The following is a 72,089-nucleotide window of genomic DNA, read 5'->3' on the forward strand; positions in this document are numbered from 1 at the left end:
TTATAGATTCCGATGCTTCACTACAGGTTTACTGTATCCCTTGGACCTTCATTTTGAGGATGAAACACAGAAATTGCATCGGAATTAAATACAAAAGGCACAATGCCGACTTAAGTACAAGATGAATAACTCTTCCTACTGTCTATGTTTTAAACCATTCCAGTGACACTGGTTATAGATTCTGATGCTTCACTTCAGTTTTACTGTGTCCCTCCGTCCTTCTTGTTGATGATGAAACACCGAGATTGCATCGGAAATAAATACAAAAGGCACAATGCCGACTCAAGTACAAGAAAACTGACTCTTCCTACTGTCTAAGTTTTGAACCTTTCCTGTGACACTAGTTATACACTCTGATGCTACACTTCAGGTTTACTGTATTTCTTGGACCTTCTTATTGACGATGAAACACAGACATTGCGTCGGAATTAGATACAAAAGCACAATGCCGACTTAAGTACAAGAGGACTGACTCTTCTTACTGTCTATGTTTTGAACCATTTCTGTGACACTAGTTATAGATTCCGATGCTTCACTTCAGGTTTACTGTATCCCTCTGACCTTCCTATTGAAGATGAATCACAGAAATTGCATCGGAATTAAATACAAAAGGCACAATGCCGACTTAAGTACAAGAAGACTGACTCTTCTTACTGTCTATGTTTGAACAATTCCTGTGACACTAGTTACTGAATGCGATGCTTCACTTCAGGTTAACTGTATCCCTCTGACCTTCCTATTGAAGATAAAACACAGATTTTGCATCGGAATTAAATACAAAAGGCACAATGCTGACTTAAGTACAAGAAGACTGACTCTACCTAGTGTCTATGTTTTGAACCATTCCTGTGACACTAGTTATACATTCCGATGCTTCACTTCAGGTTTCCTGTATCCCTCTGACCTTATAATTGAAAAAGAAACACAGAAATTGCATCGGAAATAAATACAAAAGGCACAATGGCGACTTAAGTACAAGAAGACTGACTCTTCTTACTGTCTATGTTTGAACAATTCCTGTGACACTAGCTATAGATTCCGATGCTTCACTTCAGGTTTACTGTATCCCTTGGACCTACGTTTTGACGATGAAACACAGAAATTGCATCGGAATTAAATACAAAAGGCACAATGCCGACTTAAGTACAAGGAGAATAACTCTTCCTACTGTCTATGTTTTGAACCATTCCTGTGACACTGGTTATAGATTCCGATGCTTCACTTCAGTTTTACTGTGTCCCTCTGTTCTTCTTGTTGATGATGAAACACAGTGATTACATCGGAAATAAATACAAAAGGCACAATGCCGACTCAAGTACAAGAAGACTGACTCTTCCTACTGTCTAAGTTTTGAACCTTTCCTGTGACACTAGTTATACACTCCGATGCTACACTTCAGGTTTACTGTATCCCTTGGACCTTCTTATTGACGATGAAACACAGAAATTGCATCGAAATTAAATACAAAAGCACAATGCCGACTTAAGTACAAGAAGACTGACTCTTCTTACTGTCTATGTTTTGAACCATTTCTGTGACACTAGTTATAGATTCCGATGCTTCACTTCAGGTTTACTGTATCCCTCTGACCTTCCTATTGATGATGAAACACACAAATTGCATCGGAATTAAATACAAAAGGCACAATGCCGACTTAAGTACAAGAAGACTGACTCTTCTTACTGTCTATGTTTTGAACCATTCCTGTGACACTAGTTATACATTCCAATGCTTCACGTCAGGTTTACTGTATCCCTTGACTTTCTTATTGACGATTAAACACAGAAATTGTATCGGAATTAAATACAAAAGGCACAATGTTGCCTTAAGTACAAGAAGAATGACTCTTCCTACTGTCTATGTTTTGAACCATTCCTGTGATACTAGTTATAGATTCCGATGCTTCAATTCGGGTTTACTGTATCTCTTGGACCTTCTTATTGACGATGAAACACAGAAATTGCATCGGAATTAAATACAAAAGTCACAATGCCGACTTAAGTACAGCAAGACTGACTCTACCTACTGTCTATGTTTTGAACCATTCCTGTAACACTAGTTATAGATTCCGATGCTTCACTTCAGGTTTACTGTATCTCTTGGACCTTCTTATTGACGATGAAACACAGAAATTGCATCGGAATTAAATACAAAAGGCACAATGCCGACTTAAGTACAAGAAGAATGACCCTTCCTACGGTCTATGTTTTGAACCATTCCTGTGACACTAGTTATAGATTCCGATGCTTCACTTCAGGTTTACTGTATCCCTCTGACCGCCCTATTGAAGATGAAACACAGAAATTGCATCGGAATTAAAAAGAAATGACACAATGCCGACTTAAGTACAAGAATACTGACTCTTCATACTGTCTATGTTTTGAACCATTCGTGTGACACTAGTTATACATTCCGATGCTTCACTTCTGGTTTAATGTATCCCTTGGACCTTCTTATTGACGATGAAACACAGAAATTGCATCGGAATTAAATACAAGAGGCACAATGGCGACTTAAATACAAGGAGACTGACCCTTCTTACTGTCTATGTTTGAACAACTCCTGTGACACTAGTTATAGATTCCGATGCTTCACTACAGGTTTACTGTATCCCTTGGACCTTCATTTTGACGATGAAACACAGAAATTGCATCGGAATTAAATACAAAAGGCACAATGCCGACTTAAGTACAAGAAGAATGACTCTTCCTACTGTCTATGTTTTGAACCATTCCTGTGACACTGGTTATGGATTCCGATGCTTCACTTCAGTTTTACTGTGTCCCTCTTTCTTTCTTATTGATGATGAAACGCAGAAATTGCATCGGAAATAAATACAAAAGGCACAATGCCGACTTAAGTACAAGAAGAATGACTCTTCCTACTGTCTAAGTTTTGAACCTTTCCTGTGACACTAGTTATACACTCCGATGCTACACTTCAGGTTTACTGTATCCCTTGGACCTTCTTATTGACGATGAAACACAGAAATTGCATCGGAATTAAATACAAAAGCACAATGCCGACTTAAGTACAAGAAGACTGACTCTTCTTACTGTCTATGTTGTGAACCATTTCTGTGACACTAGTTATAGATTCCGATGCTTCACTTCAGGTTTACTGTATCCCTCCGACCTTCCTATTGAAGATAAAACACAGATTTTGCATCGGAATTAAATACAATAGGCACAATGACGACTTAAGTACAGGAAGACTGACTCTTCCTACTGTCTATGTTTTGAACCATTCCTGTGACACTAGTTATGGATTCCGATGCTTCACTTCAGGTTTACTGTATCTCTTGGACATTCTTATTGACGATGAAACACAGAAATTGCATCGGAATTACATACAAAAGGCACAATGCCGACTTAAGTACAAGAAGAATGACTCTTCCTACTGTCTATGTTTTGAACCATTCCTGTGACACTAGTTATAGATTCCGATGCTTCACTTCAGGTTTACTGTATCCCTCCGACCTTCCTATTGAAGATGAAACACAGAAATTGCATCGGAATTAAATAAAAATGACACAATGCCGACTTAAGTACAAGAATACTGACTCTTCTTACTGTCTATGTTTGAACCATTCCTGTGACACTAGTTATACATTCCGACGCTTCACTTCAGGTTTAATGTATCCCTCTGACCATCCTATTGAAGATGAAACACAGAAATTGCATCGGAATTAAACACAAAAGGCACAATGCCGACTTAAGTACAGGAAGACTGACTCTTTCTACTGTCTATGTTTTGAACCATTCCTGTCACACTAGTTATACATTCCGATGCTTCACTTCAGGTTTACTGTATCCCTTGGACCTTCTAATTGACGATGAAACTCAGAAATTGCATCGGAAGTAAATACAAAAGGCACAATGCCGACCTAAATACAAAAAGAATGACTCTTCCTACTGTCTATGCTTTCAACCATTCCTGTGACACTAGTTATAGATTCCGATGCTTCACTTCAGGTTTACTGTATCCCTCTGACCTTCCTATTGAAAATGAAACACAGAAATTGCATCGGAATTAAAAAGAAATGACACAATGCCGACTTAAGTACAAGAATACTGACTCTTCTTACTGTCTATGTTTTGAACCATTCCTGTGACACTAGGTATACATTCCGATGCTTCACTTCAGGTTTAATGTATCCCTTGGAGCCTCTTATTGACGATGAAACACAGAAATTGCATCGGAATTAAATACAAAATGCTCAATGCCGACTTAAGTACATGAAGACTAACTCTTCCTACTGTCTATGTTTGAACCATTCCTGTGACACTAGTTATAGATTCCGATGCTTCACTTCAGGTTTACTGTATCCCTTGGACCTTCTTATTAACGATGAAACACAGAAATTGCATCGGAATTAAATACAAAAGGCACAATGCCGACTTAAGTACAGGAAGAATGACTCTTCCTACTGTCTATGTTTTGAACCATTCCTGTGACACTAGTTATAGATTCCGATGCTTCACTTCAGGTTTACTGTATCCCTCCGACCTTCCTATTGAAGACGAAACACAGAAATTGCATCGGAATTAAATACAAAAGGCACAATGCCGACATAAGTACAAGAAGACTGACTCTTCCAACTGTCTATGCTTTGACGCATTCCTGTGACACTAGTTATAGATTTCGATGCTTCACTTCAGGTTTACTGTATCCTTTCGACCTTCTTATTGGCGATGAAACACAGAAATTGCATCGGAATCAAATACAAACGGCACAATGCAAACTTACGTACAAGAAGAATGACTCTTCCCACTGTCTATGATTTGAACCATTACTGTGACACTAGTTATAGATTCCGATGCTTCACTTCAGGTTTACTGTATCCCTCCGACCTTCCTATAGAAGAAGAAACACAGAAATTGCATCGGAATGAAATAGAAATGACACAATGCCGACTACAGTACAAGAATCCTGACTCTTCTTACTGTCTATGTTTTGAACCATTCCTGTGACACTAGTTATACATTCCGATGCTTCACTTAAGGTTTAGTGTATCCGTCTGACCATCCTATTGAAGATGAAACACAGAAATAAAACGGAATTAAATACAAAAGGCACAATGCCGACTTAAGTACAGGAAGACTGACTCTCTCTACTGTCTATGTTTTGTACCATTCTTGTGACACTAGTTATACATTCCGATGCTTCACTTCAGGTTTACTGTATCCCTTGGACCTTCTTATTGACGATGAAACTCAGAAATTGCATCGGAAGTAAATACCAAAGGCACAATGCCGACCTAAGTACAAGAAGAATGACTCTTCCTACTGTCTATGCTTTCAACCATTCCTGTGATACTAGTTATAGATTCCGATGCATCACGTCAGGTTTACTGTATCCCTCTGACCTTCCTATTGAAGTTGAAACACAGAAATTGCATCGGAATTAAATAGAAAAGGCACAATGCCGACTTAAGTACAAGAAGACTGACAATACTTACTGTCTATGTTTTGAACCATTCCTGTGACACTAGTTATACATTCCGATGCTTCACTTCGGGTTTACTGTATCCCTTGGAGCCTCCTATTGACGATGAAACACAGAAATTGCATCGGAATTAAATACAAAAGGCTCAATGCCGACTTAAGTACAAGAAGACTGACTCTTCCTACTGTCTATGTTTTGAACCATTCCTGTGACACTAGTTATACATTCCGATGCTTCACTTCAGGTTAACTGTATCAATTGGACCTTCGTGTTGACGATGAAACACAGAAATTGCATCGGAATTAAATACAAAAGGCACAATGCCGACTTAAGTACAGGAAGAATGACTCTTCCTACTGTCTATGTTTTGAACCATTCCTGTGACTCTAGTTATAGATTCCGATGCTTCACTTCAGGTTTACTGTATCCCTTCGACCTTCCTATTGAAGATGAAACACAGAAATTGCATCGGAATTAAATACAAAAGGCACAATGCCGACATAAGTACAAGAAGACTGACTCTTCTTACTGTCTATGTTTGAACATTTCCTGTGACACGAGGAATAGATTCCGATGCTTCACATCAGGTTTACTGTATCCCTCTGACCTTCCTATTGAAGATGAAACACAGAAATTTCATCGGAATTAAATACAAAAGGCACAATGCCAACTTAAGCACAACAAGAATGACTCTTCCTTCTGTCTATTTTTATCAACCATTCCGGTGACACTAGTTATAGATTCCGATGCTACACTTCAGGTTTACTGTATCCCTCTGACCTTCCTATTGAAAATGAAACACAGAATTGCATCGGAATTAAATACAAAAGTCACAATGCCGACTTAAGTACAAGAAGACTGACTCTTCTTACTGTCTATGTTTTGAGCCATTCCTGTGACACTAGTTATACATTCTGATGCTTCACTTCACTAGGTTTACTGTATCCCTTGGACCTTCTTATTGACGATGAAACACAGAAATTGCATCGGAATTAACTACAAAAGGCACAATGCCGACTTAATACAAGAAGAATGACGCTTCCTACTTTCTATATTCTGAACCATTCCTGTGACACTAGTAACAGATTCCGATGCTTCACTTCAGGTTTACTGTATCCCTCTGACCTTCCTATTGAAGTTGAAACACAAAAATTGCATCGGAATTAAATACAAAAGGCTCAGTGCCGACTGAAGTACAAGAAGACTGACTCTTCTTACTGTCTAAGTTTGAACAATTCCTGTGACACTAGTTACAGATTCCGATGCATCACTTCCGGTTTACTGTATCCCTTGGACCTTCTTCTTGACGATGAAACACAGAAATTGCATCGGAATAAAATACAAAAGCACAATGCCGACTTTAGTACAAGAAGATTGCCTCTTCCGACTGTCTATGATTTGAACCCTTCCTCTGACACTAGTTATACATTCCGATGCTTCACTTCAGGTTTACTGTATTTCTTGGACCTCCTTCTTGACGATGAAACACAGAAATTGCATCGGAATGAAATACAAAAGGCACAATGCCGACTTAAGTACAAGAAGAATGACTCTTCCTACTGTCTATGTTTTGAACCATTCCTGTGACACTAGTTATAGATTCTGATGCTTCACTTCAGGTGTACTGTATCCCTATGACCTTCGTATTGAAGATGAAACACAGAAATTGCATCGGAATTAAATACAAAAGGCACAATGTTGACATAAGGACAAGAAGACTGACTCTTCTTACTGTCTATGTTTTGAACCATTCCTGTGACACTAGTTATATATTCCGATGTTTCACTTCAGGTTTACTGTATCCCTCTGACTTTTTTATTGACGATGAAACACAGAAATTTCATCGGAATTAAATAAAAAAGACACAATGCCGACTTAAGTACGAGAATACTGACTCTACTTACTGTCTATGTTTTGAACCATTCCTGGACACTAATTGTACATTCCGATGCTTCACTTCAGGTTTACTGTATCCCTTGGACATTCTAATTGACGATGAAACACAGAAATTGCATCGGAATTAAATACAAAATGCACAATGCCGACTTAAGAACAAGAAGACTGACTCTTCCTACTATCTATGTTTTGACTCATTCCTGTGACACCAGTTATACATTCCGATGCTTCACATCAGGTTTAGTGTATCCCTTGGACCTTCTTATTGACGATTAAACACAGAGATTGTATCGAAATTTAATACAAAAGGCTCAATGCCGCCTTATGTACAAGAAGAATCACTCTTCCTACTGTCTATGTTTTGAACCATTCATGTGGCACTGGTTATGGATTCCGATGCTTCACTTCACGTTTACTGTATCCCTCTGACCTTCCTATTGAAGATGAAACACAGAAATTGCATCGGAATTAAATACAAAAGGCACAATGCCGACTTAAGTACAAGAAGACTGACTCTTCCTACTGTCTATGTTTGAACCATTCCTGTGACACTAGTTATAGATTCCGATGCTTCACTTCAGGTTTACTGTATCCCTCTGACCTTCCTATTGAAGATGAAACACAGAAATTGCATCGGAATTAAATACAAAAGGCACAATGTTGACATAAGGACAAGAAGACTGACTCTTCTTACTGTCTATGTTTGATCAATTCCTGTGACACCAGTTATAGATTCCGATGCTTCACTTCACGTTTACTGTATACCTCTGACCTTCCTATTGAAGATGAAACACAGAAATTGCATCGGAATTAAATACAAAAGGCACAATGCCGACTTAAGTACAAGAAGACTGACTCTTCCTACTGTCTATGTTTGAACCATACCTGTGACACTAGTTATAGATTCCGATGCTTCACTTCAGGTTTACTGTATCCCTCTGACTTTCTTATTGACGATGAAACACAGAAATTGCATCGGAATTAAATACAAAAGGCACAATGCCGACTTAAGTACAAGAAGACTGACTCTTCTTACTATCTATGGTTTGAACCATTCCTGTGACACTAGTTATTCATTCCGATGCTTCACTACAGGTTTACTGTATCCCTTGGACCTTCTTATTGACGATGAAACACAGAAATTGCATCGGAATTAAATACAAAAGGCACAATGAAGACTTAAGTACAAGAAGAATGACCCTTCCTACTGTCTATGTTTAGAACCATTACTGTGACACTAGTTGTAGATTCCGATGCTTCACTTCAGGTTTACTGTATCCCTCTGACTTTCTTATTGACGATGAAACACAGAAATTGCATCGGAATTAAATAAAAAAGACACAATGCCGACTTAAGTACAATAATGCTGACTCTACTTACTGTCTATGTTTTGAACCATTCCTGGACTCTAATTGTACATTCCGATGCGTCACTTCAGGTTTACTGTATCCATTGGACATTCTAATTGACGATGAAACACAGAAATTGCATCGGAATTAAATACAAAATGCACAATGCCGACTTAAGAACAAGATGACTGACTCTTCCTACTATCTATGTTTTGAACCATTCCTGTGATACTTGTTACACATTCCGATGCTTCACATCAGGTTTAGTGTATCCCTTGGACCTTCTTATTGACGATTAAACACAGAATTTGTATCGAAATTTAATACAAAAGGCTCAATGCTGCCTTAAGTACTAGAAGAATCACTCTTCCTACTGTCTATGTTTTGAACCATTCCTGTGACACTAGTTATGGACTCCGATGCTTCACTTCAGGTTTACTGTTTCCTTTGGACCTTCTTATTGACGACGAAACAAAGAAATTTCACTGGAATTAAATACAAAAGGCACAATGCCGACTTATGTACAAGAAGAATGACTCTTCCCACTGTCTATGTTTTGAACCATTCCTATGACACTAGTTATAGATTCCGATGTTTCACTTCAGGTTTACTGTATCCCTCTGACTTTCTTATTGACGATGAAACACAGAAATTGAATCGGAATTAAATAAAAAAGACACAATGCCGACTTAAGTACAAGAATACTGACTCTACTTACTGTCTATGTTTTGAACCATTCCTGGACACTAATTGTACATTCCGATGCTTCACTTCAGGTTTACTGTATCCCTTGGACATTCTAATTGACGATGAAACACAGAAATTGCATCGGAATTAAATACAAAATGAACAATGCCGACTTAAGAACAAGAAGACTGACTCTTCCTACTATCTATGTTTTGAACCATTCCTGTGACACTAGTTATACATTCCGATGCTTCACATCAGGTTTAGTGTATCCCTTGGACCTTCTTATTGACGATTAAACACAGAGATTGTATCGAAATTTAATACAAAAGGCTCAAGGCCGCCTTATGTACAAGAAGAATCACTCTTCCTACTGTCTATGATTTGAACCATGCCTGTGACACTAGTTATGGATTCCGATGCTTCACTTCACGTTTACTGTATCCCTCTGACCTTCCTATTGAAGATGAAACACAGAAATTGCATCGGAATTAAATACAAAAGGCACAATGCCGACTTAAGTACAAGAAGACTGACTCTTCCTACTGTCTATGTTTGAACCATTCCTGTGACACTAGTTATAGATTCCGATGCTTCACTTCAGGTTTACTGTATCCCTCTGACCTTCCTATTGAAGATGAAACACAGAAATTGCATCGGAATTAAATACAAAAGGCACAATGTGACATAAGGACAAGAAGACTGACTCTTCTTACTGTCTATGTTTGATCAATTCCTGTGACACCAGTTATAGATTCCGATGCTTCACTTCACGTTTACTGTATCCCTCTGACCTTCCTATTGAAGATGAAACACAGAAATTGCATCGGAATTAAATACAAAAGGCACAATGCCGACTTAAGTACAAGAAGACTGACTCTTCCTACTGTCTATGTTTGAACCATTCCTGTGACACTAGTTATAGATTCCGATGCTTCACTTCAGGTTCACTGTATCCCTCTGACTTTCTTATTGACGATGAAACACAGAAATTGCATTGGAATTAAATACAAAAGGCACAATGCCGACTTAAGTACAAGAAGACTGACTCTTCTTACTATCTATGGTTTGAACCATTCCTGTGACACTAGTTATTCATTCCGATGCTTCCCTACAGGTTTACTGTATCCCTTGGACCTTCTTATTGACGATGAAACACAGAAATTGCATCGGAATTAAATACAAAAGGCACAATGACGACTTAAGTACAAGAATAATGACCCTTCCAACTGTCTATGTTTAGAACCATTACTGTGACACTAGTTGTAGATTCCGATGCTTCACTTCAGGTTTACAGTATCTCTCTGACCTTCCTATTGAAGATGAAACACAGAAATTGCATCGGAATGAAACAGAAAAGGCACAATGCCGACTTAAGTACAAGAAGACTGACTCTTCTTTCTGTCTATGTTTTGAACCATTCCTGTGACACTAGTTATACATTCCGATGCTTCACTTCAGGTTTACTGTATCCCTTGGACCTTCGTATTGACGATGAAACACAGAAATTGCATCGGAATTAAATACAAAAGGCACAATGCCGACTTAAGTACAAGAAGACTGACTCTTCCAACTGTCTATGCTTTGACGCATTCCTGTGACACTAGTTATAGATTTCGATGCTTCACTTCAGGTTTACTGTATCCTTTCGACCTTCTTATTGACGATGAATTACAGAAATTGCATCGGAATTAAATACAAACGGCACAATGCAAACTTAAGTACAAGAAGAATGACTCTTCCCACTGTCTATGATTTGAACCATTACTGTGACACTAGTTATAGATACCGATGCTTCACTTCAGGTTAACTGTATCCCTCTGACCTTCTTATTGACGATGAAACACAGAAATTGCATCGGAATTAAATAGGAAAGGCACAATGCCGACTAAAGTACAAGAAGACTGACATTTTTTTCTGTCTATGTTTTGAACCATTCCTGTGACACTAGTTATATATTCCGATGTTTCACTTCAGGTTTACTGTATCCCTCTGACTTTCTTATTGACGAACAAACACAGAAATTGCATCGGAATTAAATAAAAAAGACACAATGCCGACTTAAGTACAAGAATGCTGACTCTACTTACTGTCTATGTTTTGAACCATTCCTGGACTCTAATTGTACATTCCGATGCTTCACTTCAGGTTTACTGTATCCATTGGACATTCTAATTGACGATGAAACACAGAAATTGCATCGGAATTAAATACAAAATGCACAATGCCGACTTAAGAACAAGAAGACTGACTCTTCCTACTATCTATGTTTTGAACCATTCCTGTGACACTAGTTATACATTCCGATGCTTCACATCAGGCTTAGTGTATCCCTTGGACCTTCTTATTGACGATTAAACACAGAATTTGTATCGAAATTTAATACAAAAGGCTCAATGCCGCCTTAAGTACGAGAAGAATCACTCTTCCTACTGTCTATGTTTTGAACCATTCCTGTGACACTAGTTATGGATTCCGATGCTTCACTTCAGGTTTACTGTTTCCTTTGGACCTTCTTATTGACGATGAAACAAAGAAATTTCACTGGAATTAAATAAAAAAGGCACAATGCCGACTTATGTACAAGAAGAATGACTCTCCCTACTGTCTATGTTTTGAACCATTCCTATGACACTAGTTATAGATTCCGATGCTTCACTTCAGGTTTACTGTATCCCTCTGACTTTCCTATTGAAGATGAAACACAGAAATTGCATCGGAATTAAATACAAAAGGCACAATGCCGACTTAAGTACAAGAAGACTGACTCTTCTTACTGTCTATGTTTGAACAATTCCTGTCACACTAGTTATCGATTCCGATGCTTCACTTTAGGTTTACTGTATCCCTCTGACCTTCTTATTGACGATGAAACACAGAAATTGCATCGGAATTAAATAGAAAAGGCACAATGCCGACTGAAGTACAAGAAGACTGACTCTTCTTCCTGACTATGTTTTGAACCATTTTTGTGACACTAGTTATGGATTCCGATGCTTCACATCAGGTTTACTGTTTCCTTTGGACCTTCTTAATGACGATGAAACAAAGAAGTTTCATTGGAATTAAATACAAAAGGCATAATGCCGACTTAAGTACAAGAAGAATGACTCTCCCTACTGTCTATGTTTTGAACCATTCCTGTGACACTAGTTATAGATTCCGATGCTTCACTTCAGGTTTACTGTATCCCTCTGACCTTCTTATTGATGATGAAACACAGAAATTGCATCGGAAATAAATACAAAAGGCACAATGCCGACTTAAGTACAAGAAGGCTGACTCTTCTTACTGTCTATGATTGAACAACTCCTGTGACACTAGTTATACATTCCGATGCTTCACTTCAGGTTTACTGTATTCCTTGGATTTTCTTATTGACGATGAAACACAGAAAATGCATCGGAATTAAATACAAATGGCTCAATGCCAACTTAAGTACAAGAAGAATGACTCTTCATACTGTATATGTTTTGAACCATTCCTGTGACACTAGTTATACATTCCGATGCTTCACTTCAGGTTTACTGTATCCCTCTGACCTTCTTATTGACGATGAAACACCGAAATTGCATCGCAATTAAATAAAAAGGCACAGTGCCGAATTAAGTAAAAGAAGACTGACTCTTCTTACTGACTATGTTTTCAACCATTCCTGTGACACTAGTTATAGATTCCGATGCTTCACTTCGGTTTACTGTATCCCTCTGACCTTCTTAATGACGATGAAACACAGAAATAGCATCGGAATTAAATACAAAAGGCACAATGCCGACTTAAGTAAAAGAAGACTTACTCTTATTACTGTCTATGTTTTGAACCATTCCTGTGAAAATAGTTATAGTTTCCGATGCTTCACTTCAGGTTTACTGTATCCCTTGGACCTTCTTATTGACGAAGAAACACAGAAATTGCATCGGAATTAACACAAAAGGCACAATGCCGACTTATGTACAAGAAGACTGATGCATCTTACTGTCTATGTTTTGAACCATTCCTGTGACACTAGTTATTGATTACGATGCTTCATTTCAGGTTTACTGTATCCCTTGGACCTTGTTATTTACGATGAAACACAGAAATTGCATCGGAATTAAATACAAAAAGCACAATGCCTACTTAAGTCCAAGTAGACTGACTCTTCTTGCTGTCTATGCTTTGAACCACTCCTGTGACACTAGTTATAGATTCCGAAGCTTCACTTCAGGTTTACTGTATCCCTCTGGCCTTCTTATTGACGATGAAAACACAGAAATTGCATCGGATTTAAAGTGAAAAGGCACAATGCCGACTTAAGTACAAGAATACTGACTCTTCTTACTGTATATGTTTTGACCCATTCCTGTGACACTAGTTATACATTCCGATGCTTCACTTCAGGTTTACTGTTTCCATTGGACCTTCTTATAGACGATGAAACACAGAAATTGCATCGGAATGAAATAGAAAAGGCACAATGCCGACTTAAGTACTAGAAGACTGACTCTTCTTACTGACTATGTTTTGAACCATTTCAGTGACTGTAGTTATAGATTCCGAATTTTCAATTCAGATTTACTGTATCCCTCTGACCTTCTTATTGACGATGAAACACAGAAATTGCAACGGAATTAAATAAAAAGGCACAATGCCGAATTAAGTACAAGAAGACTAACTCTTCTTACTGACTATGCTTTGAACCATTCCTGTGACACTAGTTATGGATTCCGATGCTTCACTTCAGGTTTACTGTATCCCTCTGACCTTCTTATTGTCGATAAAACACAGATATTGCATCGGAATTAAATACAAAAGGCACAATGCCGACTGAAGTACAAGAAGACTTACTCTTATTACTCTCTATGATTTAAACCACTACTGTGACAATAGTTATAGATTCCGATGCTTCACTTCAGGTTTACTGTATCCCTCTGACTTTCTTATTGACGATGAAACACACAAATTGCATCGGAAATAAATGGAAAAGGCACAATGCCGACTTAAGTACAAGAAGACTGACTCTTCTTACTGACTATGTTTTGACCCATTCCTGTGACACTAGTTATGGATTCCGATGCTTCACTTCAGGTTTACTGTTTCCTTTGGACCTTCTTATTGACGATGAAACAAAGAAATTTCATTGGAATTAAATACAAAAGGCACAATGCCGACTTAAGTACAAGAAGAATGGCTCTTCTTTCTCTCTATGTTTGAACAATTCCTGTGACAGTAGTTATAGATTCCGATGCTTTGCATCATTGTTACTGTATCCCTCTGACCTTCTTATTGATGATGAAACACAGAAATTGCATCGGAAATAAATACAAAAGGCACAATGCCGACTCAAGTACAAGAAGACTGACTCTTCCTCCTGTCTATGTTTTGAATAATTCCTGTGACACTAGTTATAGATTCCGATGCTTCACTTCAGGTTTACTGTATCCCTCTGACCTTCCTCTTGAAGATGAAACACAGAAATTGCATCGGAATTAAATACAAAAGGCACAATGCCGACTTAAGTACAAGAAGACTGACTCTTCCTACTGTCTATGTTTGAACAATTCCTGTGACACTAGTTATAGATTCCGATGCTTCACTTCAGGTTTACTGTATCGCTCTGACCATCCTATTGAAGATGAAACACAGAAATTGCATCGGAATCAAATACAGAAGCACAATGCCGACTCAAGTACAAAAAGGCTGGCTCTGCCTACTGTCTATGTTTTGAACCATTTCTGTGACACTAGTTATAAATTCCGATGCTTCACCTCTGGTTTACTGTATCCATCTGACCCTCCTATTGAAGATGAAACACAGAAATTGCATCTGAATTTAATACATAAGGCACAATGCCGACTTTAGTACAAGAAGACTGACTCTTCTTACTGTCTATGTTTGAACAATTCCTGTGACACTAGTTATAGATTCCGATGCTTCACTTCAGGTTTACTGTATCCCTGTGACCTTCTTATTGACGATGAAACACAGAAATTGCATCGGAATTAAATACAAAAGGCACAATGCCGACTTATGTAAAAGAAGACTGACTCTTCATACTGTCCAAGTTTTGAACCATTCATGTGACACTAGTATACATTCCGATGCTTCACTTCAGGTTTACTGTATCCCCGTGACCTTCTTATTGACGATGAAACACAGAAATTGCATCGGAATTAAATAGAAAAGGTACAATGCCGACTTAAGTACAAGAAGACTGACTCCTCTTACTGACTATGTTTTGAAACATTTCTGTGACACTAGTTATAGATTCCGATGCTTCACTTCAGGTTTACCGTATGCCTTGCACCTTCTTATTGACGATGAAACACCGAAATTGCATCGCAATTAAATATATAGGCACATTGCCGAATTAAGTAAAAGAAGACTGACTCTTCTTACTGACTATGTTTTGAACCATTCCTGTGACACTAGTTATAGATTCCGATGCTTCATTTTAGGTTTTCTGTATCCCTGGGACCTTCTTATTGACGATGAAACACAGAAATTGCATTGGAATTAAATACAAAAGGCACAATGCCGACTTATGTCCAAGAAGACTGACTCATCTTACTGTCTATGTTTTGATCAATTCCTATGACACTAGTTATAGATTCCGATGCTTCACTTCAGGTTTACTGTATCAGTCTGACCTTCTTATTGACGATGAAACACAGAAATAGCATCGGAATTAAATAGAAAAGGCACAATGCCGACTTAAGTACAAGAAGACTGACTCTTCTTCCTGACTATGTTTTGAACCATTTTTGTGACACTAGTTATGGATTCCGATGCTTCACATCAGGTTTACTGTTTCCTTTGGACCTTCTTAATGACGATGAAACAAAGAAGTTTCATTGGAATTAAATACAAAAGGCATAATGCCGACTTAAGTACAAGAAGAATGACTCTTCCTACTGTCTATGTTTTGAACCATTCCTGTGACACTAGTTATAGATTCCGATGCTTCACTTCAGGTTTACTGTATCCCTCTGACCTTCTTATTGATGATGAAACACAGAAATTGCATCGGAAATAAATACAAAAGGCACAATGCCGACTTAAGTACAAGAAGGCTGACTCTTCTTACTGTCTATGATTGAACAACTCCTGTGACACTAGTTATACATTCCGATGCTTCACTTCAGGTTTACTGTATTCCTTGGATTTTCTTATTGACGATGAAACACAGAAAATGCATCGGAATTAAATACAAATGGCTCAATGCCAACTTAAGTACAAGAAGAATGACTCTTCATACTGTATATGTTTTGAACCATTCCTGTGACACTAGTTATACATTCCGATGCTTCACTTCAGGTTTACTGTATCCCTCTGACCTTCTTATTGACGATGAAACACCGAAATTGCATCGCAATTAAATAAAAAGGCACAGTGCCGAATTAAGTAAAAGAAGACTGACTCTTCTTACTGACTATGTTTTCAACCATTCCTGTGACACTAGTTATAGATTCCGATGCTTCACTTCGGTTTACTGTATCCCTCTGACCTTCTTAATGACGATGAAACACAGAAATAGCATCGGAATTAAATACAAAAGGCACAATGCCGACTTAAGTAAAAGAAGACTTACTCTTATTACTGTCTATGTTTTGAACCATTCCTGTGAAAATAGTTATAGTTTCCGATGCTTCACTTCAGGTTTACTGTATCCCTTGGACCTTCTTATTGACGAAGAAACACAGAAATTGCATCGGAATTAACACAAAAGGCACAATGCCGACTTATGTACAAGAAGACTGATGCATCTTACTGTCTATGTTTTGAACCATTCCTGTGACACTAGTTATTGATTACGATGCTTCATTTCAGGTTTACTGTATCCCTTGGACCTCCTTATTGACGACGAGACACAGAATTTGCATCGGAATTAAATAGAAAAGGCACAATGCCGACTTAAGTACAAGAAGACTTACTCTTCCTACTGACTATGTTATGAACCATTCCTGTGACACTAGTTATAGATTCCGATGCTTCACTTCAGGTTTACTGTTTCCCTCTGACCTTCTTATTGACGATGAAACACAGAAATTGCATCGGAATTAGATACAAAAAGCACCATGCCGACTTAAGTACAAGAGGACTGACTCTTCTTACTGTCTATGATTTGAAACATTCCTGTGACACTAGTTATAAATTCCGATGCTTCACTTCAGGTTTACTGTATCCCTCTGACCTTATTGACGATGAAACACAGAAAATGCGTCGGAATTAAATACAAAAGGCACAATGCCGACTTAAGTACAAGGAGACTGACCCTTCTTACTGTCTATGTTTGAACAACTCCTGTGACACTAGTTAGAGATTCCGATGCTTCACGTCAGGTGTACTGTATCCCTTGGACCTTGTTATTTACGATGAAACACAGAAATTGCATCGGAATTAAATACAAAAAGCACAATGCCTACTTAAGTCCAAGTAGACTGACTCTTCTTGCTGTCTATGCTTTGAACCACTCCTGTGACACTAGTTATAGATTCCGAAGCTTCACTTCAGGTTTACTGTATCCCTCTGGCCTTCTTATTGACGATGAAAACACAGAAATTGCATCGGATTTAAAGTGAAAAGGCACAATGCCGACTTAAGTACAAGAATACTGACTCTTCTTACTGTATATGTTTTGACCCATTCCTGTGACACTAGTTATACATTCCGATGCTTCACTTCAGGTTTACTGTTTCCATTGGACCTTCTTATAGACGATGAAACACAGAAATTGCATCGGAATGAAATAGAAAAGGCACAATGCCGACTTAAGTACTAGAAGACTGACTCTTCTTACTGACTATGTTTTGAACCATTTCAGTGACTGTAGTTATAGATTCCGAATCTTCAATTCAGATTTACTGTATCCCTCTGACCTTCTTATTGACGATGAAACACAGAAATTGCAACGGAATTAAATAAAAAGGCACAATGCCGAATTAAGTACAAGAAGACTAACTCTTCTTACTGACTATGCTTTGAACCATTCCTGTGACACTAGTTATGGATTCCGATGCTTTACTTCAGGTTTACTGTATCCCTCTGACCTTCTTATTGTCGATAAAACACAGATATTGCATCGGAATTAAATACAAAAGGCACAATGCCGACTGAAGTACAAGAAGACTTACTCTTATTACTCTCTATGATTTAAACCACTACTGTGACAATAGTTATAGATTCCGATGCTTCACTTCAGGTTTACTGTATCCCTCTGACTTTCTTATTGACGATGAAACACACAAATTGCATCGGAAATAAATGGAAAAGGCACAATGCCGACTTAAGTACAAGAAGACTGACTCTTCTTACTGACTATGTTTTGACCCATTCCTGTGACACTAGTTATGGATTCCGATGCTTCACTTCAGGTTTACTGTTTCCTTTGGACCTTCTTATTGACGATGAAACAAAGAAATTTCATTGGAATTAAATACAAAAGGCACAATGCCGACTTAAGTACAAGAAGAATGGCTCTTCTTTCTCTCTATGTTTGAACAATTCCTGTGACAGTAGTTATAGATTCCGATGCTTTGCATCATTGTTACTGTATCCCTCTGACCTTCTTATTGATGATGAAACACAGAAATTGCATCGGAAATAAATACAAAAGGCACAATGCCGACTCAAGTACAAGAAGACTGACTCTTCCTCCTGTCTATGTTTTGAATAATTCCTGTGACACTAGTTATAGATTCCGATGCTTCACTTCAGGTTTACTGTATCCCTCTGACCTTCCTCTTGAAGATGAAACACAGAAATTGCATCGGAATTAAATACAAAAGGCACAATGCCGACTTAAGTACAAGAAGACTGACTCTTCCTACTGTCTATGTTTGAACAATTCCTGTGACACTAGTTATAGATTCCGATGCTTCACTTCAGGTTTACTGTATCGCTCTGACCATCCTATTGAAGATGAAACACAGAAATTGCATCGGAATCAAATACAGAAGCACAATGCCGACTCAAGTACAAAAAGGCTGGCTCTGCCTACTGTCTATGTTTTGAACCATTTCTGTGACACTAGTTATAAATTCCGATGCTTCACCTCTGGTTTACTGTATCCATCTGACCCTCCTATTGAAGATGAAACACAGAAATTGCATCTGAATTTAATACATAAGGCACAATGCCGACTTTAGTACAAGAAGACTGACTCTTCTTACTGTCTATGTTTGAACAATTCCTGTGACACTAGTTATAGATTCCGATGCTTCACTTCAGGTTTACTGTATCCCTGTGACCTTCTTATTGACGATGAAACACAGAAATTGCATCGGAATTAAATACAAAAGGCACAATGCCGACTTATGTAAAAGAAGACTGACTCTTCATACTGTCCAAGTTTTGAACCATTCATGTGACACTAGTATACATTCCGATGCTTCACTTCAGGTTTACTGTATCCCTGTGACCTTCTTATTGACGATGAAACACAGAAATTGCATCGGAATTAAATAGAAAAGGTACAATGCCGACTTAAGTACAAGAAGACTGACTCCTCTTACTGACTATGTTTTGAAACATTTCTGTGACACTAGTTATAGATTCCGATGCTTCACTTCAGGTTTACCGTATGCCTTGCACCTTCTTATTGACGATGAAACACCGAAATTGCATCGCAATTAAATATATAGGCACATTGCCGAATTAAGTAAAAGAAGACTGACTCTTCTTACTGACTATGTTTTGAACCATTCCTGTGACACTAGTTATAGATTCCGATGCTTCATTTCAGGTTTTCTGTATCCCTGGGACCTTCTTATTGACGATGAAACACAGAAATTGCATTGGAATTAAATACAAAAGGCACAATGCCGACTTATGTCCAAGAAGACTGACTCATCTTACTGTCTATGTTTTGATCAATTCCTATGACACTAGTTATAGATTCCGATGCTTCACTTCAGGTTTACTGTATCAGTCTGACCTTCTTATTGACGATGAAACACAGAAATAGCATCGGAATTAAATAGAAAAGGCACAATGCCGACTTAAGTACAAGAAGACTGACTCTTCTTACTGACTATGTTTTGAACCATTTTTGTGACACTAGTTATGGATTCCGATGCTTCACTTCAGGTTTACTGTTTCCTTTGGACCTTCTTATTGACGATGGAACAAAGAAATTTCATTGGAATTAAATACAAAAGGCATAATGCCGACTTAAGTACAAGAAGAATGACTCTTCCTACTGTCTATGCTTTGAACCATTCCTGTGACACTAGTTATAGATTCCGATGCTTCATATCAGGTTTACTGTATCCCTCTGACCTTCTTATTGATGATGAAACACAGAAATTGCATCGGAATTAAATAGAAAAGGCACAATGCCGACACAAGTACAAGAAGACTGACTCTTCCTACTGTCTATGTTTTGAACCATTCCTGTGACACTAGTTATAGACTCCGATGCTTCACTTCAGGTTTACTGTATCCCTTGGACCTTCTTATTGACGATGAAACACAGAAATTGCATCGGAATTTAATACAAAAGGCACAACGCCGACTTAAGTACAAGAAGATTGACTCTTCTTACTGTCTATGTTTTGAACCATTTCAGTGACACTAGTTATAAATTCCGATGCTTCACTTCAGGTTTACTGTATCCCTCTGACCTTCCTATTGAAGATGAAACACAGAAATTGCATCTGAATTTAATACAAAAGGCACAATGCCGACTTAAGTAAAAGAAGACTGACTCTTCTTACTGTCTATGTTTGAACAATTCCTGTGACACTAGTTATAGATTCCGCTGCTTCACTTCAGGTTTACTGTATCCCTCTGACCTTAATATTGAAGATGAAATACAGAAATTGCATCGGAATTAAATACAAAAGGGCGAATGCCGATTTAAGTACAGGAAGACTGACTCTTCCTACTGTTTTTTTTTTTTTTTTGAACCATTTCTGTTACACTAGTTATACATTCCCATGCTTCACTTCAGGTTTACTGTATCCCTTGGACCTTGTTATTGACGATGAAGCACTGAGATTGCATCGGAATTAAATGCAAATGGCTCAATGCCGACTTAAGTACAAGAAGAATGACTATTCATACTGTCTATGCTTTGAACCATTCCTGTGACTCTAGTTATACATTCCGATGCTTCACTTCAGGTTTACTGTATCCCTCTGACCTTCTTATTGACGATGAAACACAGAAACTGCATCGGAATTAAATAGAAAAGGTACAATGCCGACTTAAGTACAAGAAGACTGACTCCTCTTACTGACTATGTTTTGAACCATTTCTGTGACACTAGTTATAGATTCCCATGCTTCACTTCAGGTTTACTGTATGCCTTGGACCTTCTTATTGACGATGAAACACCGAAATTGCATGGCAATTAAATATAAAGGCACAGTGCAGAATTAAGTAAAAGAAGACTGACTCTTCTTACTGACTATGTTTTGAACCATTCCTGTGACACTAGTTATATATTCCGACGCTTCACTTCAGGTTTACTGTATCCCTCAGACCTTCCTATTGAAGATGAAACACTGAAATTGCATCGGAATTATATACAAAAGGCACAATGCCGACATAAGTAAAAGAAGACTGAATCTTCTTACTGGCTATGTTCTGTACCATTCCTGTGACACTAGTTATACATTCCGATGCTTCACTTCAGGTTTACTGTATCCCATGGACCTTCTTATTGACGATGAAACACAGAAATTGCATCGGAATTAAATGCAAATGGCTTAATGCCGACTTAAGTGCAAGAAGAATGACTATTCATACTGTCTATGCTTTGAACCATTCCTGTGACAATAGCTATACATTCCGATGTTTCACTTCAGGTTTACTGTATCCCTCTGACTAGCTTATTGACGATGAAACACAGAAATTGCATCGGAATTTATTAGAAAAGGTACAATGCCGACTTAAGTACAAGATGACTGACTCCTCTTACTCACTATGTTTTGAACCATTTCTGTGACACTAGTTACAGATTCCGATGCTTCACTTCAGGTTTACTGTATGCCTTGGACCTTCTTATTGACAATGAAACACCGAAATTGCATCGCAATTAAATATAAAGGCACAAAGCCGAATTAAGTAAAAGAAGACTGACTCTTCTTACTGACTATGTTTTGAACCATTCCTGTGACGCTAGTTATAGATTCCGATGCTTCACTTCTAGTTTACTGTATCCCTCTGACCTTATTGACGATGAAACACAGAAATTGCATCGGAATTAAATAGAAAAGGCAGAATGCCGACTTAAGTACAAGAAGACTGACTCTTCTTACTGACTATGTTTTGAACCATTCCTGTCACACTAGTTATAGATTCCGATGCTTCACTTCAGGTTTACTGTATCCCTTGGACCTTCTTATTGACGATGAAACACATAAATTGCATCAGAATTAAATACAAAAGGCACAATGCCGACTTAAGTACAAGAAGATTGACTCTTCTTAATGTCTATGTTTTGAACCGTTTCTGTGACACTAGTTATAGATTCCGATGCTTCACTTCAGGTTTACTGTATCCCTCTGACCTTCCTATTGAAGATGAAGCACAGAAATTGCATCGGAATTAAATACAAAACACACAATGCCGACTTAAGTAAAAGAAGACTGACTCTTCTTACTGTCTGTGTTTGAACAATTCCTGTGACACTAGTTATAGATTCCGATGCTTCACTTCAGGTTTACTGTATCCCTCTGACCTTAATATTGGAGATGAAATACAGAAATTGCATCGGAATTAAATACAAAAAACCGAATGCCGAGTTAAGTACAAGTAGACTGACCCTTCCTACTCTCTATGTTTTGAACCATTCCTGTGACACTAGTTATACATTCCGATGCTTCACTTCAGGTTTACTGTATCCCTTGGACCTTCTTATTGACGATGAAACACAGAAATTGCATCGGAATTAAATGCAAATGGCTCAATGCCGACTTAAGTACAAGAAGAATGACTATTCATACTGTCTATGATTTGAACCATTCCTGTGACACTAGTTATACATTCCGATGCTTCACTTCAGGTTTACTGTATCCCTCTGACCTGCTTATTGACGATGAAACACAGAGATTGCATCGGAATTACATACAAAAGGCACAATGCCGACTTAAGTACAAGAAGACTGACTCTTCTCACTGTCTATGCTTTGAACCATTTCTGTGGCACTAGTTATGGATTCCAATGCTTCACTTCAGGTTTACTGCATCCCTCTGACCTTCCTATTGAAGATGAAACACTGATATTTCAACGGAATTAAATACAAAAGGCAGAATGCCGACATAAGTAAAAGAAGACTGACTCTTCTTACTGGCTATGTTTTGAACCATTCCTGTGACACTAGTTATACATTCCGATGCTTCACTTCAGGTTTACTGTATCCCTTCGACCTTGTTATTGACGATGAAACACAGAAATAGCATTGGAATTAGATACAAAAGGCACAATGCCGACTTAAGTACAAGAAGACTGACTCTTCTTACTGTATATGTTTTGAACCATTCCTGTGACACTAGTTATACATTCCGATGCTTCACTTCAGGTTTACTGTATCCCTCTGACCTTCTTATTGACGATGAAACACCGAAATTGCATCGCAATTAAATAAAAAGGCACAGTGCCGAATTAAGTAAAAGAAGACTGACTCTTCTTACTGACTATGTTTTCAACCATTCCTGTGACACTAGTTATAGATTCCGATGCTTCACTTCGGTTTACTGTATCCCTCTGACCTTCTTAATGACGATGAAACACAGAAATAGCATCGGAATTAAATACAAAAGGCACAATGCCGACTTAAGTAAAAGAAGACTTACTCTTATTACTGTCTATGTTTTGAACCAATCCTGTGACAATAGTTATAGTTTCCGATGCTTCACTTCAGGTTTACTGTATCCCTTGGACCTTCTTATTGACGAAGAAACACAGAAATTGCATCGGAATTAACACAAAAGGCACAATGCTGACTTATGTACAAGAAGACTGATGCATCTTACTGTCTATGTTTTGAACCATTCCTGTGACACTAGTTATTGATTACGATGCTTCATTTCAGGTTTACTGTATCCCTTGGACCTCCTTATTGACGACGAGACACAGAATTTGCATCGGAATTAAATAGAAAAGGCACAATGCCGACTTAAGTACAAGAAGACTTACTCTTCCTACTGACTATGTTATGAACCATTCCTGTGACACTAGTTATAGATTCCGATGCTTCACTTCAGGTTTACTGTTTCCCTCTGACATTCTTATTGACGATGAAACACAGAAATTGCATCGGAATTAGATACAAAAAGCACCATGCCGACTTAAGTACAAGAGGACTGACTCTTCTTACTGTCTATGATTTGAAACATTCCTGTGACACTAGTTATAAATTCCGATGCTTCACTTCAGGTTTACTGTATCCCTCTGACCTTATTGACGATGAAACACAGAAAATGCGTCGGAATTAAATACAAAAGGCACAATGCCGACTTAAGTACAAGGAGACTGACCCTTCTTACTGTCTATGTTTGAACAACTCCTGTGACACTAGTTAGAGATTCCGATGCTTCACGTCAGGTGTACTGTATCCCTTGGACCTTCTTATTTACGATGAAACACAGAAATTGCATCGGAATTAAATACAAAAAGCACAATGCCTACTTAAGTCCAAGTAGACTGACTCTTCTTGCTGTCTATGCTTTGAACCACTCCTGTGACACTAGTTATAGATTCCGAAGCTTCACTTCAGGTTTACTGTATCCCTCTGGCCTTCTTATTGACGATGAAAACACAGAAATTGCATCGGATTTAAACTGAAAAGGCACAATGCCGACTTAAGTACAAGAATACTGACTCTTCTTACTGTATATGTTTTGACCCATTCCTGTGACACTAGTTATACATTCCGATGCTTCACTTCAGGTTTACTGTTTCCATTGGACCTTCTTATTGACGATGAAACACAGAAATTGCATTGGAATGAAATAGAAAAGGCACAATGCCGACTTAAGTACTAGAAGACTGACTCTTCTTACTGACTATGTTTTGAACCATTTCAGTGACTGTAGTTATAGATTCCGAAGCTTCACTTCAGGTTTACTGTATCCCTCTGACCTTCTTATTGACGATGAAACACAGAAATTGCATCGGAATTAAATAGAAAAGGCACAATGCCGACTTAAGTACAAGAAGACTGCCTCTTCTTACAGACTATGTTTTGAACCATTTTTGTGACACTAGTTATGGATTCCGATGCTTCACTTCAGGTTTACTGTTTCCTTTGGACCTTCTTATTGACGATGGAACAAAGAAATTTCATTGGAATTAAATACAAAAGGCATAATGCCGACTTAAGTACAAGAAGAATGACTCTTCCTACTGTCTATGCTTTGAACCATTCCTGTGACACTAGTTATAGATTCCGATGCTTCATATCAGGTTTACTGTATCCCTCTGACCTTCTTATTGATGATGAAACACAGAAATTGCATCGGAATTAAATAGAAAAGGCACAATGCCGACACAAGTACAAGAAGACTGACTCTTCCTACTGTCTATGTTTTGAACCATTCCTGTGACACTAGTTATAGACTCCGATGCTTCACCGCAGGTTTACTGTATCCCTTGGACCTTCTTATTGACGATGAAACACAGAAATTGCATCGGAATTTAATACAAAAGGCACAACGCCGACTTAAGTACAAGAAGATTGACTCTTCTTACTGTCTATGTTTTGAACCATTTCAGTGACACTAGTTATAAATTCCGATGCTTCACTTCAGGTTTACTGTATCCCTCTGACCTTCCTATTGAAGATGAAACACAGAAATTGCATCTGAATTTAATACAAAAGGCACAATGCCGACTTAAGTAAAAGAAGACTGACTCTTCTTACTGTCTATGTTTGAACAATTCCTGTGACACTAGTTATAGATTCCGCTGCTTCACTTCAGGTTTACTGTATCCCTCTGACCTTAATATTGAAGATGAAAAACAGAAATTGCATCGGAATTAAATACAAAAGGGCGAATGCCGACTTAAGTACAGGAAGACTGACTCTTCCTACTGTTTTATTTTTTTTTTTTGAACCATTTCTGTTACACTAGTTATACATTCCGATGCTTCACTTCAGGTTTACTGTATCCCTTGGACCTTGTTATTGACGATGAAGCACAGAGATTGCATCGGAATTAAATGCAAATGGCTCAATGCCGACTTAAGTACAAGAAGAATGACTATTCATACTGTCTATGCTTTGAACCATTCCTGTGACTCTAGTTATACATTCCGATGCTTCACTTCAGGTTTACTGTATCCCTCTGACCTTCTTATTGACGATGAAACACAGAAATTGCATCGGAATTAAATAGAAAAGGTACAATGCCGACTTAAGTACAAGAAGACTGACTCCTCTTACTGACTATGTTTTGAACCATTTCTGTGACACTAGTTATAGATTCCCATGCTTCACTTCAGGTTTACTGTATGCCTTGGACCTTCTTATTGACGATGAAACACCGAAATTGCATGGCAATTAAATATAAAGGCACAGTGCAGAATTAAGTAAAAGAAGACTGACTCTTCTTACTGACTATGTTTTGAACCATTCCTGTGACACTAGTTATATATTCCGACGCTTCACTTCAGGATTACTGTATCCCTCTGACCTTCCTATTGAAGATGAAACACTGAAATTGCATCGGAATTATATACAAAAGGCACAATGCCGACATAAGTAAAAGAAGACTGAATCTTCTTACTGGCTATGTTCTGTACCATTCCTGTGACACTAGTTATACATTCCGATGCTTCACTTCAGGTTTACTGTATCCCATGGACCTTCTTATTGACGACGAAACACAGAAATTGCATCGGAATTAAATGCAAATGGCTTAATGCCGACTTAAGTGCAAGAAGAATGACTATTCATACTGTCTATGCTTTGAACCATTCCTGTGACAATAGCTATACATTCCGATGTTTCACTTCAGGTTTACTGTATCCCTCTGACTAGCTTATTGACGATGAAACACAGAAATTGCATCGGAATGTATTAGAAAAGGTACAATGCCGACTTAAGTACAAGATGACTGACTCCTCTTACTCACTATGTTTTGAACCATTTCTGTGACACTAGTTACAGATTCCGATGCTTCACTTCAGGTTTACTGTATGCCTTGGACCTTCTTATTGACAATGAAACACCGAAATTGCATCGCAATTAAATATAAAGGCACAAAGCCGAATTAAGTAAAAGAAGACTGACTCTTCTTACTGACTATGTTTTGAACCATTCCTGTGACGCTAGTTATAGATTCCGATGCTTCACTTCAAGTTTACTGTATCCCTCTGACCTTCTTATTGACGATGAAACACAGAAATTGCATCGGAATTAAATAGAAAAGGCAGAATGCCGACTTAAGTACAAGAAGACTGACTCTTCTTACTGACTATGTTTTGAACCATTCCTGTCACACTAGTTATAGATTCCGATGCTTCACTTCAGGTTTACTGTATCCCTTGGACCTTCTTATTGATGATGAAACACATAAATTGCATCGGAATTAAATACAAAAGGCACAATGCCGACTTAAGTACAAGAAGATTGACTCTTCTTAATGTCTATGTTTTGAACCGTTTCTGTGACACTAGTTATAGATTCCGATGCTTCACTTCAGGTTTACTGTATCCCTCTGACCTTCCTATTGAAGATGAAGCACAGAAATTGCATAGGAATTAAATACAAAAGGCACAATGCCGACTTAAGTAAAAGAAGACTGACTCTTCTTACTGTCTATGTTTGAACAATTCCTGTGACACTAGTTATAGATTCCGATGCTTCACTTCAGGTTTACTGTATCCCTCTGACCTTCCTATTGAAGATGAATCACAGAAATTGCGTCGGAATCAAATACAGAAATCACAATACCGACTCAAGTACAAGAAGACTGACTCTTCCTAATGTCTATGTTTTCAACCATTTCTGTGACACTAGTTATAAATTCCAATGCTTCACTTCAAGTTTTCTGTTTCCCTCTGACCTTCCTATTTAAGATGAAACACAGAAATTGCATCTGAATTTAATACAAAAGGCACAATGCCGACATAAGTACAAGAAGACTGACTCTTCTTACTGTCTGTGTTTGAACAATTCCTGTGACACTAGTTATAGATTCCGATGCTTCACTTCAGGTTTACTGTATCCCTCTGACCTTAATATTGGAGATGAAATACAGAAATTGCATCGGAATTAAATACAAAAAACCGAATGCCGAGTTAAGTACAAGAAGACTGACCCTTCCTACTCTCTATGTTTTGAACCATTCCTGTGACACTAGTTATACATTCCGATGCTTCACTTCAGGTTTAGTGTATCCCTTGGACCTTCTTATCGACACTGAAACACAGAAATTGCATCGGAATTAAATGCAAATGGCTCAATGCCGACTTAAGTACAAGAAGAATGACTATTCATACTGTCTATGATTTGAACCATTCCTGTGACACTAGTTATACATTCCGATGCTTCACTTCAGGTTTACTGTAACCCTCTGACCTGCTTATTGAGGATGAAACACAGAGATTGCATCGGAATTACATACAAAAGGCACAATGCCGACTTAAGTACAAGAAGACTGACTCTTGTCACTGTCTATGCTTTGAACCATTTCTGTGGCACTAGTTATGGATTCCAATGCTTCACTTCAGGTTTACTGCATCCCTATGACCTTCCTATTGAAGATGAATCACTGATATTTCAACGGAATTAAATACAAAAGGCAGAATGCCGACATAAGTAAAAGAAGACTGACTCTTCTTACTGGCTATGTTTTGAACCATTCCTGTGACACTAGTTATACATTCCGATGCTTCACTTCAGGTTTACTGTATCCCTTCGACCTTCTTATTGACGATGAAACACAGAAATAGCATTGGAATTAGATACAAAAGGCACAATGCCGACTTAAGTACAAGAAGACTGACTCTTCTTACTGTATATGTTTTGAACCATTCCTGTGACACTAGTTATACATTCCGATGCTTCACTTCAGGTTTACTGTATCCCTCTGACCTTCTTATTGACGATGAAACACCGAAATTGCATCGCAATTAAATAAAAAGGCACAGTGCCGAATTAAGTAAAAGAAGACTGACTCTTCTTACTGACTATGTTTTCAACCATTCCTGTGACACTAGTTATAGATTCCGATGCTTCACTTCGGTTTACTGTATCCCTCTGAATTTCTTAATGACGATGAAACACAGAAATAGCATCGGAATTAAATACAAAAGGCACAATGCCGACTTAAGTAAAAGAAGACTTACTCTTATTACTGTCTATGTTTTGAACCATTCCTGTGACAATAGTTATAGTTTCCGATGCTTCACTTCAGGTTTACTGTATCCCTTGGACCTTCTTATTGACGAAGAAACACAGAAATTGCATCGGAATTAACACAAAAGGCACAATGCCGACTTATGTACAAGAAGACTGATGCATCTTACTGTCTATGTTTTGAACCATTCCTGTGACACTAGTTATTGATTACGATGCTTCATTTCAGGTTTACTGTATCCCTTGGACCTCCATATTGACGACGAGACACAGAATTTGCATCGGAATTAAATAGAAAAGGCACAATGCCGACTTAAGTACAAGAAGACTTACTCTTCCTACTGACTATGTTATGAACCATTCCTGTGACACTAGTTATAGATTCCGATGCTTCACTTCAGGTTTACTGTTTCCCTCTGACCTTCTTATTGACGATGAAACACAGAAATTGCATCGGAATTAGATACAAAAAGCACCATGCCGACTTAAGTACAAGAGGACTGACTCTTCTTACTGTCTATGATTTGAAACATTCCTGTGACACTAGTTATAAATTCCGATGCTTCACTTCAGGTTTACTGTATCCCTCTGACCTTATTGACGATGAAACACAGAAATTGCATCGGATTTAAACTGAAAAGGCACAATGCCGACTTAAGTACAAGAATACTGACTCTTCTTACTGTATATGTTTTGACCCATTCCTGTGACACTAGTTATACATTCCGATGCTTCACTTCAGGTTTACTGTTTCCATTGGACCTTCTTATTGACGATGAAACACAGAAATTGCATCGGAATGAAATAGAAAAGGCACAATGCCGACTTAAGTACTAGAAGACTGACTCTTCTTACTGACTATGTTTTGAACCATTTCAGTGACTGTAGTTATAGATTCCGAAGCTTCACTTCAGATTTACTGTATCCCTCTGACCATCTTATTGACGATGAAACACAGAAATTGCATCTTAATTAAATAAAAAGGCACAATGCCGAATTAAGTACAAGAAGACTAACTCTTCTTACTGACTATGCTTTGAACCATTCCTGTGACACTAGTTATGGATTCCGATGCTTCACTTCAGGTTTACTGTATCCCTCTGACCTTCTTATTGTCGATAAATTACAGATATTGCATCGGAATTAAATACAAAAGGCACAATGCCGACTGAAGTACAAGAAGACTTACTCTTATTACTCTCTATGATTTAAACCACTACTGTGACAATAGTTATAGATTCCGATGCTTCACTTCAGGTTTACTGTATCCCTCTGACTTTCTTATTGACGATGAAACACAGAAATTGCATCGGAATTAAATACAAAAGGCACAATGCCGACTTAAGTACAAGAAGACTGACTCTTCCTACTGTCTATGTTTGAACAATTCCTGTGACACTAGTTATAGATTCCGATGCTTCACTTCAGGTTTACTGTATCCCTCTGACCATCCTATTGAAGATGAAACACAGAAATTGCATCGGAATCAAATACAGAAGCACAATGCCGACTCAAGTACAAAAAGGCTGACTCTTCCTACTGTCTATGTTTTGAACCATTTCTGTGACACTAGTTATAAATTCCGATGCTTCACCTCTGGTTTACTGTATCCATCTGACCCTCCTATTGAAGATGAAACACAGAAATTGCATCTGAATTTAATTTATAAGGCACAATGCCGACTTATGTAAAAGAAGACTGACTCTTCATACTGTCTATGTTTTGAACCATTCATGTGACACTAGTATACATTCCGATGCTTCACTTCAGGTTTACTGTATCCCTGTGACCTTCTTGTTGACGATGAAACACAGAAATTGCATCGGAATTAAATAGAAAAGGTACAATGCCGACTTAAGTACAAGAAGACTGACTCCTCTTACTGACTATGTTTTGAAACATTTCTGTGACACTAGTTATAGATTCCGATGCTTCACTTCAGGTTTACCGTATGCCTTGCACCTTCTTATTGACGATGAAACACCGAAATTGCATCGCAATTAAATATATAGGCACATTGCCGAATTAAGTAAAAGAAGACTGACTCTTCTTACTGACTATGTTTTGAACCATTCCTGTGACACTAGTTATAGATTCCGATGCTTCATTTCAGGTTTTCTGTATCCCTGGGACCTTCTTATTGACGATGAAACACAGAAATTGCATTGGAATTAAATACAAAAGGCACAATGCCGACTTATGTCCAAGAAGACTGACTCATCTTACTGTCTATGTTTTGATCAATTCCTATGACACTAGTTATAGATTCCGATGCTTCACTTCAGGTTTACTGTATCCCTCTGACCTTCTTATTGACGATGAAACACAGAAATTGCATCGGAATTAAATAGAAAAGGCACAATGCCGACTTAAGTACAAGAAGACTGACTCTTCTTACTGACTATGTTTTGAACCATTTTTGTGACACTAGTTATGGATTCCGATGCTTCACTTCAGGTTTACTGTTTCCTTTGGACCTTCTTATTGACGATGGAACAAAGAAATTTCATTGGAATTAAATACAAAAGGCATAATGCCGACTTAAGTACAAGAAGAATGACTCTTCCTACTGTCTATGCTTTGAACCATTCCTGTGACACTAGTTATAGATTCCGATGCTTGACATCAGGTTTACTGTATCCCTCTGACCTTCTTATTGATGATGAAACACAGACATTGCATCGGAATTAAATAGAAAAGGCACAATGCCGACACAAGTACAAGAAGACTGACTCTTCCTACTTTCTATGTTTTGAACCATTCCTGTGACACTAGTTATAGACTCCGATGCTTCACTTCAGGTTTACTGTATCCCTTGGACCTTCTTATTGACGATGAAACACAGAAATTGCATCGGAATTTAATACAAAAGGCACAACGCCGACTTAAGTACAAGAAGATTGACTCTTCTTACTGTTTATGTTTTGAACCATTTCAGTGACACTAGTTATAAATTCCGATGCTTCACTTCAGGTTTACTGTATCCCTCTGACCTTCCTATTGAAGATGAAACACAGAAATTGCATCTGAATTTAATACAAAAGGCACAATGCCGACTTAAGTAAAAGAAGACTGACTCTTCTTACTGTCTATGTTTGAACAATTCCTGTGACACTAGTTATAGATTCCGATGCTTCACTTCAGGTTTACTGTATCCCTCTGACCTTAATATTGAAGATGAAATACAGAAATTGCATCGGAATTAAATACAAAAGGGCGAATGCCGACTTAAGTACAGGAAGACTGACTCTTCCTACAGTTTTTTTTTTTTTGAACCATTTCTGTGACACTAGTTATACATTCCGATGCTTCACTTCAGGTTTACTGTATCCCTTGGACCTTGTTATTGACGATGAAGCACAGAGATTGCATCGGAATTAAATGCAAATGGCTCAATGCCGACTTAAGTACAAGAAGAATGACTATTCATACTGTCTATGCTTTGAACCATTCCTGTGACACTAGTTATACATTCCGATGCTTCACTTCAGGTTTACTGTATCCCTCTGACCTTCTTATTGACGATGAAACACAGAAATTGCATCGGAATTAAATAGAAAAGGTACAATGCCGACTTAAGTACAAGAAGACTGACTCCTCTTACTGACTATGTTTTGAACCATTTCTGTGACACTAGTTATAGATTCCCATGCTTCACTTCAGGTTTACTGTATGCCTTGGACCTTCTTATTGACGATGAAACACCGAAATTGCATGGCAATTAAATATAAAGGCACAGTGCAGAATTAAGTAAAAGAAGACTGACTCTTCTTACTGACTATGTTTTAAACCATTCCTGTGACACTAGTTATATATTCCGACGCTTCACTTCAGGTTTAGTGTATCCCTCTGACCTTCCTATTGAAGATGAAACACTGAAATTGCATCGGAATTATATACAAAAGGCACAATGCCGACATAAGTAAAAGAAGACTGAATCTTCTTACTGGCTATGTTCTGTACCATTCCTGTGACACTAGTTATACATTCCGATGCTTCACTTCAGGTTTACTGTATCCCATGGACCTTCTTATTGACGATGAAACACAGAAATTGCATCGGAATTAAATGCAAATGGCTCAATGCCGACTTAAGTGCAAGAAGAATGACTATTCATACTGTCTATGCTTTGAACCATTCCTGTGACACTAGTTATACATTCCGATTTTTCACTTCAGGTTTACTGTATCCCTCTGACCAGCTTATTGACGATGAAACACAGAAATTGCATCGGAATTTAATAGAAATGGTACAATGCCGACTTAAGTACAAGATGACTGACTCCTCTTACTCACTATGTTTTGAACCATTTCTGTGACACTAGTTACAGATTCCGATGCTTCACTTCAGGTTTACTGTATGCCTTGGACCTTCTTATTGACAATGAAACACCGAAATTGCATCGCAATTAAATATAAAGGCACAAAGCCGAATTAAGTAAAAGAAGACTGACTCTTCTTACTGACTATGTTTTGAACCATTCCTGTGACGCTAGTTATACATTCCGATGCTTCACTTCAAGTTTACTGTATCCCTCTGACCTTCTTATTGACGATGAAACACAGAAATTGCATCGGAATTAAATAGAAAAGGCAGAATGCCGACTTAAGTACAAGAAGACTGACTCTTCTTACTGACTATGTTTTGAACCATTCCTGTCACACTAGTTATAGATTCCGATGCTTCACTTCAGGTTTACTGTATCCCTTGGACCTTCTTATTGACGATGAAACACATAAATTGCATCGGAATTAAATACAAAAGGCACAATGCCGACTTAAGTACAAGAAGATTGACTCTTCTTAATGTCTATGTTTTGAACCGTTTCTGTGACACTAGTTATAGATTCCGATGCTTCACTTCAGGTTTACTGTATCCCTCTGACCTTCCTATTGAAGATGAAGCACAGAAATTGCATCGGAATTAAATACAAAAGGCACAATGCCGACTTAAGTAAAAGAAGACTGACTCTTCTTACTGTCTATGTTTGAACAATTCCTGTGACACTAGTTATAGATTCCGATGCTTCACTTCAGGTTTACTGTATCCCTCTGACCTTCCTATTGAAGATGAATCACAGAAATTGCGTCGGAATCAAATACAGAAATCACAATACCGACTCAAGTACAAGAAGATTGACTCTTCGTAATGTCTATGTTTTGAACCATTTCTGTGACACTAGTTATAAATTCCAATGCTTCACTTCAGGTTTTCTGTTTCCCTCTGACCTTCCTATTGAAGATGAAACACATAAATTGCATCGGAATTAAATACAAAAGGCACAATGCCGACATAAGTACAAGAAGACTGACTCTTCTTACTGTCTGTGTTTGAACAATTCCTGTGACACTAGTTATAGATTCCGATGCTTCACTTCAGGTTTACTGTATCCCTCTGACCTTAATATTGGAGATGAAATACAGAAATTGCATCGGAATTAAATACAAAAAACCGAATGCCGAGTTAAGTACAAGAAGACTGACTCTTCCTACTCTCTATGTTTTGAACCATTCCTGTGACACTAGTTATACATTCCGATGCTTCTCTTCAGGTTTACTGTATCCCTTGGACCTTCTTATTGACGATGAAACACAGAAATTGCATCGGAATTAAATGCAAATGGCTCAATGCCGACTTAAGTACAAGAAGAATGACTATTCATACTGTCTATGATTTGAACCATTCCTGTGACACTAGTTATACATTCCGATGCTTCACTTCAGGTTTACTGTATCCCTCTGACCTGCTTATTGACGATGAAACACAGAGATTGCATCGGAATGACATACAAAAGGCACAATGCCGACTTAAGTACAAGAAGACTGACTCTTGTCACCGTCTATGCTTTGAACCATTTCTGTGGCACTAGTTATGGATTCCAATGCTTCACTTCAGGTTTACTGCATCCCTCTGACCTTCCTATTGAAGATGAAACACTGATATTTCAACGGAATTAAATACAAAAGGCAGAATGCCGACATAAGTAAAAGAAGACTGACTCTTCTTACTGGCTATGTTTTGAACCATTCCTGTGACACTAGTTATACATTCCGATGCTTCACTTCAGGTTTACTGTATCCCTTCGACCTTCTTATTGACGATGAAACACAGAAATAGCATTGGAATTAGATTTAAAAGGCACAATGCCGACTTAAGTACAAGAAGACTGACTCTTCTTACTGACTATGTTTTGAACCATTTTTGTGACACTAGTTATGGATTCCGATGCTTCACTTCAGGTTTACTGTTTCCTTTGGACCTTCTTATTGACGATGGAACAAAGAAATTTCATTGGAATTAAATACAAAAGGCATAATGCCGACTTAAGTACAAGAAGAATGACTCTTCCTACTGTCTATGTTTTGAACCATTCCTGTGACACTAGTTATAGACTCCGATGCTTCACTTCGGGTTTACTGTATCCCTTGGACCTTCTTATTGACGATGAAACACTGATATTGCATCGGAATTTAATACAAAAGGCACAATGCCGACTTAAGTACAAGAAGATTGACTCTTCTTACTGTCTATGTTTTGAACCATTTCAGTGACACTAGTTTTAAATTCCGATGCTTCACTTCAGGTTTACTGTATCCCTCTGACCTTCCTATTGAAGATGAAACACAGAAATTGCATCTGAATTTAATACAAAAGGCTCAATGCCGACTTAAGTAAAAGAAGATTGACTCTTCTTACTGTCTATGTTTGAACAATTCCTGTGACACTAGTTATAGATTCCGATGCTTCACTTCAGGTTTACTGTATCCCTCTGACCTTAATATTGAAGATGAAATACAGAAATTGCATCGGAATTAAATACAAAAGGGCGAATGCCGACTTAAGTACAGGAAGACTGACTCTTCCTACTGTTTTTTTTTTTTTTGAACCATTTCTGTGACACTAGTTATACATTCCGATGCTTCACTTCAGGTTTACTGTATCCCTTGGACCTTGTTATTGACGATGAAGCACAGAGATTGCATCGGAATTAAATGCAAATGGCTCAATGCCGACTTAAGTACAAGAAGAATGACTATTCATACTGTCTATGCTTTGAACCATTCCTGTGACACTAGTTATACATTCCGATGCTTCACTTCAGGTTTACTGTATCCCTGTGACCTTCATATTGACGATGAAACACAGAAATTGCATCGGAATTAAATAGAAAATGTACAATGCCGACTTAAGTACAAGAAGACTGACTCCTCTTACTGACTATGTTTTGAACCATTTCTGTGACACTAGATATAGATTCCCATGCTTCACTTCAGGTTGACTGTATGCGTTGGACCTTCTTATTGACGATGAAACACCGAAATTGCATGGCAATTAAATATAAAGGCACAGTGCAGAATTAAGTAAAAGAAGACTGACTCTTCTTACTGACTATGTTTTGAACCAATCCTGTGACACTAGTTATATATTCCGACGCTTCACTTCAGGTTTACTGTATCCCTCTGAGCTTCCTATTGAAGATGAAACACTGAAATTGCATCGGAATTATATACAAAAGGCACAATGCCGACATAAGTAAAAGAAGACTGAATCTTCTTACTGGCTATGTTCTGTACCATTCCTGTGACACTAGTTATACATTCCGATGCTTCACTTCAGGTTTACTGTATCCCATGGACCTTCTTATTGACGATGAAACACAGAAATTGCATCGGAATTAAATACAAAAGGCACAATGCCGACTTAAGTACAACAAGATTGACTCTTCTTAATGTCTATGTTTTGAACCGTTTCTGTGACACTAGTTATAGATTCCGATGCTTCACTTCAGGTTTACTGTATCCCTCTGACCTTCCTATTGAAGCTGAAGCACAGAAATTGCATCGGAATTAAATACAAACGGCACAATGCCGACTTAAGTAAAAGAAGACTGACTCTTCTTACTGTCTATGTTTGAACAATTCCTGTGACACTAGTTATGGATTCCGATGCTTCACTTCAGGTTTACTGTATCCCTCTGACCTTCCTATTGAAGATGAAACACAGAAATTGCGTCGGAATCAAATACAGAAATCACAATACCGACTCAAGTACAAGAAGACTGACTCTTCCTAATGTCTATGTTTTGAACCATTTCTGTGACACTAGTTATAAATTCCAATGCTTCACTTCAGGTTTTCTGTATCCCTCTGACCTTCCTATTGAAGATGAAACACAGAAATTGCATCTGAATTTAATACAAAAGGCACAATGCCGACATAAGTACAAGAAGACTGACTCTTCTTACTGTCTGTGTTTGAACAGTTCCTGTGACACTAGTTATAGATTCCGATGCTTCACTTCAGGTTTACTGTATCCCTCTGACCTTAATATTGGAGATGAAATACAGAAATTGCATCGGAATTAAATACAAAAAGCCGAATGCCGAGTTAAGTACAAGAAGACTGACTCTTCCTACTCTCTATGTTTTGAACCATTCCTGTGACACTAGTTATACATTCCGATGCTTCACTTCAGGTTTACTGTATCCCTTGGACCTTCTTATTGACGATGAAACACAGAAATTGCATCGGAATTAAATGCAAATGGCTCAATGCCGACATAAGTACAAGAAGAATGACTATTCATACTGTCTATGCTTTGAACCATTCCTGTGACACTAGTTGAACATTCCGATGCTTCACTTCAGGTTTACTGTATCCCTCTGACCTGCTTATTGACGATGAAACACAGAGATTGCATCGGAATTACATACAAAAGGCACAATGCCGACTTAAGTACAAGAAGACTGACTCTTCTCGCTGTCTATGCTTTGAACCATTTCTGTGACACTAGTTATGGATTCCAATGCTTCACTTCAGGTTTACTGCATCCCTCTGACCTTCCTATTGAAGATGAAACACTGATATTGCATCGGAATTAAATACAAAAGGCAGAATGCCGACATAAGCAAAAGAAGACTGACTCTTCTTACTGGCTATGTTTTGAACCATTCCTGTGACACTAGTTACACATTCCGATGCTTCACATCAGGTTTACTGTATCCCTTCGACCTTCTTATTGACGATGAAACACAGAAATAGCATTGGAATTAGATACAAAAGGCACAATGCCGACTTAAGTACAAGAAGACTGACACTTATTACTCTCTATGTTTTGAACCATTCCTGTGACACTAGTTATAGTTTCCGATGCTTCACTTCAGGTTTACTGTATCCCTTAGACCTTCTTATTGACGATGAAACACAGAAATTGCATCGGAATTGATACAAAAGGCACAATGCCGACTTATGTACAAGAAGACTGATTCATCTTACTGTCTATGTTTTGAACAATTCCTGTTACACTAGTTATTGATCACGAAGTTTCACTTCAGGTTTACTGTATCACTTGGACCTTCTTATGGACGACGAAACACAAAAAAACTGCATCGGAATCAAATACAGAAATCACAATGCCGACTCAAGTACAAGAAGGCTGACTCTTCCTAATGTCTAGGTTTTGAACCATTTCTGTGACACTAGTTATAAATTCCAATGCTTCACTTCAGGTTTTCTGTATCCCTCTGACCTTCCTATTGAAGATGAAACACAGAAATTGCATCTGAATTTAATACAAAAGGCACAATGCCGACATAAGTACAAGAAGACTGACTCTTCTTACTGACTATGTTTTGAACCATTCCTGTGACACTAGTTATAGGTTCCGATGCTTCACTTCAGGTTTACTGTATCCCTCTGACCTTAATATTGGAGATGAAATACACAAATTGCATCGGAAATAAATACAAAAGCCCGAATGCCGATTTAAGTACAAGAAGACTTACTCTTCCTACTCTCTATGTTTTGAACCATTCCTGTAACACTAGTTATTCATTCCGATGCCTCACTTCAGGTTTACTGTATCCCTTGGACCTTCTTATTGACGATGAAGCACAGAGATTGCATCGGAATTAAATACAAAAGGCACAATGCCGACTTAAGTACAAGAAGACTGACTCTTCTCACTGTCTATGCTTTGAACCATTTCTGTGACACTAGTTATGGATTCCAATGCTTCACTTCAGGTTTACTGCATCCCTCTGACCTTCCTATTGAAGATGAAACACTGATATTGCATCGGAATTAAATACAAAAAGCAGAATGCCGACATAAGTAAAAGAAGACTGACTCTTCTTACTGGCTATGTTTGAACCATTCCTGTGACACTAGTTATACATTCCGATGCTTCACTTCAGGTTTACTGTATCCCTTGGACCTTTTTATTGACGATGAAACACAGAAATTGCATCGGAATTAAATACAAATGGCTCAATGCCGACTTAAGTACAAGAAGAATGACTCTTCATACTGTCTATGTTTTGAACCATTCCTGTGACACTAGTTATACATTCCGATGCTTCACTTCAGGTTTACTGTATCCCTCTGACCTTCTTATTGAGGATGATACACAGAAATTCCATCGGAATTAAATAGAAAAGGTACAATGCCGACTTAAGTACAAGAAGACTGACTCCTCTTACTCACTATGTTTTGAACCATTTCTGTGACACTAGTTATAGATTCCGATGCTTCACTTCAAGTTTACTGTATGCCTTGGACCTTCTTATTGACGATGAAACACCGAAATTGCATCGCAATTAAATATAAAAGCACAGTGCCGAATTAAGTAAAAGAAGACTGACTCTTCTTACTGACTATGTTTTGAACCATTCCTGTGACACTAGTTATAGATTCTGATTCTTCACTTCGGTTTACTGTATCCCTCTGACCTTCCTAATGACGATGAAACACAGAAATAGCATTGGAATTAAATACAAAAGGCACAATGCCGACTTAAGGACAAGAAGACAGACTCTTATTACTCTCTATGTTTTGAACCATTTATGTGACACTAGTTATAGTTTCCGATGCTTCACTTCAGGTTTACTGTATCCCTTGGACCTTCTTATTGACGATGAAACACAGAAATTGCATCGGAATTGATACAAAAGGCACAATGCCGACTTATGTACAAGAAGACTGATTCATCTTACTGTCTATGTTTTGAACAATTCCTGTGACACTAGTTATTGATTACGATGCTTCACTTCAGGTTTACTGTATCCCTTGGACCTCCTTATGGACGACGAAACACAGAAATTGCATCGGAATTAAATAGAAAAGACACAATGCCGACTTAAGTACAAGAAGACTTACTCTTCCTACTGACTATGTTTTGAACCATTCCTGTGACACTACTTATAGATTCCGATGCTTCATTTCACGTTTACTGTATCCCTCAGACCTTCTTATTGACGATGAAACACAGAAATTGCATCGGAATTAGATACAAAAAGCACAATGCCTACTTAAGTTCAAGAGGACTGACTCTTCTTACTGTCTATGTTTTGAAACATTCCTTTGACACTAGTTATAAATTCCGATGCTTCACTTCAGGTTTACTGTATCCCTCTGACCTTCTTATTGACGATGAAACACAGAAATTGCATCGGAATTAAATAGAAAAGTTACAATGCCGACTTAAGTACAATGAGACTGACTCTTCTTACTGTCTATTTTTTGAACCATTCCAGTGACACAAGTTATAGATTTGGATGCTTCACTTCAGGTGTACTGCATCCCTTGGACCTTCTTATTGACGATGAAACACAGAAATTGCATCGGAATTAAATAGAAAAGGCACAATGCCGACTTAAGTACAAGAAGACTGACTCTTCTTACTGACAATGTTTTGAACCATTCCTGTGACACTAGTTATAGATTCCGATGCCTCACTTCAGTTTTACTGTATCCCTTGGACATTCTTACTGACTATGCAACACAGTTATTGCATCGGAATTAAACACAAAAGGCACAATGCCGACTTAAGTACAAGAAGACTGACTCTTCCTACAGTCGATGTTTTGAACCATTCCTGTGACACTAGTTATTGATTCCAATGCTGCACTTCAGGTTTACTGTATCCATCTGACCTTCCTGTTGACGATGAAACACAGAAATTGGATCGGAATGAAATAGAAAAGGCACAATGCCGAGTTAAGTACAAGAAGACTGACTTTTCCTACTGTCTATGCTTTGAATCATTCCTGTGACACTAGTTATACATTCCGATGCTTCACTTCAGGTTTACTGTATCCCTCTGACCTTCTTATTGATGATGAACCACAGAAAATGCATCGGAATTAAATACAAAGTGCACAATGCCGACTTAAGTACAAGAAGACTGACTCTTCTTACTGTCTATGATTTGATCCATTCCTGTGACACTAGTTGGAGATTACGATGCGTCACTTCAGGTGAACTGTATCCCTTGAACCTTCTTATTTACGATGAAACACAGAAATTGCAACGGAATTAAATAGAAAAGTCACAATGCCGACTTAAGTACAAGAAGAATGTCTCTTCCTACTGTCTATGCTTTGAACCATTCCTGTGACACTAGTTATAGATTCCGACGCTTCACTTCTGGTTTACTGTATCCCTCTGACCTTCTTATTGTCGATGAAACACAGAAATTGCATCCAAAATTAATACAAAAGGCACAATGCCGACTCAAGTAGATGAAGACTGACTCTTCCTACTGTCTATGTTTTGAACGATTCCTGTGACACTACTTATAGATTCCGATGCTTCATTTCACGTTTACTGTATCCCTCTTACCTTCTTATTGACGATGAAACACAGAAAATGCAACGGAATGATATAGAAAAGGCACAACGCCGACTTAAGTACTAGAAGACTGACTCTTCTTACTGACTATGTTTTGAACCATTTCTGTGACTCTAGTTATAGATTCCGATGCTTCACTTCAGATTTACTGTATCCCTCTGACCTTCTTATTGACGATGAAACACAGAAATTGCATCGGAATTAAATAAAAAGGCACAATGCCGAATTAAGTAAAGAAGACTGACTCTTATTACTCTCTATGATTCGAACCATTCCTGTGACACTAGTTATAGATTCCGATGCTTCACTTCAGGTTTACTGTATCCCTTGGACCTTCTTATTGACGATGATACACAGAAATTGCATCGGAATTAAATACAAAAGGCACAATGCCGACTCAAGTAGATGAAGACTGACTCTTCCTACTGTCTATGTTTTGAACGATTCCTGTGAAACTAGTTATACACTCCGATGCTTCACTTCAGGTTTACTGTATCCCTCTTACCTTCTTATTGACGATGAAACACAGAAAATGCAACGGAATGATATAGAAAGAGCACAACGCCGACTTAAGTACAAGAAGACTGACTCTTCTTACTGACCATGTTTTGAACCATTCCTGTGACACTAGTTATAGATTCCGATGCCTCACTTCAGTTTTACTGTATCCCTTGGACATTCTTATTGACTATGCAACATAGTTATTGCATCGGAATTAAACACAAAAAGCACGATGCCGACTTAAGTACAAGAGGACTGACTCTTCTTACTGTCTATGTTTCGAAACATTCCTGTGACACTAGTTATACATTCCGATGCTTCACTTCAGGTTTACAGTGTCCCTTGGACCTTCTTATTGACGATGATACACAGAAGTTGCATCGGAATTAAATACAAAAGGCACAAAGCCGACTTAAGTACAAGAAGACTGACTCTTCTTACTGTCTGAATTTTAAACCATTCCTGTGACACTAATTATATATTCCGATGCTTCACTTCAGGTTTACTGTAGCCCTCTGACCTTCTTATTGACGATGAAACACAGAAATTGCATCGGAATTAAATAAAAAGGCACACTGCCGAAATAAGTACAAGAAGACTAACTCTTCTTACTGACTATGTTTTGAACCATTCCTGTTACACTAGTTATAGATTCCGATGCTTCACTTCAGGTTTACTGTATCCCTCTGACCTTCTTATTGACGATGAAACACAGAAATTGCATCGGAATAAAATAAAAAGGCACAATGCCGAATTAAGTACAAGAAGACTAACTCTTCTTACTGACTACGTTTTGAACCATTCCTGTGACACTAGTTATAGATTCCGATGCTTCACTTCAGGCTTACTGTATCCCTCTGACCTTCTTATTGACGATAAAACACAGAAATTGCATCGGAATTTAATACAAAAAGCACAATGCCGACTTAAGGACAAGAGGACTGACTCTTCTTACTGTCTATGTTTTGAAACATTCCTGTGACACAAGTTATAGATTCCGATGCTTCACTTCAGGTTTACAGTATCCCTTGGACCTTCATATTGACGATGATACACAGAAATTGCATCGGAGTTAAGTAGAAAAGGCACAATGCCGACTTATGTACAAGAAGACTGACTCTTCCTACTGTCTATGTTTTGAACCATTCCTGTGACACTAGTTATATATTCCGATGCTTCACTTCTGGTTTACTGTAGCACTCTGACCTTCCTATTGAAATGAAACACAGAAATTTCATCGGAATTAAATACAAAAGGCACAATGCCGACTTAATTAGAAGAAGACTGACTCTTCTTACTGTCTATGTTTGAACAATTCCTGTGACACTAGTTATAGATTCCGATGCTTCACTTCAGGTTTACTGTATCCCTTGGACCTTCTAATCGACGATGAAACACTGAAATTGCATCGGAATTAAATACAAAAGGCACAATGCTGACTTAAGTACAAGAAGACTGACTCATCGTACTGTCTATGTTTGAACCATTGCTGTGACACTAGTTATAGATTCCGATGCTTCACTTCAGGTTTACTGTATCCCTTGGACCTTCTCATTGACGATAAAACACAGAAATTGCATCGGAATTAAATACAAAAGGCGCAATGTCGACTTATGTCCAAAAAGACTGACTCATCTTACTGTCTATGTTTGGAACCATTCCTGTGTCACTAGTTATAGATTCCGATGCTTCACTTCAGGTTTACTGTATCCCTTGGACCTTCTTATTGACGACGAAACACAGAAATTGCATCGGAATTAAATAGAAAAGGCACAATGCCGACTTATGTACAAGAAGACTGACTCTTCCTTTTGTCTATGTTTTGAACCATTCCTGTGACACTAGTTATAGATTCCGATGCTTCACTTCAGGTTTACTGTATCCCTCTGACCTTCTTATTGACGATGGAACACAGAAATTGCATCGGAATTAGATACAAAAAGCACAATGCCGACTTAAATACAAGAGGACTGACTCTTCTTACTGTCTCTGTTTTGAAACATTCCTGTGACACTAGTTATAGATTCCGATGCTTCACTTCAGGTTTACAGTATCCCTTGGACCTTCTTATTGACGATGATACCCAGAAATTGCATCGGAATTAAGTAGAAAAAACACAATGCCGACTTATGTACAAGAAGACTGACTCTTCCTACTGTCTATGTTTTGAACCATTCCTGTGACACAAGTTATATATTCCGATGCTTCACTTCAGGTTTACTGTAGCCCTCTGACCTTCCTATAGAAATGAAACACAGAAATAGCATTGGAATTAAATAGAAAACGCACGATGCCGACTTGTTCACAAGGAGACTGACTCTTCTTACTCTCTATGTTTTGAACCATTCGTGTGACACTAGTTATAGATTCCGATGCTTCATTTCAGGTTTACTGTATCCCTTGGACCTTCTTTTTGACGATGAAACAAAGAAATTTCATCGGAATTAAATACAAAAGGCACAATGCGGACTTAAGTAGAAGAAGACTGGCTCTTCTTACTGTCTATGTTTGAACCATTGCTGTGACACTAGTTACAGATTCCGATGCTTCACTTCAGATTTACTGTATCCCTTGGGCCTTCTTATTGACGGCGAAACACAGAAATTGCATCGGAATTAAATAGAAAAGGCACAATGCCGACTTAAGTACAAGAAGACTGACTCTACCGACTGTCTATGTTTTGAACCATTCCTGTGACACTAGTTACAGATTCCGATGCTTTACTTCAGGTGTACAGTATTCCTTGGACCTTCTTATTGACGATGAAACACAAAAATTGCATCGGAATTAAATACAAAACGCACAATGCCGACTTAAGTACAAGTAGACTGACTCTTCTTATTGTCTATTTTTTAACCATTCCTGTGACACTAGTTATAGATTCCGATGCTTCAGTTAAGGTTTACTGTATCCCTCTGACCTTCGTGTGAACGATGAAACACAGAAATTGCATCGGAATTAAATAGAAAAGGCACAATGCCGACTTATGTACAAGAAGACTGACTCTTCCTACTGTCTATGATTTGAACCATTCCTGTGACACTAGTTATTGATTCCGATGCTTCACTTCAGTTGTACAGTATTCCTTGGACCTTCTTATTGACGATGAAACACAAAAATTGCATCGGAATTAAATACAAAACGCACAATGACGACTTAAGTACAAGTAGACTGACTCTTCTTACTGACTATGTTTTGAACCATTCCTGTTACACTAGTTATAGTGTGTGATGCTTCACTTCAGGTTTACTGTATCCCTCTGACCTTCCTTTTGACGATGAAACACAGAAATTGCATCGGAATTAAATACAAAAGGCACAATGCTGACTTAAGTACATGTAGACTGACTCTTCCAACTGTCTATGTTTTGAACCATTCCTGTGACACTAGTTATTGATTCCGATGATTCACTTCAGGTTTACTGTATCCCTCTGACCTTCTTATTGACGATGAAACACAGAAATTGCATCGGAATTAAATAGGAAAGGCACAATGCCGACTAAAGTACAAGAAGACTGACATTTTTTTCTGTCTATGTTTTGAACCATTCCTGTGACACTAGTTATATATTCCGATGTTTCACTTCAGGTTTACTGTATCCCTCTGACTTTCTTATTGACGAAGAAACACAGAAATTGCATCGGAATTAAATAAAAAAGACACAATGCCGACTTAAGTACAAGAATGCTGACTCTACTTACTGTCTATGTTTTGAACCATTCCTGGACTCTAATTGTACATTCCGATGCTTCACTTCAGGTTTACTGTATCCATTGGACATTCTAATTGACGATGAAACACAGAAATTGCATCGGAATTAAATACAAAATGCACAATGCCGACTTAAGAACAAGAAGACTGACTCTTCCTACTATCTATGTTTTGAACCATTCCTGTGACACTAGTTATACATTCCGATGCTTCACATCAGGTTTAGTGTATCCCTTGGACCTTCTTATTGACGATTAAACACAGAATTTGTATCGAAATTTAATACAAAAGGCTCAATGCCGCCTTAAGTACAAGAAGAATCACTCTTCCTACTGTCTATGTTTTGAACCATTCCTGTGACACTAGTTATGGATTCCGATGCTTCACTTCAGGTTTACTGTTTCCTTTGGACCTTCTTATTGACGATGAAATAAAGAAATTTCACTGGAATTAAATAAAAAAGGCACAATGCCGACTTATGTACAAGAAGAATGACTCTTCCTACTGTCTATGTTTTGAACCATTCCTATGACACTAGTTATAGATTCCGATGCTTCACTTCAGGTTTACTGTATCCCTCTGACTTTCCTATTGAAGATGAAACACAGAAATTGCATCGGAATTAAATACAAAAGGCACAATGCCGACTTAAGTACAAGAAGACTGACTCTTCTTACTGTCTATGTTTGAACAATTCCTGTCACACTAGTTATCGATTCCGATGCTTCACTTTAGGTTTACTGTATCCCTCTGACCTTCTTATTGACGATGAAACACAGAAATTGCATCGGAATTAAATAGAAAAGGCACAATGCCGACTGAAGTACAAGAAGACTGACTCTTCTTCCTGACTATGTTTTGAACCATTCCTGTGACACTAGTTATAGATTCCGATGCTTCACTTCAGGTTTACTGTATCCCTCTGACCTTCTTATTGATGATGAAACACAGAAATTGCATCGGAAATAAATACAAAAGGCACAATGCCGACTTAAGTACAAGAAGGCTGACTCTTCTTACTGTCTATGATTGAACAACTCCTGTGACACTAGTTATACATTCCGATGCTTCACTTCAGGTTTACTGTATTCCTTGGACCTTCTTATTGACGATGAAACACAGAAAATGCATCGGAATTAAATACAAATGGCTCAATGCCGACTTAAGTACAAGAAGAATGCCTCTTCATACTGTATATGTTTTGAACCATTCCTGTGACACTAGTTATACATTCCGATGCTTCACTTCAGATTTACTGTATCCCTCTGACCTTCTTATTGACGATGAAACACCGAAATTGCATCGCAATTAAATAAAAAGGCACAGTGCCGAATTAAGTAAAAAAAGACTGACTCTTCTTACTGACTATGTTTTCAACCATTCCTGTGACACTAGTTATAGATTCCGATGCTTCACTTCGGTTTACTGTATCCCTCTGACCTTCTTAATGACGATGAAACACAGAAATAGCATCGGAATTAAATACAAAAGGCACAATGCCGACTTAAGTAAAAGAAGACTTACTCTTATTACTGTCTATGTTTTGAACCATTCCTGTGACAATAGTTATAGTTTCCGATGCTTCACTTCAGGTTTACTGTATCCCTTGGACCTTCTTATTGACGAAGAAACACAGAAATTGCATCGGAATTAACACAAAAGGCACAATGCCGACTTATGTACAAGAAGACTGATGCATCTTACTGTCTATGATTTGAACCATTCCTGTGACACTAGTTATTGATTACGATGCTTCATTTCAGGTTTACTGTATCCCTTGGACCTCCTTATTGACGACGAGACACAGAATTTGCATCGGAATTAAATAGAAAAGGCACAATGCCGACTTAAGTACAAGAAGACTTACTCTTCCTACTGACTATGTTATGAACCATTCCTGTGACACCAGTTATAGATTCCGATGCTTCACTTCAGGTTTACTGTTTCCCTCTGACCTTCTTATTGACGATGAAACACAGAAATTGCATCGGAATTTGATACAAAAAGCACCATGCCGACTTAAGTACAAGAGGACTTACTCTTCTTACTGTCTATGATTTGAAACATTCCTGTGACACTAGTTATAAATTCCGATGCTTCACTTCAGGTTTACTGTATCCCTCTGACCTTATTGACGATGAAACACAGAAAATGCGTCGGAATTAAATACAAAAGGCACAATGCCGACTTAAGTACAAGGAGACTGACCCTTCTTACTGTCTATGTTTGAACAACTCCTGTGACACTAGTTAGAGATTCCGATGCTTCACGTCAGGTGTACTGTATCCCTTGGACCTTCTTATTTACGATGAAACACAGAAATTGCATCGGATTTAAACTGAAAAGGCACAATGCCGACTTAAGTACAAGAATACTGACTCTTCTTACTGTATATGTTTTGACCCATTCCTGTGACACTAGTTATACATTCCGATGCTTCACTTCAGGTTTACTGTTTCCATTGGACCTTCTTATTGACGATGAAACACAGAAATTGCATCGGAATGAAATAGAAAAGGCACAATGCCGACTTAAGTACTAGAAGACTGACTCTTCTTACTGACTATGTTTTGAACCATTTCAGTGACTGTAGTTATAGATTCCGAAGCTTCACTTCAGATTTACTGTATCCCTCTGACCTTCTTATTGATGATGAAACACAGAAATTGCATCGGAATTAAATAAAAAGGCACAATGCCGAATTAAGTACAAGAAGACTAACTCTTCTTACTGACTATGCTTTGAACCATTCTTGTGACACTAGTTATGGATTCCGATGCTTCACTTCAGGTTTACTGTATCCCTCTGACCTTCTTAATGTCGATAAAACACAGATATTGCATCGGAATTAAATACAAAAGGCACAATGCCGACTTAAGTACAAGAAGACTGACTCTTCTTACTGACTATGTTTTGACCCATTCCTGTGACACTAGTTATGGATTCCGATGCTTCACTCCAGGTTTACTGTTTCCTTTGGACCTTCTTATTGACGATGAAACAAAGAAATTTCATTGGAATTAAATACAAAAGGCACAATGCCGACTTAAGTACAAGAAGACTGACTCTTCCTACTGTCTATGTTTGAACAATTCCTGTGACACTAGTTATAGATTCCGACGCTTCACTTCAGGTTTACTGTATCCCTCTGACCATCCTATTGAAGATGAAACACAGAAATTGCATCGGAATCAAATACAGAAGCACAATGCCGACTCAAGTACAAAAAGGCTGACTCTTCCTACTGTCTATGTTTTGAACCATTTCTGTGACACTAGTTATAAATTCCGATGCTTCACCTCTGGTTTACTGTATCCATCTGACCCTCCTATTGAAGATGAAACACAGAAATTGCATTGGAATTAAATACAAAAGGCACAATGCCGACTTATGTCCAAGAAGACTGACTCATCTTACTGTCTATGTTTTGATCAATTCCTATGACACTAGTTATAGATTCCGATGCTTCACTTCAGGTTTACTGTATCCCTCTGACCTTCTTATTGACGATGAAACACAGAAATTGCATCGGAATTAAATAGAAAAGGCACAATGCCGACTTAAGTACAAGAAGACTGACTCTTCTTACTGACTATGTTTTGAACCATTTTTGTGACACTAGTTATGGATTCCGATGCTTCACTTCAGGTTTACTGTTTCCTTTGGACCTTCTTATTGACGATGGAACAACGAAATTTATTTGGAATTAAATACAAAAGGTATAATGCCGACTTAAGTGCAAGAAGAATGACTCTTCCTACAGTCTATGCTTTGAACCATTCCTGTGACACTAGTTATAGATTCCGATGCTTCACATCAGGTTTACTGTATCCCTCTGACCTTCTTATTGATGATGAAACACAGAAATTGCATCGGAATTAAATAGAAAAGGCACAATGCCGACACAAGTACAAGAAGACTGACTCTTCCTACTGTCTATGTTTTGAACCATTCCTGTGACACTAGTTATAGACTCCGATGCTTCACTTCAGGTTTACTGTATCCCTTGGACCTTCTTATTGACGATGAAACACAGAAATTGCATCGGAATTTAATACAAAAGGCATAATGCCGACTTAAGTACAAGTGGACTGTCTCTTCCTACTGTCTATGCTTTGAACCATTCCTGTGACACTAGTTATAGACTCCGATGCTTCACTTCAGGTTTACTGTATCCCTTGGACCTTGTTATTGACGATGAAGCACAGAGATTGCATCGGAATTAAATGCAAATGGCTCAATGCCGACTTAAATGCAAGAAGAATGACTATTCATACTGTCTATGCTTTGAACCATTCCTGTGACACTAGTTATACATTCCGATGTTTCACTTCAGGTTTACTGTATCCCTCTGACCAGCTTATTCACGATGAAACACAGAAATTGCATCGGAATTTAATAGAAAAGGTACAATGCCGACTTAAGTACAAGATGACTGACTCCTCTTACTCACTATGTTTTGAACCATTTCTGTGACACTAGTTACAGATTCCGATGCTTCACTTCAGGTTTACTGTATGCCTTGGACCTTCTTATTGACAATGAAACACCGAAATTGCATCGCAATTAAATATAAAGGCACAAACCCGAATTAAGTAAAAGAAGACTGACTCTTCTTACTGACTATGTTTTGAACCATTCCTGTGACGCTAGTTATAGATTCCGATGCTTCACTTCAAGTTTACTGTATCCCTCTGACCTTCTTATTGACGATGAAACACAGAAATTGCATCGGAATTAAATAGAAAAGGCAGAATGCCGACTTAAGTACAAGAAGACTGACTCTTCTTACTGACTACGTTTTGAACCATTCCTGTCACACTAGTTATAGATTCCGATGCTTCACTTCAGGTTTACTGTATCCCTTGGACCTTCTTATTGACGATGAAACACATAAATTGCATCGGAATTAAATACAAAAGGCACAATGCCGACTTAAGTACAAGAAGATTGACTCTTCTTAATGTCTATGTTTTGAACCGTTTCTGTGACACTAGTTATAGATTCCGATGCTTCACTTCAGGTTTACTGTATACCTCTGACCTTCCTATTGAAGATGAAGCACAGAAATTGCATCGGAATTAAATACAAAAGGCACAATGCCGACTTAAGTAAAAGAAGACTGACTCTTCTTACTGTCTATGTTTGAACAATTCCTGTGACACTAGTTATAGATTCCGATGCTTCACTTCAGGTTTACTGTATCCCTCTGACCTTCCTATTGAAGATGAATCACAGAAATTGCGTCGGAATCAAATACAGAAATCACAATACCGACTCAAGTACAAGAAGACTGACTCTTCCTAATGTCTATGTTTTGAACCATTTCTGTGACACTAGTTATAAATTCCAATGCTTCACTTCAGGTTTTCTGTTTCCCTCTGACCTTCCTATTGAAGATGAAACACAGAAATTGCATCTGAATTTAATACAAAAGGCACAATGCCGACATAAGTACAAGAAGACTGACTCCTCTTACTGTCTGTGTTTGAACAATTCCTGTGACACTAGTTATAGATTCCGATGCTTCACTTCAGGTTTACTGTATCCCTCTGACCTTAATATTGGAGATGAAATACAGAAATTGCATCGGAATTAAATACAAAAAACCGAATGCCGAGTTAAGTACAAGAAGACTGACTCTTCCTACTCTCTATGTTTTGAACCATTCCTGTGACACTAGTTATACATTCCGATGCTTCACTTCAGGTTTACTGTATCCCTTGGACCTTCTTATTGACGATGAAACACAGAAATTGCATCGGAATTAAATGCAAATGGCTCAATGCCGACTTAAGTACAAGAAGAATGACTATTCATACTGTCTATGATTTGAACCATTCCTGTGACACTAGTTATACATTCCGATGCTTCACTTCAGGTTTACTGTATCCCTCTGACCTGCTTATTGACGATGAAACACAGAGATTGCTTCGGAATTACATACAAAAGGCACAATGCCGACTTAAGTACAAGAAGACTGACTCTTCTCACTGTCTATGCTTTGAACCATTTCTGTGGCACTAGTTATGGATTCCAATGCTTCACTTCAGGTTTACTGCATCCCTCTGACCTTCCTATTGAAGATGAAACACTGATATTTCAACGGAATTAAATACAAAAGGCAGAATGCCGACATAAGTAAAAGAAGACTGACTCTTCTTACTGGCTATGTTTTGAACCATTCCTGTGACACTAGTTATACATTCCGATGCTTCACTTCAGGTTTACTGTATCCCTTCGACCTTCTTATTGACGATGAAACACAGAAATAGCATTGGTATTAGATACAAAAGGCACAATGCCGACTTAAGTACAAGAAGACTGACTCTTCTTACTGTATATGTTTTGAACCATTCCTGTGACACTAGTTATACATTCCGATGCTTCACTTCAGGTTTACTGTATCCCTCTGACCTTCTTATTGACGATGAAACACCGAAATTGCATCGCAATTAAATAAAAAGGCACAGTGCCTAATTAAGTAAAAGAAGACTGACTCTTCTTACTGACTATGTTTTCAACCATTCCTGTGACACTAGTTACAGATTCCGATGCTTCACATCGGTTTACTGTATCCCTTGGACCTTCTTATTGACGAAGACACACAGAAATTGCATCGGAATTAACACAAAAGGCACAATGCCGACTTATGTACAAGAAGACTGATGCATCTTACTGTCTATGTTTTGAACCATTCCTGTGACACTAGTTAATGATTACGATGCTTCATTTCAGGTTTACTGTATCCCTTGGACCTCCTTATTGACGACGAGACACAGAATTTGCATCGGAATTAAATAGAAAAGGCACAATGCCGACTTAAGTACAAGAAGACTTACTCTTCCTACTGACTATGTTATGAACCATTCCTGTGACACTAGTTATAGATTCCGATGCTTCACTTCAGGTTTACTGTTTCCCTCTGACCTTCTTATTGTTGATGAAACACAGAAATTGCATCGGAATTAGATACAAATAGCACCATGCCGACTTAAGTACAAGAGGACTGACTCTTCTTACTGTCTATGATTTGAAACATTCCTGTGACACTAGTTATAAATTCCGATGCTTCACTTCAGGTTTACTGTATCCCTCTGACCTTATTGACGATGAAACACAGAAAATGCGTCGGAATTAAATACAAAAGGCACAATGCCGACTTAAGTACAAGGAGACTGACCCTTCTTACTGTCTATGTTTGAACAACTCCTGTGACACTAGTTAGAGATTCCGATGCTTCACGTCAGGTGTACTGTATCCCTTGGACCTTCTGATTTACGATGAAACACAGAAATTGCATCGGAATTAAATACAAAAAGCACAATGCCTACTTAAGTCCAAGTAGTCTGACTCTTCTTGCTGTCTATGCTTTGAACCACTCCTGTGACACTAGTTATAGATTCCGAAGCTTCACTTCAGGTTTACTGTATCCCTCTGGCCTTCTTATTGACGATGAAAACACAGAAATTGCATCGGATTTAAACTGAAAAGGCACAATGCCGACTTAAGTACAAGAATACTGACTCTTCCTACTGTATATGTTTTGACCCATTCCTGTGACACTAGTTATACATTCCGATGCTTCACTTCAGGTTTACTGTTTCCATTGGACCTTCTTATTGACGATGAAACACAGAAATTGCATCGGAATGAAATAGAAAAGGCACAATGCCGACTTAAGTACTAGAAGACTGACTCTTCTTACTGACTATGTTTTGAACCATTTCAGTGACTGTAGTTATAGATTCCGAAGCTTCACTTCAGATTTACTGTATCCCTCTGACCTTCTTATTGACGATGAAACACAGAAATTGCATCGGAATTAAATAAAAAGGCACAATGCCGAATTAAGTACAAAAAGACTAACTCTTCTTACTGACTATGCTTTGAACCATTCCTGTGACAATAGTTATGGATTCCGATGCTTCACTTCAGGTTACTGTATCCCTCTGACCTTCTTATTGTCGATAAAACACAGATATTGCATCGGAATTAAATACAAAAGGCACAATGCCGACTGAAGTACAAGAAGACTTACTCTTATTACTCTCTATGATTTAAACCACTACTGTGACAATAGTTATAGATTCCGATGCTTCACTTCAGGTTCACTGTATCCCTCTGACTTTCTTATTGACGATGAAACACAGAAATTGCATCGGAATTAAATGGAAAAGGCACAATGCCGACTTAAGTACAAGAAGACTGACTCTTCTTACTGACTATGTTTTGACCCATTCCTGTGACACTAGTTATGGATTCCGATGCTTCACTTCAGGTTTACTGTTTCCTTTGGACCTTCTTATTGACGATGAAACAAAGAAATTTCATTGGAATTAAATACAAAAGCCACAATGCCGACTTAAGTACAAGAAGAATGGCTCTTCTTTCTCTCTATGTTTGAACAATTCCTGTGACAGTAGTTATAGATTCCGATGCTTTGCATCATTGTTACTGTATCCCTCTGACCTTCTTATTGATGATGAAACACAGAAATTGCATCGGAAATAAATACAAAAGGCACAATGCCGACTCAAGTACAAGAAGACTGACTCTTCCTCCTGTCTATGTTTTGAATAATTCCTGTGACACTAGTTATAGATTCCGATGCTTCACTTCAGGTTTACTGTATCCCTCTGACCTTCCTCTTGAAGATGAAACACAGAAATTGCATCGGAATTAAATACAAAAGGCACAATGCCGACTTAAGTACAAGAAGACTGACTCTTCCTACTGTCTATGTTTGAACAATTCCTGTGACACTAGTTATAGATTCCGATGCTTCACTTCAGGTTTACTGTATCCCTCTGACCATCCTATTGAAGATGAAACACAGAAATTGCATCGGAATCAAATACAGAAGCACAATGCCGACTCAAGTACAAAAAGGCTGACTCTTCCTACTGTCTATGTTTTTAACCATTTCTGTGACACTAGTTATAAATTCCGATGCTTCACCTCTGGTTTACTGTATCCATCTGACCCTCCTATTGAAGATGAAACACAGAAATTGCATCTGAATTTAATACATAAGGCACAATGCCGACTTTAGTACAAGAAGACTGACTCTTCTTACTGTCTATGTTTGAACAATTCCTGTGACAGTAGTTATAGATTCCGATGCTTCACTTCAGGTTTACTGTATCCCTGTGACCTTCTTATTGACGATGAAACACAGAAATTGCATCGGAATTAAATACAAAAGGCACAATGCCGACTTATGTAAAAGAAGACTGACTCTTCATACTGTCTATGTTTTGAACCATTCATGTGACACTAGTATACATTCCGATGCTTCACTTCAGGTTTACTGTATCCCTGTGACCTTCTTATTGACGATGAAACACAGAAATTGCATCGGATTTAAATAGAAAAGGTACAATGCCGACTTATGTACAAGAAGACTGACTCCTCTCACTGACTATGTTTTGAAACATTTCTGTGACACTAGTTATAGATTCCGAAGCTTCACTTCAGGTTTACCGTATGCCTTGCACCTTCTTATTGACGATGAAACACCGAAATTGCATCGCAATTAAATATATAGGCACATTGCCGAATTAAGTAAAAGAATACTGACTCTTCTTACTGACTATGTTTTGAACCATTCCTGTGACACTAGTTATAGATTCCGATGCTTCATTTCAGGTTTTCTGTATCCCTGGGACCTTCTTATTGACGATGAAACACAGAAATTGCATTGGAATTAAATACAAAAGGCACAATGCCGACTTATGTCCAAGAAGACTGACTCATCTTACTGTCTATGTTTTGATCAATTCCTATGACACTAGTTATAGATTCCGATGCTTCACTTCAGGTTTACTGTATCCCTCTGACCTTCTTACTGACGATGAAACACAGAAATTGCATCGGAATTAAATAGAAAAGGCACAATGCCGACTTAAGTACAAGAAGACTGACTCTCCTTACTGACTATGTTTTGAACCATTTTTGTGACACTAGTTATGGATTCCGATGCTTCACTTCTGGTTTACTGTTTCCTTTGGACCTTCTTATTGACGATGGAACAAAGAAATTTCATTGGAATTAAATAAAAAAGGCATAATGCCGACTTAAGTACAAGAAGAATGACTCTTCCTACTGTCTATGCTTTGAACCATTCCTGTGACACTAGTTATAGATTCCGATGCTTCACATCAGGTTTACTGTATCCCTCTGACCTTCTTATTGATGATGAAACACAGAAATTGCATCGGAATTAAATAGAAAAGGCACAATGCCGACACAAGTACAAGAAGACTGACTCTTCCTACTGTCTATGTTTTGAACCATTCCTGTGACACTAGTTATAGACTCCGATGCTTCACTTCAGGTTTACTGTATCCCTTGGACCTTCTCATTGACGATGAAACACAGAAATTGCATCGGAATTTAATACAAAAGGCACAACGCCGACTTAAGTACAAGAAGATTGACTCTTCTTACTGTCTATGTTTTGAACCATTTCAGTGACACTAGTTATAAATTCCGATGCTTCACTTCAGGTTTACTGTATCCCTCTGACCATCCTATTGAAGATGAAACACAGAAATTGCATCTGAATTTAATACAAAAGGCACAATGCCGACTTAAGTACAAGAAGATTGACTCTTCTTACTGTCTATGCTTTGAACCATTCCTGTGACACTAGTTATACATTCCGATGCTTCACTTCAGGTTTACTGTATCCCTCTGACCTTCATATTGACGATGAAACACAGAAATTGCATCGGAATTAAATAGAAAAGGCACAATGCCGACTTAAGTACAAGAAGACTGACTCCTCTTACTGACTATGTTTTGAACCATTTCTGTGACACTAGTTATAGATTCCCATGCTTCACTTCAGGTTTACTGTATGCCTTGGACCTTCTTATTGACGATGAAACACCGAAATTGCATGGCAATTAAATATAAAGGCACAGTGCAGAATTAAGTAAAAGAAGACTGACTCTTCTTACTGACTATGTTTTGAACCATTCCTGTGACACTAGTTATATATTCCGACGCTTCACTTCAGGTTTACTGTATCCCTCTGACCTTCGTATTGAAGATGAAACACTGAAATTGCATCGGAATTATATACAAAAGGCACAATGCCGACATAAGTAAAAGAAGACTGAATCTTCTTACTGGCTATGTTCTGTACCATTCCTGTGACACTAGTTATACATTCCGATGCTTCACTTCAGGTTTACTGTATCCCATGGACCTTCTTATTGACGATGAAACACAGAAATTGCATCCGAATTAAATGCAAATGGCTCAATGCCGACTTAAGTGCAAGAAGAATGACTATACATACTGTCTATGCTTTGAACCATTCCTGTGACATTAGTTATACATTCCGATGTTTCACTTCAGGTTTACTGTATCCCTCGACCAGCTTATTGACGATGAAACACAGAAATTGCATCGGAATTTAATAGAAAAGGTACAATGCCGACTTAAGTACAAGATGACTGACTCCTCTTACTCACTATGTTTTGAACCATTTCTGTGACACTAGTTACAGATTCCGATGCTTCACTTCAGGTTTACTGTATGCCTTGGACCTTCTTATTGACAATGAAACACCGAAATTGCATCGCAATTAAATATAAAGGCACAAAGCCGAATTAAGTAAAAGAAGACTGACTCTTCTTACTGACTATGTTTTGAACCATTCCTGTGACGCTAGTTATAGATTCCGATGCTTCACTTCAAGTTTACTGTATCCCTCTGACCTTCTTATTGACGATGAAACACAGAAATTGCATCGGAATTAAATAGAAAAGGCAGAATGCCGACTTAAGTACAAGAAGACGGACTCTTCTTACTGACTATGTTTTGAACCATTCCTGTCACACTAGTTATAGATTCCGATGCTTCACTTCAGGTTTACTGTATCCCTTGGACCTTCTTATTGACGATGAAACACATAAATTGCATCGGAATTAAATACAAAAGGCACAATGCCGACTTAAGTACAAGAAGATTGACTCTTCTTAATGTCTATGTTTTGAACCGTTTCTGTGACACTAGTTATAGATTCCGATGCTTCACTTCAGGTTTACTGTATCATTCTGACCTTCCTATTGAAGATGAAGCACAGAAATTGCATCGGAATTAAATAAAAAAGGCACAATGCCGACTTAAGTAAAAGAAGACTGACTCTTCTTACTGTCTATGTTTGAACAATTCCTGTGACACTAGTTATAGATTCCGATGCTTCACTTCAGGTTTACTGTATCCCTCTGACCTTCCTATTGAAGATGAATCACAGAAATTGCGTCGGAATCAAATACAGAAATCACAATACCGACTCAAGTACAAGAAGACTGACTCTTCCTAATGTCTATGTTTTGAACCATTTCTGTGACACTAGTTATAAATTCCAATGCTTCACTTCAGGTTTTCTGTTTCCCTCTGACCTTCCTATTGAAGATGAAACACAGAAATTGCATCTGAATTTAATACAAAAGGCACAATGGTGACATAAGTACAAGAAGACTGACTCTTCTTACTGTCTGTGTTTGAACAATTCCTGTGACACTAGTTATAGATTCCGATGCTTCACTTCAGGTTTACTGTATCCCTCTGACCTTAATATTGGAGATGAAATACAGAAATTGCATCGGAATTAAATACAAAATACCGAATGCCGAGTTAAGTACAAGATGACTGACTCTTCCTACTCTCTATGTTTTGAACCATTCCTGTGACACTAGTTATACATTCCGATGCTTCACTTCAGGTTTACTGTATCCCTTGGACCTTCTTATTGACGATGAAACACAGAAATTGCATCGGAATTAAATGCAAATGGCTCAATGCCGACTTAAGTACAAGAAGAATGACTATTCATTCTGTCTATGATTTGAACCATTCCTGTGACACTAGTTATACATTCCGATGCTTCACTTCAGGTTTACTGTATCCCTTCTGACCTGCTTATTGACGATGAAACACAGAGATTGCATCGGAATTACATACAAAAGGCACAATGCCGACTTAAGTACAAGAAGACTGACTCTTCTCACTGTCTATGCTTTGAACCATTTCTGTGGCACTAGTTATGGATTCCAATGCTTCACTTCAGGTTTACTGCATCCCTCTGACCTTCTTATTGAAGATGAAACACTGATATTTCAACGGAATTAAATACAAAAGGCAGAATGCCGACATAAGTAAAAGAAGACTGACTCTTCTTACTGGCTATGTTTTGAACCATTCCTGTGACACTAGTTATACATTCCGATGCTTCACTTCAGGTTTACTGTATCCCTTCGACCTTCTTATTGACGATGAAACACAGAAATAGCATTGGAATTAGATACAAAAGGCACAATGCCGACTTAAGTACAAGAAGACTGACTCTTCTTACTGACTATGTTTTGAACCATTTTTGTGACACTAGTTATGGATTCCGATGCTTCACTTCAGGTTTACTGTTTCCTTTGGACCTTCTTATTGACGATGGAACAAAGAAATTTCATTGGAATTAAATACAAAAGGCATAATGCCGACTTAAGTACAAGAAGAATGACTCTTCCTACTGTCTATGTTTTGAACCATTCCTGTGACACTAGTTATAGACTCCGATGCTTCACTTCAGGTTTACTGTATCCCTTGGACCTTCTTATTGACGATGAAACACAGAAATTGCATCGGAATTTAATACAAAAGGCACAATGCCGACTTAAGTACAAGAAGATTGACTCTTCTTACTGTCTATGTTTTGAACCATTTCAGTGACACTAGTTATAAATTCCGATGCTTCACTTCAGGTTTACGGTATCCCTCTGACCTTCCTATTGAAGATGAAACACAGAAATTGCATCTGAATTTAATACAAAAGGCTCAATGCCGACTTAAGTAAAAGAAGACTGACTCTTCTTACTGTCTATGTTTGAACAATTCCTGTGACACTAGTTATAGATTCCGATGCTTCACTTCAGGTTTACTGTATCCCTCTGACCTTAATATTGAAGATGAAATACAGAAATTGCATCGGAATTAAATACAAAAGGGCGAATGCCGACTTAAGTACAGGAAGACTGACTCTTCCTACTGTTTTTTTTTTTTTTTGAACCATTTCTGTGACACTAGTTATACATTCCGATGCTTCACTTCAGGTTTACTGTATCCCTTGGACCTTGTTATTGACGATGAAGCACAGAGATTGCATCGGAATTAAATGCAAATGGCTCAATGCCGACTTAAGTACAAGAAGAATGACTATTCATACTGTCTATGCTTTGAACCATTCCTGTGACACTAGTTATACATTCCGATGCTTCACTTCAGGTTTACTGTATCCCTCTGACCTTAATATTGGAGATGAAATACAGAAATTGCATCGGAATTAAATACAAAAAGCCGAATGCCGAGTTAAGTACAAGAAGACTGACTCTTCCTACTCTCTATGTTTTGAACCATTCCTGTGACACTAGTTATACATTCCGATGCTTCACTTCAGGTTTACTGTATCCCTTGGACCTTCTTATTGACGATGAAACACAGAAATTGCATCGGAATTAAATGCAAATGGCTCAATGCCGACTTAAGTACAAGAAGAATGACTATTCATACTGTCTATGCTTTGAACCATTCCTGTGACACTAGTTATATATTCCCATGCTTCACTTCAGGTTTACTGTATCCCTCTGACCTGCTTATTGACGATGAAACACAGAGATTGCATCGGAATTACATACAAAAGGCACAATGCCGACTTAAGTACAAGAAGACTGACTCTTCTCACTGTCTATGCTTTGAACCATTTCTGTGACACTAGTTATGGATTCCAATGCTTCACTTCAGGTTTACTGCATCCCTCTGACCTTCCTATTGAAGATGAAACACTGATATTGCATCGGAATTAAATACAAAAGGCAGAATGCCGACATAAGCAAAAGAAGACTGACTCTTCTTACTGGCTATGTTTTGAACCATTCCTGTGACACTAGTTATACATTCCGATGCTTCACTTCAGGTTTACTGTATCCCTTCGACCTTCTTATTGACGATGAAACACAGAAATAGCATTGGAATTAGATACAAAAGGCACAATGCCGACTTAAGTACAAGAAGACTGACACTTATTACTCTCTATGTTTTGAACCATTCCTGTGACACTAGTTATAGTTTCCGATGCTTCACTTCAGGTTTACTGTATCCCTTAGACCTTCTTATTGACGATGAAACACAGAAATTGCATCGGAATTGATACAAAAGGCACAATGCCGACTTATGTACAAGAAGACTGATTCATCTTACTGTCTATGTTTTGAACAATTCCTGTAACACTAGTTATTGATTACGAAGTTTCACTTCAGGTTTACTGTATCACTTGGACCTTCTTATGGACGACGAAACACAAAAAAACTGCATCGGAATCAAATACAGAAATCACAATGCCGACTCAAGTACAAGAAGGCTGACTCTTCCTAATGTCTATGTTTTGAACCATTTCTGTGACACTAGTTATAAATTCCAATGCTTCACTTCAGGTTTTCTGTATCCCTCTGACCTTCCTATTGAAGATGAAACACAGAAATTGCATCTGAATTTAATACAAAAGGCACAATGCCGACATAAGTACAAGAAGACTGACTCTTCTTACTGTCTATGTTTGAACAATTCCTGTGACACTAGTTATAGATTCCGATGCTTCTCTTCAGGTTTACTGTATCCCTCTGACCTTAATATTGGAGATGAAATACACAAATTGCATCGGAAATAAATACAAAAGCCCGAATGCCGATTTAAGTACAAGAAGACTTACTCTTCCTACTCTCTATGTTTTGAACCATTCCTGTAACACTAGTTATTCATTCCGATGCCTCACTTCAGGTTTACTGTATCCCTTGGACCTTCTTATTGACGATGAAGCACATAGATTGCATCGGAATTAAATACAAAAATCACAATGCCGACTTAAGTACAAGAAGACTGACTCTTCTCACTGTCTATGCTTTGAACCATTTCTGTGACACTAGTTATGGATTCCAATGCTTCACTTCAGGTTTACTGCATCCCTCTGACCTTCCTATTGAAGATGAAACACTGATATTGCATCGGAATTAAATACAAAAAGCAGAATGCCGACATAAATAAAAGAAGACTGACTCTTCTTACTGGCTATGTTTGAACCATTCCTGTGACACTAGTTATACATTCCGATGCTTCACTTCAGGTTTACTGTATCCCTTGGACCTTCGTATTGACGATGAAACACAGAAATTGCATCGGAATTAAATACAAATGGCTCCATGCCGACTTAAGTACAAGAAGAATGACTCTTCATACTGTCTATGTTTTGAACCATTCCTGTGACACTAGTTATACATTCCGATGCTTCACTTCAGGTTTACTGTATCCCTCTGACCTTCTTATTGAGGATGATACACAGAAATTCCATCGGAATTAAATAGAAAAGGTACAATGCCGACTTAAGTACAAGAAGACTGACTCCTCTTACTGACTATGTTTTGAACCATTTCTGTGACACTAGTTATAGATTCCGATGCTTCACTTCAAGTTTACTGTATGCCTTGGACCTTCTTATTGACGATGAAACACCGAAATTGCATCGCAATTAAATATAAAGGCACAGTGCCGAATTAAGTAAAAGAAGACTGACTCTTCTTACTGACTATGTTTTGAACCATTCCTGTGACACTAGTTATAGATTCCGATTCTTCACTTCGGTTTACTGTATCCGTCTGACCTTCCTAATGACGATGAAACACAGAAATAGCATTGGAATTAAATACAAAAGGCACAATGCCGACTTAAGGACAAGAAGACTGACTCTTATTACTCTCTATGTTTTGAACCATTTATGTGACACTAGTTATAGTTTCCGATGCTTCACTTCAGGTTTACTGTATCCCTTGGACCTTCTTATTGACGATGAAACACAGAAATTGCATCGGAATTGATACAAAAGGCACAATGCCGACTTATGTACAAGAAGACTGATTCATCTTACTGTCTATGTTTTGAACAATTCCTGTGACACTAGTTATTGATTACGATGCTTCACTTCAGGTTTACTGTATCCCTTGGACCTCCTTATGGACGACGAAACACAGAAATTGCATCGGAATTAAATAGAAAAGACACAATGCCGACTGAAGTACAAGAAGACTTACTCTTCCTACTGACTATGTTTTGAACCATTCCTGTGACACTACTTATAGATTCCGATGCTTCATTTCACGTTTACTGTATCCCTCAGACCTTCTTATTGACGATGAAACACAGAAATTGCATCGGAATTAGATACAAAAAGCACAATGCCTACTTAAGTTCAAGAGGACTGACTCTTCTTACTGTCTATGTTTTGAAACAGTCCTTTGACACTAGTTATAAATTCCGATGCTTCACTTCAGGTTTACTGTATCCCTCTGACCTTCTTATTGACGATGAAACACAGAAAATGCATCGGAATGAAACAGAAAATGCACAATGCCGACTTAAGTACAAGAAGACTGACTCTTCTTACTGACTATGTTTGAACCATTACTGTGACACCACTTACAGATTCCGATTCTTCACTTCAGGTCTACTGTATCCCTCTGACCTTCTTATTGACGATGAAACACAGAAATTGCATCGGAATTAAATAGAAAAGTTACAATGCCGACTTAAGTACAATAAGACTGACTCTTCTTACTGTCTATGTTTTGAACCATTCCAGTGACACAAGTTATAGATTTGGATGCTTCACTTCAGGTGTACTGCATCCCTTGGACCTTCTTATTGACGATGAAACACAGAAATTGCATCGGAATTAAATAGAAAAGGCACAATGCCGACTTAAGTACAAGAAGACTGACTCTTCTTACTGACAATGTTTTGAACCATTCCTGTGACACTAGTTATAGATTCCGATGCCTCACTTCAGTTTTACTGTATCCCTTGGACATACTTATTGACTATGCAACACAGTTATTGCATCGGAATTAAACACAAAAGGCACAATGCCGGCTTAAGTACAAGAAGACTGACTCTTCCTACAGTCGATGTTTTGAACCATTCCTGTGACACTAGTTATTGATTCCAATGCTGCACTTCAGGTTTACTGTATCCATCTGACCTTCCTGTTGACGATGAAACACAGAAATTGGATCGGAATGAAATAGAAAAGGCACAATGCCGAGTTAAGTACAAGAAGACTGACTTTTCCTACTGTCTATGCTTTGAATCATTCCTGTGACACTAGTTATACATTCCGATGCTTCACTTCAGGTTTACTGTATCCCTCTGACCTTCTTATTGATGATGAACCACAGAAAATGCATCGGAATTAAATACAAAGTGCACAATGCCGACTTAAGTACAAGAAGACTGACTCTTCTTACTGTCTATGATTTGATCCATTCCTGTGACACTAGTTAGAGATTACGATGCGTCACTTCAGGTGAACTGTATCCCTTGAACCTTCTTATTTACGATGAAACACAGAAATTGGATCGGAATGAAATAGAAAAGGCACAATGCCGAGTTAAGTACAAGAAGACTGACTTTTCCTACTGTCTATGCTTTGAACCATTCCTGTGACACTAGTTATAGATTCCGATGCTTCACTTCAGGTTTACTGTATCCCTCTGACCTTCTTATTGATGATAAAACACAGAAATTGCATCGGAATTTAATACAAAAAGCACAATGCCGACTTAAGTACAAGAAGACTGACTCTTATTACTCTCTATGATTCGACCCATTCCTGTGACACTAGTTATAGATTCCGATGCTTCACTTCAGGTTTACCGTATCCCTTGGACCTTCTTATTGACGATGAAACACAGAAACTGCATCGGAATAAAATACAAAAGGCACAATGCCGACTTATGTCCAAAAAGACTGACTCATCTTACTGTCTATGTTTTTAACCATTCCTCTGAGACTAGTTATAGATTCCGATGCTTCACTTCAGGTTTACTGTACCCCTTGGACCTTCGTATTGACGAGGAAACACAGAAATTGCATCGGAATTAAATAGAAAAGGCACAATGCCGACTTATGTACAAGAAGACTGATTCTTCCTACTGTCTATGTTTTGAACCATTCCTGTGATACTAGTTATAGATTCCGATGCTTCACTTCAGGTTTACTGTATCCCTCTGACCTTCTTATTGACGATGAAACACAGAAATTGCATCGTAATTAAATACAAAAAGCACAATGCCGACCTAAGTACAAGAGGACTAAGTCTTCTTACTGTCTATGATTTGAAACATTCCTGTGACACTAGTTATAGATTCCGATGCTTCACTTCAGGTTTACAGTATCCCTTGGACCTTCTTATTGACGATGATACACAGAAATTGCATCGGAATAAAATAGAAAAGGCACAATGCCGACTTAAGTACAAGAATACTGACTCTTCTTACTGTCTATGTTTTGAACCATTCCTGTGACACAAGTTACATATTCCGATGCTTCACTTCAGGTTTACTGTAGCCCTCTGACCTTCCTATTAAAATGAAACACAGAAATAGCATCGGAATTAAGTAGAAAAGGCACGATGCTGACTTAAGTACAAGAAGACTGACTCTTCTTACTCTCTAGTTTTTTAACTATTCCTGTGACACTAGTTATAGATTCCGATGCTTCACATCAGGTTTACTGTATCCCTTGGACCTTCATATTGACGATGAGACAAAGAAATTTCATCGTAATTAAATACAAGAGGCACAATTGTGACTTAAGTACAAGAAGACTGACTCTTCTTACTGTCTATGATTTGAACCATTCCTGTGACACTAGTTATAGATTCCGATGCTTCAGTTCAGGTGTACTGTATCCCTCTGACCTTCTTATTGACGATGAAACACAGAAATAGCATCGGAATTAAATAGAAAATTAACAATGCTGACTTAAGTACAAGAAGACTGACTCTTCTTACTGACTATGTTTTGAACCATTCCAGTGACACTAGTTATAGATTCGGATGCTTCACTTCAGGTGTACTGCATCCCTTGGACTTTCTTATTGACGATGAAACACAGAAATTGCATCGGAATTAAGTAGAAAATGCACAATGCCGACTTAAGTACAAGAAGACTGACTCTTCTTACTGACAATGTTTTGAACCATTCCTGTGACACTAGTTACACATTCCGATGCTTCACATCAGGTTTACTGTATCCCTCTAACCTTCTTAGTGACGATGAACCACAGAAAATGCATCGGAATTAAATACAAAGTGCACAATGCCGACTTAAGTACAAGAAGACTGACTCTTCTTACTGTCTATGATTTGATCCATTCCTGTGACACTAGTTAGAGATTCCGATGCTTCACTTCAGGTGAACTGTATCCCTTGGACCTTCTTATTTACGATGAAACAAAGAAATTGCATCGGAATTAAATAGAAAAGGCACAATGCCGACTTAAGTACAAGAAGAATGTCTCTTCCTATTGTCTATGCTTTGAACCTTTCCTGTGACACTAGTTATAGATTCCGATGCTTCACTTCTGGTTTACTGTATCCCTCTGACCTTCTTATTGACGATGAAACACAGAAATTGCATCCAAAATTAATACAAAAAGCTCAATGCCGACTCAAGTAGATGAAGACTGACTCTTCCTACTGTCTATGTTTTGAACGATTCCTGTGACACTAGTTATACACTCCGATGCTTCACTTCAGGTTCACTGTATCCCTCTGACCTTCTTATTGACGATGAAACACAGAAATTGCAACGGAATAATATAGAAAAGGCACAATGCCGACTTAAGTACTAGAAGATTGACTCTTCTTACTGACTATGTTTTGAACCATTTCTGTGACTCTAGTTATAGATTCCGATGCTTCACTTCAGATTTACTGTATCCCTCTGACGTTCTTATTGACGATGAAACACAGAAATTGCATCGGAATTAAATAAAATGGCACACTGCCGAATGAAGTACAAGAAGACTAACTCTTCTTACTAACTATGTTTTGAACCATTCCTGTGACACTAGTTATAGATTCCGATGCTTCACTTCAGGTTTACTGTATCCCTCTGACCTTCTTATTGACGATGAAAGACAGAAATTGCATCGGAATTAGATTCAAAAAGCACAATACCGACTTAAGTACAAGAGGACTGACTCTTCTTACTGTCTATTAATTGAAACATTCCTGTGACACTAGTTATAGATTCCGATGCTTCACTTCAGCTTTACAGTATCCCTTGGACCTTCTTATTGACGATGATACACAGAACTTGCATCGGAATTAAATAGAAAAGGCACAATGCCGACTTATGTACAAGAAGACTGACTCTTCTTACTGTCTATGTGTTGAACCATTCCTGTGACTTTAGTTATATATTCCGATGCTTCACTTCAGGTTTACTGTAGCCCTCTGACATTCCTATTAAAATGAAACACAGAAATTGCATCGGAATAAAATAGAAAAGGCACGATGCCGACTTAAGTACAAGAACACTGACTCTTCTTACTCTCTATGTTTTTAACCATTCCTGTGACACTAGTTATGGAATCCGATGCTTCACTTCAGGTTTACTGTATCCCTTGGACCTTCGTATCGACGATGAAACACTGAAATTGCATCGGAATTAAATACAAAAGGCACAATGCCGACTCAAGTACAAGAAGACTGACTCTTCCTACTGTCTATGTTTGAACCATTCCTGTGACATTAGTTATAGATTCCGATGCTTCACTTCAGGTTTACTGTATCCCTCTGACCTTCCTATTGAAGATGAAACACAGAAATTGCATCGGAATTAAATAGAAAAGGCACAATGCTGACTTAAGTACAAGAAGACTGTCTCTTCTTACTGTCTATGTTTTGAACCATTCCTGTGACACTAGTTATAGACTCCGATGCTTCACGTCAGGATTACTGTATCCGTTGGACCTTCTTATTGACGATGAATCACAGAAATTGCATCGGAATTAAATAGAAAAGGCACAATGCCCACTTATGTACAAGAAGACTGACTTATCTTACTGTTTATGTTTTGAACCATTCTTGTGACACTAGTTATAGATTCCGATGCTTCACTTCAGGTTTACTGTATCCCTCTGACCTTCCTATTGACGATGAAACTCAAAAATTGCATCGGAATTAAATACAAAAGGCACAATGCCGACTTAAGTACAAGAAGACTGACTCTTCTTTCTGTCTATGTTTTTACCCATTTCTGTGACACTATTTATAGATTCCGATGCTTCCCTTCTGGTTTACTGTATCCCTTGGGCTTTCTTATTGACGATGAAACACAGAAATTGCTTCGGAATGAAATACAAAAGGCACAATGCCGACTTAAGTACAAGAAGACTGACTCTTATTACTCTCTATGTTTTGAACCATTGCTGTGACACTAGTTATAGATGCGGATGCTTCACTTCAGGTTTACTGTATCCCTTGGACCTTCTTATTGACGATGAAACAAAGAAATTGCATCGGAATTGAATAGAAAAGGCACAATGCCGACTTATGCCCAAAATGACTGACTCATCTTACTGTCTATGTTTTGAACCATTCCTCTGAGACTAGTTATAGATTCCAATACTTCACTTCAGGTTAACTGTATCCCTTGGACCTTCTTATTGACGCCGAAACACAGAAATTGCATCGGAATTAAATAGAAAAGGCACAATGCCGACTTATGTACAAGAAGACTGACTCTTCCTACTGTCTATGCTTTGAACCATTCCTGTGACACTAGTTATTGATTCCGATGCTTCACTTCAGGTTTACTGTATCCCTCTGACCTTCTTATTGACGATGAAACACAGAAATTGCATCGGAATTAGATACAAAAAGCACAATGCCGACTTAAGGACAAGAGGACTGACTCTTCTTACTGTCTATGTTTTGAAACATTCCTGTGACACTAGTTATAGGTTCCGATGCTTCACTTCAGGTTTACAGTATCCCTTGGACCTTCATATTGACGATGATACACAGAAATTGCATCGGAGTTAAGTAGAAAAGGCACAATGCCGACTTATGTACAAGAAGACTGACTCTTCCTACTGTCTATGTTTTGAACCATTCCTGTGACACTAGTTATATATTCCGATGCTTCACTTCTGGTTTACTGTAGCACTCTGACCTTCCTATTGAAATGAAGCACAGAAATTGCATCGGAATTAAATAGAAAAGGCACGATGCCGACATAAGTACAAGAAGACTGACTCTTCTTACTCTCTATGTTTTTAACCATTCCTGTTACACTAGTTACAGATTCCGATGCTTCACTTCAGGTTTACTGTATCCCTTGGACCTTCTTATTGACGATGAAACAAAGAAATTTCATCGGAATTAAATACAAAAGGCACAATGCCGACTTAATTAGAAGAAGACTGACTCTTCTTACTGTCTCTGTTTGATCACTTCCTGTGACACTAGTTATAGATTCCGATGCTTCACTTCAGGTTTACTGTATCCCTTGGACCTTCTAATCGACGATGAAACACTGAAATTGCATCGGAATTAAATACAAAAGGCACAATGCTGACTTAAGTACAAGAAGACTGACTCATCGTACTGTCTATGTTTGAACCATTGCTGTGACACTAGTTATAGATTCCGATGCTTCACTTCAGGTTTACTGTATCCCTTCGACCTTCTCTTTGACGATAAAACACAGAAATCGCATCGGAATTAAATACAAAAGGCGCAATGTCGACTTATGTCCAAAAAGACTGACTCATCTTACTGTCTATGTTTGGAACCATTCCTGTGACACAAGTTATATATTCCGATGCTTCACTTCAGGTTTACTGTAGCCCTCTGACCTTCCTATTGAAATGAAACACAGAAATTGCATTGGAATTAAATAGAAAACGCACGATGCCGACTTGTTCACAAGGAGACTCACTCTTCTTACTCTCTATGTTTTGAACCATTCCTGTGACACTAGTTATAGATTCCGATGCTTCATTTCAGGTTTACTGTATCCCTTGGACCTTCTTTTTGACGATGAAACAAAGAAATTTCATCGGAATTAAATACAAAAGGCACAATGCGGACTTAAGTAGAAGAAGACTGGCTCTTCTTACTGTCTATGTTTGAACCAATGCTGTGACACTAGTTACAGATTCCGATGCTTCACTTCAGATTTACTGTATCCCTTGGGCATTCTTATTGACGGCGAAACACAGAAATTGCATCGGAATTAAATAGAAAAGGCACAATGCCGACTTATGTACAAGAAGACTGACTCTACCGACTGTCTATGTTTTGAACCATTCCTGTGACACTAGTTACAGATTCCGATGCTTTACTTCAGGTTTACTGTATACCTCTGATCTTCTTATTGACGATGAAACACAGAAATTGCATCGGAATTAAATACAAAAGGCACAATGCCGACTTAAATACAAGAAGACTGACTCTTCTTATTGTCTATTTTTTAACCATTCCTGTGACACTAGTTATAGATTCCGATGCTTCAGTTAAGGTTTACTGTATCCCTCTGGCCTTCGTGTGAACGATGAAACACAGAAATTGCATCGGAATTAAATAGAAAAGGCACAATGCCGACTTATGTACAAAAAGACTGACTCTTCCTACTGTCTATGATTTGAACCATTCCTGTGACACTAGTTATAGATTCCGATGCTTCACTTCAGGTGTACAGTATTCCTTGGACCTTCTTATTGACGATGAAACACAGAAATTGCATCGGAATTGAATACAAAACGCACAATGCCGACTTAAGTACGAGTAGACTGACTCTTCTTACTGACTATGTTTTGAACCATTCCTGTTACACTAGTTATAGTGTGTGATGCTTCACTTCAGGTTTACTGTATCCCTCTGACCTTCCTTTTGAGGATGAAACACAGAAATTGCATCGGAATTAAATACAAAAGGCACAATGCTAACTTAAGTACATGTAGACTGACTCTTCCAACTGTCTATGCTTTGAACCATTCCTGTGACACTAGTTATTGATTCCGATGATTCACTTCAGGTTTACTGTATCCCTCTGACCTTCTTATTGACGATGAAATACAGAAATTGCATCGGAATTAAATAGAAAAGGCACAATGCCTACTTAAGTACAAGAAGACTGACTTTTCTTACTGACTAAGCTTTGAACCATTTCTGTGACACTAGTTATAGATTCCGATGCTTCACTTCAGGTTTACTGTATCCCTTGAACCTTCTTATTGACGATGAAACACAGATATTGCATCGGAATTAAATAAAAAGGATCAATGCCGAATTAAGTACAAGATGACTGACTCTTCTTACTGACTATGCTTTGAACCATTCCTATGACACTAGTTATAGATTCCGATGCTTCACTTCAGGTTTACTGTATCCCTCTGACCTTCCTATTGAAGATGAAACACAGAAATTGCATCGGAATTAAATAGAAAAGGCACAATGCCGACTTAAGTACAAGAAGACTGTCTCTTCTTACTGTCTATGTTTTGAACCATTCCTGTGACACTAGTTATAGACTCCGATGCTTCACGTCAGGATTACTGTATCCGTGGGACCTTCTTATTGACGATGAATCACAGAAATTGCATCGGAATTAAATAGAAAAGGCACAATGCCCACTTATGTACAAGAAGACTGACTTATCTTACTGTCTA

The sequence above is a fragment of the Schistocerca americana genome, chromosome 4 (genome assembly GCF_021461395.2).
Source record: "Schistocerca americana isolate TAMUIC-IGC-003095 chromosome 4, iqSchAmer2.1, whole genome shotgun sequence".
NCBI lineage: Eukaryota > Metazoa > Arthropoda > Insecta > Orthoptera > Acrididae > Schistocerca > Schistocerca americana.